At 42.4% G+C, this 67,095-nt stretch overlaps 2 non-coding genes across 2 annotated transcripts; both read right to left on the reverse strand.

The window, feature by feature from the left end:
* Window positions 1–26,607: 26,607 nt before the first annotated feature.
* On the reverse strand, window positions 26,608–26,680 carry trnav-cac (transfer RNA valine (anticodon CAC)). Its single transcript has one exon. It is a non-coding gene; the product is annotated as a tRNA-Val (tRNA).
* Window positions 26,681–36,559: 9,879 nt separating this feature from the next.
* On the reverse strand, window positions 36,560–36,631 carry trnah-gug (transfer RNA histidin (anticodon GUG)). Its single transcript has one exon. It is a non-coding gene; the product is annotated as a tRNA-His (tRNA).
* Window positions 36,632–67,095: the final 30,464 nt, after the last annotated feature.

Genomic DNA, 67,095 nt, shown 5'->3' on the forward strand with positions numbered 1-67,095 from the left:
TTCTGCAGCCACACAGTCTCCCGTCAGTCCCCCTCAGAACTCAGTCTCCTATTAGTATCACGATCATTGGACAGGATGTGACAAACATGGGCTGGGAAGAACCATCTGCGTTTGGATCCATGTTTGCAAAATGGGAGCATTTGAAAGTGATACAGTGAAAATTCAGGACCGATGTGTTCATGAGGATGGAATGACAAAGGCAGCAATCCAGCAAATACTGATCAAGCGATATCGTGAGTTTGATAAAGAAAATACAGTGCAATAAAACCAGGTGAAGCCCTTCACAAGTATGGAGAGTGCAAGGGGGTCCTTAAAAATAGTGGTCAAACAATGGTACCGAAATATCCTTGGCAGATACTGTTAGGGAAAAGCCACAATGTATTTTATCAGTACAGTTAGAGTAAGAGGATTACTGGGGAAAGAGTCGGGCCGGTTAGAAACCAAAGGGACAATGTGGGCATGGAGCCAGAGGAAGTAGGTGAGATACTTCCCATCAGTATTCACACAGGAGAAAGGCATTGCTGCCGGGCAGTTCAGTCGGGATGGTGAGGTTCGAGAACATGTGAAGATCAATAAGGAGGAGGTATTAAATGCTTTCGCTGGTGTAAAGCTGGAGAAATCCCCAGTGTCCAATGAAATGTATCCCAGGCTGCTTTGGGAGGTAAGGGAGGAGATTGCTGGGGCCCTGGTGGATATATTTAATACTTTGCTGGCCACAGGTGAAGTGCCGAATGACTGGAGGGTCGCCAATATGGTTCCTTTGTTCAAGAAGGGCAGCAGGGATAGGCCAGGTAATTACAGAGCAGATAGTCTGACAGCGGGGAGAGGGAAATTATTGGGAACAATCCTGAGGGACAAGATGTATCAACATTTGGAAAGGCAAGAATCGATTAGGGAATGTCATTACGACTTTGATCGAGGAAGATACTGTCTGAACAATTCAGTTTAGCTATTTTAAATAGTGTCTGAAAATATTGATGAGTGCAGTGCATATGATGTGGGTTTCATGGAGTTCATTAAGGCCTTTGACAAGGTTCCACATGGAAGGCTGGTCCAAAAGGGAAGAGCCCATGGGATCCAAGGCAAGTTGTAAAATTGGATCCAAAATTGGTGGCGGGTTGTTTTTGTGATGAGAAGCCTTTCACCAGCGGATGTACCACAGGGATCTGTGCAGGAACCATTGCTGATTGTTATGTACATTAATAAGTTGGATGTGAAAGCAGAAGGTATCATTATCAGGTTTGCCGATGATATGAAAGGTAAGGGTGTTGCCCACAGTGAGGGGGATAGTTTCAGGCTACAGTCTGAAGGTTGAAGCTGGGACAGAATTTCAAGTGAGTCATTTCAATCGACAAGGCAGGCAATGAAGGAAAACTGATCAATTAAACTGCATTTATTTTTATGTAAAAGGCCTGTCAGGGAAAGCGAATGAACTCAACGCATGCATGGGAACATGGGACTAGGACACCATAGGTATGAGGAAAACCACAGCTGATGGAAGGACAGTACTGGCAGCCCAATATTCCAGGGGAAAGAGGCTACAGGAAGGATTAAAGGGGAGGCATGTGAGGAGGGGGAGAGGAGGTTTAGTTTCGTGAAAACATAACAGCAGCACTTAGAAAAGATATTCCTGGGGATCACCCAGTGAAGATATGCGAGTTGAACTGAGAAATAAGAATGGGTTATCAGTTTGATATGACTGTACTACAGGCCCCAGATAGTCAGCGAGAAATTGAGTAGCAAATATGTAGGGACACCTCAGATATCTGTAAGAATGATAGGGATTTTAACTTTCTAAGCCGAGACTGAGACTGCCAACGTGTTCTGAGCTTCGATGGGAGGGATTTGTTCAGTATGTTCAATTAATTTGTCTCTGTCAATATGTAAATGACCTGCCTGGAGAAAGGGGTAAAACCTGACCTCCCCTTGGGAAGCAATGTAGAGAAAAGTGTTTGAGGTGTTAGTGGAGTGGGGGAATTTTGGTAAAGTGACCACAATTCTATTAGTTTGAAAATGGCTATGGAAAATTGATAGGCCTGGTTCACAAGTTAAAGATCAAAATTGGCCTTGCCCCAATCCAGAAGGTATTAGTCAAGAGATTTTAAAAGTTGATATTTGGAGGCCATTTGCACATAAAGGGACCTCAGGCAGGTGGGAAGCTTTCAAAAGAGAGAAAATGACAGCTCAGGGCCAGCATATTCCTGTTAGTGTGAAGAACAATGCTGATTACAAGTAGGAAACACTGGATGACTGGGAATATTGAGGTTATGGTCAAGAAAAAAGTGGGCACGTCATTATATAGCCAGCTGGATTAAGTGAATCTCTTGAAGAACATTGTAGTAATCCACTTAAGAGGGAAATCAGGAGAGCCCAAAGGCAGGCAATGAAGGAAAACTGATCAATTAAACTGCATTTATTTTTATGTAAAAGGCCTGTCAGGGAAAGTTTCAGCAAACAAGGTTCAGGAAAGTCAATAGATGTTCTACAAGAAAATTCATAAAAAGATTAACTCAGGACAAAATGTGGCTACTTAAAGATCAATGGCGCCATCAATGTATGGAGTCACAGGAGGTGGGTGACATCTTAAACAAAAAAATCACATCACAACTTACTGTGGACAGAGGCTAGGGAAGTCAGGGAAATAACCAGTGATATCTTCAAAAGAGTCCACATTACAGAGCAGGAGGTGCTGGAGGATTTATAATACATAAAAAACAAGACAATTTCTGGGAACTAATCAAGTTTGTCCCTGGATATTAGAGGAAGTTAGGGACGAAATGAAGGAGTCCCTCACACAGATGTTTCTATCACTGACAGCCACAGGTGATGAGCCGGGAGCCTGGAGGGTGGTTAATGTTGTGCTAGTATTTAGGAAAGGCTGCAAGGGAAAGACAGAGACCTAAAGACCAATTAGCTCGATGTTAGTGGTACAAATGTTGTTGTAAGTGATTCCGTGGGACAGGAGTTAAATGCATTTCAGAAAGTAAGGATTGGTTACGGATAGTCAGGACAGCTTTGTGCATACAAATTTGTGTCTCACAAATGAATTGAATTTGCTGATGAGGTGACCAAGAAGACCGACAGAATATAGGAGTCATTGTTAGTAGGTTTATAGATAATAACATCTGTGTTATAGTGGGCATCAAAGTGTTATCAAAGTGTCTCTTGAATAACAAGGACAGTAGGACAAGGAACAAAAGATGGTGTTTAATTCAGGTGTTGGACTTTTTAAGAGAAACCAGGGAGGACTATCAGAGTTAATGGTAGGGCCCTGGGCTACCAGGGTCAAACAGAGAGAGACCAAGAGGTGCAGTTACATTGTTCCCTGGAAGTGACATCACAGGTGGACAGGACGGGGAAAGCGGATTTGGCACACTTGCCCTCATGGGTCAGAGCACTGAGGACATGAGTTGGGACATCATGATAAGGCTGTACAAGACATTGTTGGGTCTCCAGTCTGAGTACTGGATAGAATTCTGATCCTCCTGCTTTAGGAAGCATGTTCTGAAACTGCAAATGGAGCAAAGAATGATCAAGATGTTACTGATCCTGGAGGGTTTGACTTACAAGGAGAGGCTGGATAAGCTGGAAAGCGAAACGGGGGGAAAAGAGATAGATTCTCAGAAAAGGTTAAGGAGAATCCAAAGAGATCCTACAGCATACAAGTACAAAAACGCAACGAGAGAGACAATAGGGCCCCTCCTGTGTGGAACCACAGGAGTTGGGTGAGAGCCAACGCGAATATTTCATGTCAAAGCATATTGTGGATAAAGGCCAGGAAGCAACGGGAAAGAAACAGTGATGTCTTGAAAAGAGTTCCCCATTACAGCAGAGCTGGTGCTAGAGGTCTTAAAACACAAAAGGTAGATAAAAACCCAGGTGCTAAACAACTGTATCCCAGCACATTGTGGCAAAGTAGTGGCAGTTACCACGTCAGAGATATTTGTATCATTGTCTCTCATACAATCCATTGGGTGTAGGTGGCTGAGGGGTGACCTGACATCGATTTATAAGAACAATGAGGGGTATACATAAGGTGAATTGCCAAGATCTTTACCCCAGGGTAGGGGAGTCCATAACTAAAGGGCATAAATGTGGGTGGGAAAGGAAAGAGATAAAGGGGACCAGAGGAGAACATTTCCCACACAGAAGATGGTGTACATATTGAATGAACTGCCAGGGAAATGGCAGAGAAAAGTACATTAAAATACGTGAAAGACACTTGGGCACGTACATGGAGAGGAGAAGGTTTGCAGGATATGGGTCAAATGCAGGCAAAAGCAACTCTTTCAGGGACACTGGTCAGCATGGATTAGTTGTACAAACCAAATGTTCTGATTCAGTTCTGTTTGGTTCTGTCATTGGAGTAGGAGACTTTTGAGATAAGGCATGTTGCAGAGACTGAAGCAAGTTACAGGGACAGGGATTTAGTCTGGAATGCAGTAGATTTCAAACATGGGGAGGGAGAGGAGGTGGTCACAGAGACAGGAATGGTTATATGAGTTACAAATTATTGAAGACCTCGGACCATGAGACATGTCATAGATACAGTGTTGGAGAGGGAACACAGAACAGAAAGATCCCAGGCAGCATTACTACCCTCTCATGGGAGGCCTGCTTTCCCCACTGTACTGCTGATGCTCACTAAGACAGCACAGGCCTGGATTGATAACTGTGACACTCCTGATGCTTAGTACAACAAAACTAACAGTAGGGGTGGTGATTGAGACTGGAGTGTCTCTGTGCTCCCCCACCAGCATTGGCTCTATGTCATACGTTGTTAGCCGATGTTTGGATACCTCTCATTGCTCTCTGCTCTGTGCACTGTGAGTGATCTTACCTCACTGCAGGATTTATTGAAGGCTTCAGATCTCCCTCCCCTCTGTCTCACTGGCTGATCAACGATCTTCAATGAGGTGATGAACGAGACACCCAGAAGCTGGGAATATTCTGAGTCAGGAACTTCCTGAGTATCTACAGGAGACAGAGAAATATACAAAATTGGAAATTAAACTGATGCAGGGAGGGCTGCAGACTTTGAATAGCACTTCGTCCCACAGATATCTGGAAAATCCCAGTTTCCATCCCTGGCCTGTGCAGCCTTGTCTCTCTGGAGTGGAGAATTCTGTTGGCTCAGAACCTGGAGTAGCTGCAAGAGTGAGACACTGACAGAGGCAGCAAGTAGACCCACGCAGTGAGGGATACCACATGGAGAGATACTGAGGGATATCAGCAGAGTGCAGGAAAGTATCAGGCTCAAATAATTGTGTGGGAAGAAGGGGTTCTGCTTCATGATGCACTGGTACCAGTGCTCAGGGACAAGCAGGTGAAGTGATGGCCAAGTGATATTATTGCTAGAGCATGTATTCAAGCCCTCAGCTAATGTTCAGGGGAGGCATATTTGAATCCCACCATCTGAAATGATGAATTTGAAATCAGTAATTTTAAATATAATAATTAATAATCCAGAAATAAGTATGAAACCATTGCTGATGTACAAAAAATCCAAACACCTGTCCTTTCGAGAAGGACATCTGCCATTCTCACGTGGTCTGCACGACATAACCAGAGCAAAGTGTGTGCCTCTCAGTTACCCTCTGAAATGCCAGAGCAAGCAACTCAGTTCAAGGGCAGCTAGGGCTGGGCAACAAATGGTCAGTCAGAGACACCCACATCCCCTGAGTGAATAAAAACAGTCCCATTGCACTGGGCCCCAATGGAACGGTGATGGGAACGGTGTCCTGGCCAATCATGTCGGTAGGTTTATGGACAGGGCTTTACACTGACAGAGAGGGTGCAGGGACAGGGTTCAGGTGAAAGGAACTTTCCAAATGAAGGTGAAGCATTGGAACAGCATGGGAATGTGACTGAATACAAGCAAAAAGGAACAGGATGTGACAGAGTTTAACTAAAACTGTACATCAGCAAATCGGTTTGTGATAGGAGATTGTGGGAAAGAATAAATCATGTTTTTGTTTGAATGAACCAAGTCTCTGCAATAAGGTAGATGGATTTCTGACACAGATAAAAGAGATTTAGACACCAGGGAGATGTGGTTACAGGGCGAACAAAAGGTGGAACATAAATATTCAATGGTTCACAACCTTGCGGAAATTCTGGAAAAATGGGCAACACTAACAATAATGGGCAACAAAGGTATCACAGAGAAATTACTTCGCCTCAGGTCATGAAGTAAAGTCAGTCTGAATGTACATTCTGGCTACTACTTGCCAAGGGCACAAGCAGCATATCAGTTTTAGGCCACAGAACAGCATTTCATTGCTCATCACTGCATTAAATAGGAACTCATTGGAATTTTTAACAAAGACATCATGATAATTTTGGGATATTTCAATGTTCGCGTAATCTGGGACAGTTACATGGACATGAGTGATATTGGAAGAGGAGTTCTAAGAATTTTTTTCAGTTTCTTTGAATAACACATTATGTAGCTGGCTGGCGATGTAACTATCTCTGATTAACCGTTGTGCAATGAAACTTAGTGAATGAGTAATGTCACCTGGAGAGATCCTCTGGGAAATTGTGATAAAGTGCAATTTAAAGAAATATAAAGTTTTCAAATGAATCACAGAAAGGACAAGCTACAACTAGAAAGAAAAATCGCCGATTACATTTTGAGAGGAGAACTGACAACGGTAAACAGGCTACACAAACTGAAACATGTGACTGTAAATGAACAGTGGAAACATTTGAAGGAACAATGCAAAACACTCAACAAAAAGATATTCCGTTGAAACAGACAAAACCTCAGAATTTCCCACCCGGCCCTCATTCAGGACAGAATGGATCAAAGTAGATTATCAGGCTTAAAAGATCACACAACGTTCTTAAAAACCTGAAGTGGGAGTGTGTTTTAGGAGTAAGTTTTAAGGGGATTGCAAAGGGTCTGCAAGCAGGAGGGGGACAGTGAAAAGGGGAATCATTGTCAGGATTTATTGAAATTAGGAACAGGGAGAGGTGAAGGTGCTGGAGGTGGTGCCAGTGTTACAGAGAGTGGTCAGGGCCTGAAGCGTGTTACAAAACCAGGACAAATTGCTGCAGCTGGAGTTGTTTGCAGAGGTAGGGAGGGACATATGTATTTTTATTTATTCATTCATGGGATGTGGGTGTCATCGACTGGACCAGCATTTTTGTCCCCACTGATAATCGGCCAGAGGATAGCTCAGTGAGCCATATTGCTGTTGGGCTTGGCTCACATGTAAGCCAAAGCAGGTTAGAGTATCAGATGTCTTTCCCTAAAGGATGTAAGTGATCCAGATGAGTTCATCCAACTGATCAACAATGCTTTTATGGTGACCCAATCAGTGTCTTGTACAGCCAAACCTGACATCCCAACTCCTACTCCCAATGCTCTGCCCAATGAAGGTAACCATCCCAAATGCCTGTTTCACCAGCCTGTCTACCTGTGACACCACTTTCAAAGAACTGTGTACCTGCATCCCTGGGTATCTGATTGATAACACTACCCAGGGCCCGAATATTAACTGTACAAGTCCCACCCTGGCTTGTTTCACCAAAATGGAACACTTCACAGTAATCTAATTAAACTCCATCTGCTAGTCTTCAGCCCACTATCCCAGCAGTACTGTCCATCCTGTTGTGTCACAGATAACCTTCATCACTGTCCACTTTATTACCAATTTCAGTGTCACCCCAAAACTTACTGACCAGGAAACCAATATTACCTTCCAAACCATTTATCCAAATGACAAACATTCATCCAGTTAGAAAAACAACATGTCTCCCATCACCCTCTGTCTCCTACCATCAAGCCAATTTTGCATCCAGTTGACTAGCTCCTCCTGAATGCCCTTTCCTTTTGCATTGATCTGAGCTTATTACTCAGTTTACCACATGGAAGGTAGAACACAGAACAGTACAGCACAAGACCCTTCGGCCATGATGTCATGCCAACCTTCTATCCGACTGTAAGATCAAACTAACTACGTACCCTTCATTTTACAATCATCCATGTCCCTATTCAAGAGTCTATTAAATGTACCTAATGTATCTAATTTTACTACCACTGTTGGCAGTGCATTCCACCACCCGCCACATTCTGTGTAAAAAAAACCTACCTCTGACATCTCCCCTTAACCATCCTCCAATCACCTTAAAATTATTCCCCTCATAATAGCCATTTATACTATGCAAAAAAGTCTAGGACTATTCACTGTCTACGCCTCAGACCATCTTGTTCACCTCGACCATGTCACCCCTCACCCTTCTTCACACCAATGAGAAAAGCCTAAGCTCCCTCAACGTTTCTTCATAAGACATGCTGTCCAGTCCAGGAAGCATCCTGGTAATTCTCCTCTTTACCCTCTCTAAAGCTTCCACATCCTTCCTGTAATGAGGGAACCTGAACTGAACACAATATTCCAAGTGGGGTCTAACCAGGGCTCTATAGAGCTGCAGCATAACCTCATGGCTTTAAAACTCAATCCCCAAGTTGATGAAAGTCAACACAACAGATTCCTTCTCAACAACCCGATCAGCTTGGGTGGCAACTTTTCGGGATCTATGGGCATGGAACCCAAGATCCCTCTGTCCTTCCACATTGTCAGGTCTCCCACCTTTAACACGTAATATAAAATCAAGTTTGACTTTCTGAAATGAATCACTTCACACTTTTCCAGGTTGAACTCCACATGCCACTTCTCAGCCCAGCTCTGCATCCTGTCAATGTCCTGTTGCAACCTAAAACAGCCCTCCATACTAGCCACCACTCCACCAACCTTTGTGACAATGGCGAAATTACTAGCCCATTCGTCCACTCATACATCAAAGTCATTTAAAAAAATCACAAACAGCAGAGTTCCTGGAACCAATCCCTGGAGAACACCACTGGTCACCGAGCTCCAGGCTGAATGCTTTCCATCTGTCATCACCTTCTGTCTTCTGTGAGTCACGCATTCTGTATCCAGACAGACAGGTTTCCCTGTATCCCATGCCTCCGTAATTTCTGAATGAGCCATAAATGTGTTGTGTCACACTCTCGAAGGATTGAATAAGATTTGTAAGGCATGACCTGCCCCTTTCAAAGCCATGCTAACTATCTCTAATCAAATTATGAATCACTAATCCTATTTCTCAGAGTCCTCCCCAATAATCTGCACACCACAGACATAAGACTGACAGGTCTGTAATTACAAAGATTGTCCCTATTCCATTTCCTGAACAAGGGAATAACATTTTCCTACCTCCAATCATCTGGTGCAACTCCAGTGGACAGTGATGGTGCAAAGGTCATCGCCAAAGGTGCAATAATCACTTCCGATAGTAACTTTGGACATATCCCTTCGGGTGCAGCAGATTTATCTATTCTTATGTTTTACAAATTCTCATCACATCCTCCTTCTTAACATCAACCTGTAAACATGTATCAGTCCTTTTCATGCTGTCCTCTCAACTGTCAATGTCCCTTTCAGTAGTAAATACTGAGGCATAATATAAATCAGGGACCTCCCCTACCTCCAGTGACTCCAGACACAAGCTCCCTCCACTATCCCTAATTGGCCCTACCCTCACTCTGGCCATGCTCTTGGTCCATTTGTAAGTGGAGACTGCCTTACAGTTTTCCTTAATGCTTCCCAACAATGCTTTTTCAAGCCCCCTTCAAGTTGTCCGAAGTTCATTCTTCAGTTCCTTCTTGGTACTTTCAGAGAATCCCTACAGTGTAGAAACAGGCCATTTGGCCCAACACCTCCAAAGAGTATCCAAACCAGACCCATTCACCCACCATACTACTCTATATTTTCCCTGACTAAAATGCCGAACCTACACATCCTTGAACACTCTGGGTAATTTAGCACGGCTGAGTCACCTAACGTGCACATCATTGTGCTGTTGGTGGAAAGAGGAACACCGGGAGGAAACACACGCAGACGATGGGAGAAAATGCAAACTCCATAGTCGCTGGGGGCTGGAATTATAATCAGATTTCTGGTGCTATGAAGCAGCAGTGTTAACCACGGAGACACCGTGCTGCCCCATGTAACCCTCTAGAGGTCTATTTGATTCTTGGTTCCTCAACCTTAAGTCAGCTTCCTTCTTCCTCTTGACTAGACGTTCTACATCCTTTGTCAAATGCTTTGTTGAAATCCATGGTGGACAACATTGACTGCTCTGCCTTCATCTATCTCTTGGTAACCTCCTCATTCCTGATGAAGGGATCCGGCCTGAAATGTCGATTTTCCTGCTTCTTGGATGCTACCTGACCTGCTGTGCTTTTCCAGCAACACCCTGTCAAGTCTGATCTCCAACATCTGCAGACCTCACGGTCTCCACTTCCTTGAAGAGTCAATCCGGTTTGTGAAACACTGTTATCCACTCACAAAGCCATGCTGACTATCTCTAATCAGCCCATGCCCTTCCGAATATACGTAGTTCCTTTCCCTCAGAAGCTCCTCCAACAACGTACCCATCACGGGGCTGTAATTTCCTGGATTTTCCCTGCACCCCTTAAGTGATGGAACAGTATTAGCCACCCTCCAGTCTTCCGACTCCTCACTGTGATTGTTGATAATGTAAATACACTGTTAGGGACACTGCAATCTCTTCCTTAGCTTCACAAAATGTTCTAGGATCGACCTAATGAGCTATTGTGGATTGATCGACCTTTATTTGTTTTAAGACTCCAGCACTTTCTCTTCTCTGTTGAGGATCCTTTCCAAGACATCACTATTAATTTCCCCAAGTTCCCGAGCTTCCATGTCTTTCTCCACAGTAAATACTGACAACATTATTTTGTCTAATATCTCAACCATCTCCTCTGGTCCCACACATAGTGACTTCATTAATCTTTAACGGGCCCTATTTCCTACCAGGTTACTCAATAGCCCTTCTTGAAACTTGTGCAAAGGTTTCTGAAAATTCAAATAATCCATACCCTCCGTACCAAAACACATCTCCGACACCTTTATCTACTCTGCCATTTATAGTCACAACAACAAATTAAATCCAAGAGGCTCAATAACAAATTCGCTTTTATCAAATGTGTTTCTAAGGGTCCAGTTATTGTTTACTGACATATCCTTTCTAACACATTCCAGCTCCCGACTTACTGTCAGGCTAACACTATTTGGTTTCAGACTGACAGCAGAAAGGGTTATGGGAGTTCTTATTTATCAATCTGAAAAAGGTAGCTCACAGGGTCAGCAGGTAATAGAGAAGGCAAATCAAACGCTGCCATTTATTACAAAGGCAATGGTGTCTAAAAACAGGGAGATCTAGGGTAAGGTACAATCAGACAAGACCTAGAATATTATGGGCAGTCTGAGTGCACTAAGGAATGACATTGTCACATTGGAGGCAGGCCAGGGGAGGGTCACTTGGATGATCCAGAGAATGGAGGGATTGTATAATGGGAAGAGGTGGAGAAGATTGAGGTTGAACCCATTGACATTCAGAAAACACGAGAGAAAAATTGAATGAAACATTCAAGATTCTGGGGGGCTTTGACAGGTTAGATGCTGCGAAGTTAGAAAACAGAATAGTACAGCACAGTTATAGGCCCTTCGGCCCACCATGGTTGTGCTATCCATGATGCTAATCCAAACTAGTCCCATCTACCTGCACATGGTCTATATCCTTCTATTCTCTGCCTGTTCATGTTTCTGCCTAAATGCCACTTCAATGCTTTGCTCATATTTCTGCTTCTCCAACCTCCCTCAGTACCTTCCACTCTCTATGTTAAAAAACCGTGCCTCACACATCTCATTTAAACTTCCTCTTTCTCACCTTAAATCTATGGTCGCTACTATTTGAAGCTTACACATTGGAAAAGAGATTCCGACTATCCACATGATCTACCCCGTCCTAATTTTATTTTCCTGTACCTGGTCGCCTGTCAGCTTCTCACAAAACAATCCAACTTTGTTTAATTTCCTCTTATACCTAATACTCCCTTCAAAAACCTAACACAGGTAGCGTGCTGATTAACCCCTTTTGCACCCTCTCCAAAGCCTCCCCATCCATCCTATTATGTGAGATTGCACTCAATACTCCAAATGTGGTCAAACAATAATTTTATACAATTACAACATCAGATGCAAACCACTTTACCCAACGTTGTGACCGATGAAGGCCAGTGTTCCATTTGCTTTCTTTCCCATCTGAAACACTTCTGTTGCCATTTTCAGGGAGTTACTGACCTGCACCAAGATCCTTCTGAATATCAATGTCCAGCAGGATGCTAACTTTCTTCTTGAATTTGACATGACCTCAGACTTGCCCAGCTTAAACTCGACTTGTCATTTCTCTGCACATCTTTCCAACTGATCTGTAACCTTCTGCAACCTTGTATCTCCTTGCTCATTAACCCCAACTCCATCAATTTTCATGTCATCTGCAATAATTATTTCTGTCACTTCGTTTTGTTTCAATGGTGTGAGAATCTGTCACCAGAGGGCAGGAAATCCCAGCAAGGGCTCGCCCACTTAACATGGAGATGAGGAGGAATGTCTTCATTCAGAGGGTAGTGACTCTGTGGGAATTCCTGACTGCAGGGGGCTGTCGAGGCTGGGTCACTAAGAATATTGACAGCAGACTTGGTCAGATTTTAATGAATCAGGGAAACAAGGGTTTTGTGAAAAATGCAGGTAAATAGAGTGGAGGATCATCAGATCTGACTGAAGGACAGAGCATACTCAATGGGCCAAATGGCCTAATTCCAGTCCTCCATCTCATGGTGGGAACTCAAACTCAATATGTCCTGCATAACATTATGGGACTCGGCTCACAAAACACCTTTATAATGGGATTACTAGATATTTGTTATTACACAGCATTTAATCGATAAAAGACAATTTTGTTGATGGATCCTTGATGTGATGTTATAGAAAAACATCTCGTATACAATCCAGGATTCTATCCATTACAACCCTGATACTCATTAGTTATCCAGTCGGGATGGAGACTACTGTCACATACAGTTACTGTACTGCCCTTGCTACAAGTACTTTCGGTACCTTGACTGTAACCATATTGACATTACCATCACTGGTGGTTTCCTATAAAAGAATTCCTGCTGCTGCTTGCTTATTCTCAGCTCCACTCAAATAAGACTCCAAATTTGGATCTTCACTCCCACATAAATGTCTCATTACTGCATTCATCTCATCCTTTCTTCACAACTTGTTGGCTTTTTGCCTAGCCTGCCTCGATCCCACAAAACCCTTCAGTATTCACTTCCTGGCGATGGCCATTCTGCAGCAATATCTCCGGAATGACAGTTCGATCATTTCTGTTCCTTTATGGCGAATGCAGGGAGTCATTCCTCAGTAGTAGGGGGTTGAACAGATGGATAGAGGTTACAGAGATAGGGAGGCTTACATGGGGCTCGAGGATGTTCGAGTTAAACAGAGTTACATCTGGTCAAGAACGTCAGTGGGACAAAGGGGTTTGGGGATTGGAGGAATATACAGAGAGAGGGAGCTGGGTTAGATTCGGGAGATAGGGTTAGGGATGGATATAGCTTAGAGGCAGGCAGACTGATAGGCACAGACAGAGGGTCATAGAGGCATAGTCACAGAGTCATCGAGATGTACAGAATGGAAACAGACCCTTCGATCCAACCGGTCAATAATGAATAGATAGCCCAACCCAATCTCGTCCGACCTGCCAGCACCTGGCCCATTTCCCTCCAAACGCCTCCAATTCATATACCCATTCAAATGCCTCTTAAATGTTGCAATTTTACCACCCTCCACCACTTCCTCTAGCAAGTCATTCCATACACGTACCACCTTCTTTGTGAAAATGTTGCCCCTTCGGTCTCTTTTATATCTTTCCCCTGTCACCCTAAACCTATGCTCTCTAGTTCTGGACTCTCCGACCCCAGGGAAAAGACTTTTTCCATTTACCCTGTCCATGCCTCTCATAATTTTGCAAACATCGATAAGGTCAGCCCTCAGCCTCCGACGCTCCAAGGAAAATAGCCCGATCCTGTTCAGCCTCTCCTTATAGCTCAAATACTCCAACCTTAGTAAACATCCTTGTAAATCTTTTCTGAACCTTCCAAGTTTCACAACATTTTTCCAATAGGAAAGAGACCAGAATTGAATGCAATATTCCAACAGTGGCCTAACCAATGTCCTGTACACAACATGACCTCCCAACCTTTGTACTCAATACTCTGACCAATAAACAAAAGCATACTAAACGCCTTCATTGCTATCCTATCTACCTGCGACTCCACTTTCAAGGTGCAATGGACCTGCAGCCCAAGGTCTCTTTGTTCAGCAACACTCTCTAGGACCTTACCATGAAGTGCATAATTCCTGCTAAGATTTGCTTTCCAAAATGCAGTACCTCACATTTATCTGAATTAAACTCCATCTGCCACTTCTCAGCCCATTGACCCATCTGGTCAAGATCCTGTTGTAATTTGAGGTAACCTCTAGTTTTGGTATCATCTACAAAATTACTGACTGTACTTCTTATGCTTGCAAGCAAATCACTTATGTAAATGACAAAAAGTAGAGGACCCAGCACCGATCCCGGTGGCACTCCACTGGTCATAGGCCTCCAGACTGAAAAACTACCCTCCAGTACCACCCTCTGTCTTCTACCTTTGAGTAAGCTCTGTATCCAGTGGCTAGTTCTCCCTGTATTCCATGAGATCTAACCTTGCGAATCAATCTACCACAGGGAACCTTGTCGAACGCCTTACTGAAATCCATATAGATCATATCTACCGCTCTGCCCTCATCAATCCTCTTTGTACTTCCCCAAAAAACTCAATCAAGTTTGTGAGACATGATTTCCCACGCACAAAGTTATGTTGACTATTCCGAATCAGTCCTTGCCTTTCCAAATATATTTACATCCTGTCCCTCAGAATTCCCTCCAACAACTTGCCCACCACTGATGTCAGGCTCACTGGTCTATAGTTGTCTGGAAGTTTCAGGGTGTTTCAGGGAGAAGAGTATGGCACATACTAACAGAGATATGGAAGATTGTAGTGACTGAAGTCGTTTAAAGATGAAAGCAGACTTCTAGGCTCTGGAGGCGACGTAGACAGGTAAACTATGGACAATACCAGGTTGCTGGGTTGGAGACAGTTACACAGATGGGGACAATTGCACAACTGAAAGAGAATCCATTGTTGAGAGGGTTGGTGGTGGTGGGGGTGGGTGTGGGGGTGGGGGTGGTGGAGGGTGAAGTTTACATAGATTAAGTTCGAAGAATTGGAGAAGGATAAGGAGATTATGATTTTTCCACAGCTAAGGAAGGATTGTAGGAGGTGGAGAAGTTTGCACAGAATAGGAAAAGACGAAGAGGTTAAAGACAAATACATTGACATGGAGAGTGGTGTTGGTAGAGGAGTTTACAGGGATAAACAGCACTGTCAGGGTTTACAAGGATGAAGGAATTTAGTATCTACTGGAAAAAATGTTGGGATTAGGGTGTTAGGGATTGGAGGACCTGACAGAGACAGAGAGCATTATGTGGATTAGAGGAGATTCCAAACAGAGAGATGATGATTGGGACTGGAGGATATTACAGAGATCACTAATACAGCATGGGGCAGGATTGATGCCTGGGATCTCTGTCCTGTCTCAGTGAGTACCAGTACAGCAGAGGTGAGAGCAGGACTCTCACAAGATGGTGGGAATGAAGCCTAGAATGTTGATGTTCCTTGCCCAGCACTGTGTCTATGTCCTGTGTTCCGGGTCTGCATACAGAAGACCACTAACTCCTCCCTGTGCTGTTTACTGTGAGTGATCTTACCAGCTGCAGGATTTACTGAAGGTTCCAAATCTCACTCTCCATCTCTCTCTGGCTGACCAATTGTCTTCAATGTGGTAATGGACGGGAATTAGGAATTCGGCTAAGTCAGGAACATACTGATTACCTACAGTAGACAGTGAAACAGACAGAATGGGAAATTAGACTGAGGCAGTGAGGATGACTCATGTCGAGTAGCACTGTGCCCAGAGATCTGGAAAATCCCAGTCTCCATCCCTGGCCTGTGCTGCTGCGTCTCTCTGGAGTGGAGAATTCTGTTGGCTCAGAATCTCAGACTAGCTGGAGTGAGAGGCATTCACAGAGGCAGCAATTAGACCCACACAGTGAGGGATAGCACATGGAGAGGTACTGAGTGATATCGCCAGAGTGCAGCAGGTTTAGCAGGTTTTCAAAATCAAACAATGATGTCAGAAGAAGTGGGTCTGATACAGTGGGAACTGCTACCAGTTCTCAGGGAGAAATCAGCTATTTTATTGGGATGGTACAGTGGTGGAACCAGTGCCCTGGTCAATCATATGACCAGGATTATGCAGAGTGCTTTAAACTGACACACATGAGGTGGTACAGGGCTCAGCTGAAAGGAAATCCCAATTCCATGGGGAAAGGTTTAAATATTGAAACATGGGGACATGGCTGAAGAGAAACAGAAAGAAACAGGAAGGAAGTGAGTTTAATTAAAATTGTACATCAACAAATATGTTTGTGACAGGAAATTGTGATAAAAAGTAAATTACTCTTTCTAAATTTGGATGAAAGAAGTATCTGCAATAAGGGATATGCAAGTATGGCTGTGATTTCTATCTAATCACCATCAGGGAGACATGGTCACAGGGTGAACAAGAAGGTGGAGCATTAATATTCACAGCTACACAACATTGTGGAAAGTCAGGCAGAATGGGAAGAAGGATGGGGATCTCTCATCATTAGGGATAACAATAGGATGATCAAGAAAATATGTGGCCGTAGATTATCAATCAGTCATAGACCAAATTCTGGGTAATAAGGGTCAGAACACAGAAGTACAAGAGCAGTGTTCAGGCTCTTTTACAGCATTACATTGTGAGACACTGGATTAACAGGGAATTGTTTGAATTTGCAACAAAGGCATTGGGATAACAGTGAGGGGATTCAACTTTCCTCTCTCATCATCGCATTGGTGATGGGTCACAGACGAGGCTGACTATCTCCCACGCTCAGGGGGAGTCTGTTGGTGGCTGTACAGACCGATGTGGCCTTCCACAGACTCTGTTACACTTGGGGCAGAAGGTGGCCATGTGATGGGGGTTGGTGGGGCTTTGGGCTGACAGCGTGCTCTTTGTGCTGTTTTCTCCTGGATTACCCACAGACAATCCCAACACTTATTTTTCCGATCTCCACATCAACTGTGATTCCATATAAGCGGTTTCAATGACCTTTCAGGGGCTCTTTTCTCTCCCTCGCTTTACTTTAGCCCCTGTTGAACCTTGTCCAAATGCCCTCTGAAATTTTAAATATCTCCCACCACCAACAGCCTCCCACACCCTGATCTATACTGCTACTTATGCTCATACCAAAATATAAAATACAACAGATTTAAAAATATTCTGTTTGTACAAAACCATATTTCTCCCATTGTTTCTAAGTGTCCAGTTATCATTTATTGTCATATCATCTATAATACTGTTCAGCATGTTCCTGACTTACTGTCAGGCTAACACCGTTTGGTTTCAGGCTGACTGCACAAAGGGGGGAGGTGGATAGATACGAAAGGAGAAGGGGAGGTGGGGTGGTAAGAACAGGGAAGGGAATACAGTGTGTAAGAGGGAGCATGAAGAATAAAAGCAAGCAGGAGCATAGGAATGTCTGAGTGGTGTTTGTGAAGGAGGCCACATAAACGAGTGGAATAAATTAACAGCACATACCTTAGGGACATCCAGTGATGAAAACCTCAATTGAACATGACTGAAAGGAATAAGAATAAACTATCACATCGAGTTAAAATCCACATTATTAAAGTTGGCGCAGGTTGGACAATGTTAAAGAGATTGTCGTGGAGGACAGGGATGATACAGAGCAATGGATGGACATGGATTCAGATCCCCAGTAAAGGGATCACACCAGGGCCTGACCAATGAACCACAGCAAAGCAAGTTCAGTATTGAATTATAGATGAATGCTCCAAAATATTCACCTCTGAACCAATTTCATTGTCCTTCAATATAAACTCTCCGGCTGGACCTTGTAGCTGAGAAGATAGCACAGAACTGGAATCAGAGAAATACTTCAGTTTGCATTACTTCCATTTCTCTGCAAAATGAGATGCCAAAAGACACATGTTGAGAGACATTCAGAATAAACAAATATATCTCTTGGTTTGAGTGCTAAACATCCACCTGGTAAAGGAGTTTACAAAATCGATCACCACGAACTCAGGACGGGAATTTACAAAATGATTTGAGAGATCTCGTAATTTAATGACAAGGTTATGTTGTAGGGACGATTTGAGAGATTTGATAGATGAATCCCATTTTAAGATATTTTTCTAACCGCCAATTTTGTTCTTCCAAAGATTATTTGGAAAACAAAAAGTTGGAATACAGGGGGAAAAGTTATTCACGAACAGAATCGATCCTCTGTCATAACTGACTTCAATGGCGGGTGTAGATACCCAGCATGGCCCGCGGTGGGGAAAGCTCTCTATATTCACGACAGGCGAGGGCAGCACATAAACTACCGACTCTATCTCCGTTGGAAACGGGAAGAGATGCGTTTTTCCACATGGTAAGGCTGCAGGGGCTGGAGAACGTTTATAAACCGTTTCAGCGAGAAGCGAGCACCTTGATAAATAACTTGCGGTTAAATGTATCGCAGTTCCGAGGTGAACCGCCGCCATCTTGGCCGGTGATCTGGACGCATGCGCAGATATGCCGTGACGTCACAGTGCCGGGCGGGGCCTGAGGGTGACTCATGCAGATGCTGAAAATCTGACAGTAAATCAGACAGTGCTGGAGGTCAGCAGGGTCTGGCAGGAAATGTGGACAGAGAAACAGAGTGAACCATTCCAGTTCTGTGTGCATCTTCTTCAGAACCCTTTACCCTGGTGCTGCAGTGTCCTCGGCGATAGCTTTATAACAGCTTCACCCTCAGCTGATCTTCGAAAGAAACAGCAGTCTACCTGAAACTCTGGATTTTTCTGCAGGTAACATTTTTAACCAACCTGTTCAGACGTGTCATGTCCCACTTGTGAAGCAGGTAGGGGCTTGAGAATCCAGGCCTTCTTAGTTAGAGGGGAGTTCCTCAGGGTCGAGTCTTTGGCCCAACCATGTTAGCTGTTTCGCCAATCACTTTCCCTTCAGAAGTCGGGATGTTGGTTGACGATTGGATCATATTCAGCATCATTTTCAACTGCTCGGATACTGATGTAGCGCATATCCATATGTTCAGGTTGTAAGTTTGCTCACTGAGCTGGTAGGCTTGTTCTCACTGAGAACAATCTTACAATCTGAACCCTAGCCTAAGCTAAAAATGTTCTAAAAAATCGCATACCCACATGTCGCAAGACCTGGCCAGCATCTAAAATCTGCACAAGTGGCAAGTAACAGCTGTATCACATCCGTGCCTGGCAAAGACCATCTTCAACAAGAGAAAATCTGAGTATTGCTTGTTGACAGCAATATCATTGTTGAATCCTCCATGAGCAGCATTCCGGGGTGTAAAGTTGATGAGAAACTGAACAGGACTGACCATACAACTGTTGATATATGATCAGGACAGAGGCAAAAAGTCTTGCAGCGCTCAACTCACCTCCTGACTCCCCACCTTACAAGATGTAAGTCAGGTGTGATATGGAATTCTTTCCACTTGCCTGGTTGAATGCTGCTTCAGCAACGCAAGAAGCGGCACGGTGGCACGCTGCTCACAGCGCCAGAGACCAAGGTTCAATTCCCCGCTCAGGTAACTCTCTGTGTGGAGTTTGAACATTGTCTGTGTGGCTATCCTCCGGGTGCTCTGATTTCCTCCTGTTATAAGTGAATTCTGTCTCGGTATTCTAAATCTCCGGAGAATAGTCCCTGACACTCGGCTAACTACTCTATACTAGGGCTATGGTTCAGATCAACCGAGTTCTGCCTCCACACTCTGCCGACCGCGGACTGTCCTTTAACCCTTGACTTCAAGGGAGACTGTCCACAAGGTCCCGTCCTAGGAGGCGAACTCCAAGCTGACAGCACCAGCCCTCATCCCCTCCGGCTACCGCTTTTCCCGTGGCAAATCGAAATGCTGCGAGACACACAAATGAGCAATTGATGTTTATTTCAAACTTGCAAGTTTGGGTGGCTTCCAAAAAAAAGAGCTTCGGAAGAATCGCGATGGAAGATTTTACAGCACTAATATTTATACATTATTTTTACATGTAAAAACATTAATGACAATTCCATTGGTTAAAACATTTCACGCTTTTCTCTGCCAATTCTTTAATTAAATGTTATATTGTTTTTAACAATTCTGCTGGTTAAAGCATTTATCTGCTAAAGCATTCCTTGGAATCTTGCCCAAGGTTACCATGTTCCTGACATAACAGAGGTGACTTCTGGTTCATGTTCTCATGTGGCCTAGTTGCTTATAATTAGCCTTTACTTATTAAACCTCAGTCTTAATACAGAAATCACCTTACCCATACCAAAAGAATGTGTGTGTGTGAGTGTGTGTGTGTGTGTGAGAGTGTGTGTGTGTGTGGCGTGAGTGTGTGTGTGTGTATGTATGTGAGAATGTGTGACTCCTGCGTGAGAGAGAGCGTGTGTGAAACTGCAGAAATTACATTACCCATATCACTCCCACAATCCAAAAATGTGCAGGTCCGGTGATTTGGCCACGCTAAATTGCCTGGAGCTTTAGGTGAAGGGGGAAATGGAGGAGAATGGGTTTGGGTGAGTTGCGCTTCCGTGGGTCGGTGTGGACTTGTTGGGCCGAAGGGCCTGTTTCCACACTGCAAGTAATCTAAGCTTGTCAGCTTGTGGCACAAAACAGCACTTCTGATTGTTAACAACCTTCGCCATTGCCTTTCATCACCATTGATATCCAGGAGCAGCAAAGGGTATCATCTCTTGTGTAACATCCTTCTATGTGGGTGGGGGGGGGGGGGGTGGCTGTGCTTTCTACAATAGGTTTGCACCACAGGACACACAATGTCTCAGATTCCTTTTCATATTTGAGGGTGCTTTTTGTATCTTTCGAGATGATTCGACCATTTGTTTGGCAGGAGGTGTGGAAATGAGAAAGGGTGTCTTTCTGAAATTGGATTTGTTTGATCTGAGATTTTACACAGTATGGACCGCGATAATATATGAAAATCATTTCACAGAGAAATAGTTTGAAAGAACTGAAGATCTGTGAGACAAATCAAACATGATATAAAGATCCAACAGTCACTCAATTCATTTAGACATAAAGAGAACATATTTATCTCGGAATGTCATTCTTTTTCGGAATGGCAGCCGGTGACGAGGGTGTCCCGCAGGGTTCAGTGTTGGGGCCACAGCTGTCCGCATTATATATTAATGATCTGGATGAAGGGACTGGTGGCATTCTAGCGAAGTTTGCAAATACGAGGTCTTGCACTTTGGCAAAAAGAATAAAAACATGGACTACTTTCTAAACGGTGAGAAAATTCGGAAAGCCAAAGTACAAAGGGATCTGGGAGTGCTAGTCGAGGATTATCTAAAGGTAAACATGCAGGTTGAGTCTGTGATTAAGAAAGCGAATGCAATGTTTCCACTTATCTCAAGAGGGTTGGAATATAAAAGCACCGTTGTGCTACTGAGACTTTATAAAGCTCTGGTTAGGCCCCATTTGGAGTACTGTGTCCAGTTTTGGTCCCCACACCTCAGGAAGGACATACTGGCACTGGAACGTGTCCAGCGGAGATTCACACAGATGATCCCTGGAATGGTAGGTCTAACATATGAGGAACGGCTGAGGATCCTGGGATTGTATTCATTGGAGTTTAGAAGATTAAGGGGAGACTTAATAGAGACGTACAAGATAATACATGGTTTGGAAAGGGTAGACGCGAGGAAATTGTTTCCGTTAGGCGAGGAGACTAGGACCCGTGGACACAGCCTTAAAATTAGAGGGGGTCAATTCAGCACAGAAATGCTGAGACATTTCTTCAGCCAGAGAGTGGTGGGCCAGTGGAATTAATTGCCGCAGAGTGCAGTGGAGGCAGGAACGCTAGATGTCTTCAAGGCAGAGATTGATAGACTCTTGTTGTCTCGAGGAATTAAGGGCTATGGGGAGAATGTGGGTAAGTGGAGTTGAAATGCCCACCAGCCATGATTGAATGGCGGAGTGGACTCGATGGGCCGAATGGCCTTACTTCCACTCCTATGTCTTATGGTCTTATGGTCTTATCTCGTATGTCAGTGAGTAAAGGTTTCAAACAACATTGTGTGTGGTAAAGCACCAACACAGACACACGCAAACTCACACACACAAGAGTGTGAATGTTCCAGTGAACAGACTGCAGAAATCTGTGGATGAGTGCCATGCCTCTACGAATTCCCTGACTGTTCTCTGTTTGGCTTGACATATAATAGTAGTGTTGTCCCAGTCAAACTCTTGTTGCTTGTCATCTGCGTGTGTGGCTACTAAGGATAGCTGGTCATGTCATTTCGTGGCTAGTTGGTGTCCATTGAAGCACCCACAGATTCAATCAATAAGCACGTCGACCTGGACCCAATATACTGGCCACTGCAGCCGACAGCTGGAACTGACAACCAGAAGTGGCAGAGACAAGCCACTATAAATGCCGGAGGAAACATCACAGAAGTGCTTCGCAGGAGGCTCCCAAGCACTGAGGATGTCACCTGGACAGAGGATGAAACGTTTGCAACACAAATTCCCAGCTCGGCGAACAGAACCACAACAGGAAGACGAAAATAAGATGTTCATATTAGCTGGGGAAATGGAAGATGAGTTACAAAAATTAAGTTTTTGGATAGATTGACAGGGAGGACTTGATGAAGTGGTTCTATGTAGGGAATGCTATGCACACTGTATCTTAATGGTATACAGTTGGACTGAACAGCCTGAAGCGCTGTATTTAATTTCCAGTTTCTGTCAATCCGTGGGCTAGAATTATCCCAGTCCCAGAGCCATAGCGATGTAACTCAGGCAGTCACCTCGATGGGCCTGGGTAACATCCAGTTTGTGATGGTTCCTTTTCCTCTGTTGGGGTACTGCTTTGAGTGGAAGGATCAGAGCACGGTAACTCCACTCTAAAACAGAGTGGCCATTAATGCTGTACACATCTGTGCATATTCAGGAGCCGGTTGGACAAAACCGTAGCAATGTTTCACACAGTAATGAAACGGGATTGCATTCCTTTTCACCACTCGAGCATGTATGAGCGAGCAAATTCAAAGCCAGGTTGGCTGACGTGAACAGCAAGTTACAAAGCTCTGCTCATGTCAGTCTGAAAGGCTGCCATCGGGAATAAGGCTATTCTTGCCCGATTTTGAAGTGGGGAGTTTTCGTGTATGAGGTGACTCTAACAGCCACTACATTACAGGAAGCATCGCCGCGAGCAGCTGGTGTTCAGAGTCGGCTAGCACTAAAATTTACAGCCGTTCAACGCTTCATCTTTCTGTTTCCAGCAGCTGGTTATTCTCCAGCGTAATTGGCATCATTGAAAAATTAATAAAATCATGTGAAAATGCTGACAAAATATAGACAAGGATGTTGTCAGGGGTGCACAGTTTGGAATGTCGGGCGAGTCTGAACATGCTGGGACAACTTTCCCTTCATCGTCGGCCATGACCTTAAGGAAGGTTTATCAACAGAAAAAAATGAGTTATTGATCTCTGCAATATGGGGCGAGTTAAAAACTGGAGAGCATAGGTTTAAGGTGAGACGGGTAAAATATAAAAGAGACTTGAGGCAGCTTTCCCACACAGAAGGTTGTGCGGGTATGGAATCAGCTACCAGAGGAAGTGGAGGAGGCGAGTACACTCAGAAGATTTCAAACGCAACCGGATGAGTTTCTGGATAGGAAGGGTTTAGTGGAATAGGGGCCAGATGCTGGGAAATGGGCGTTTGTTTAAAATGCATTTTAAGAGACATTGAAGTATGAATGCTGTTCTGGGGACAGTGCGAGGGCAATCAGCCATAAACAGCTCCCAGATCCTTCAGAGCAATTCCAAACTGCACTCCCAAAATGTATTGGAAACTTCGTGCACCGCCACTTCCCCAAAAAACTCCAAAATGAGGGAAAAGAAAGAAACGAACATGAATGGGCCGTGAAAAGTGAAGATTCCCAAACACAGTCTCGATTAGATGAGTTTGCCCATCCGATCAACAATGCGGCAGTGCCTGCAGCCCACGTCTCCAGAGCAGAAGTGAAGGAAATAAAAGAAAGTTAAGACCATATGACATCACAATTTACTGGAATTATTTTCCCATTCGCCGGAACACCACATAATGAGAAGTAAAGTCACTGCAGGATTTTGTTTCACAACAGCGATGAAATACCAATCTCCGTTAGGTTTCAGTGAAAACAGTGAACAACACAACTTGGCCGGAACATGATGCAACAGTGGAACCGCTTGAGACCGGGACATTTCATGTGGGACGCAAACGTGATCATTATAGCATGGACATTGACAGGATGGAGAGTGTGCACTCTCCCAAATCAGAGGTACATTTCCAAAAGCAAAACCACATGGTTGTGTTGGAGTTTAAACACAGCAGCATTTAACACACTGCAATAAAACAGGCAACACACGCACAAAGGGCAGCGGTCGGATCTGAATACACGCCACCTTAGAATGGGAAACCGGCACCTTCGGTCACTTGGCCACGAAACCAGCCACAGCTGCAGCACATTGCCTTACACCTTCCATGGTACTCCTGTGAAACATTAGAAGCAAAGTCACAGGGAAACAGTTCTGCGATCCCTCTCCTGCTGGCACAGCTGCAGGGATATGCCTGACTACAATATCAATTTCGCAACAAACTTTCAATCCAGCCAAAAATCATTGGAAAGCTGACTCAAATTTCTGACATTCGCTAATGCCACAAATGTAATGTCTGTGTGAGAGAATGTATATTCGGTTATGATTCGGCAAAGAGACCATGAGCTGCATGATATTACTGGTATTTGGATTATTGCTTTGGGAAATGATTTCATCCTTTGATCGAAACAGGACAACTTTCAGTTTTTAAGTATATTAACAGAAGTCAAAAGGTGATTACCCCACCCCACCCCAGAAGATGTCAAAGAGTTGCTAACTGTACGTGAGTGCTCTTTGTTCTCGAAGTCAACAGCTCTCCGCCTGAGTCACCTTCATGTCTCTGGTTGCTGTGTGAATCACAAAGAAGGAGCCCGTCAATCCAGACAAAAATCAATAGTAAGCTGAGTCTATCTTCTCAGACTCTTTTCAGCTGCAAATGTATCTGTGACTGCGTGAGAATATATGTTCGGTTATGATTTGGTCAAATAACCATGAGCTGCTTGACATTACTTCAATTTCGATTCTTGCTTTGCTGAATGATTTCACCCATTGCTCGAAACAGGACAACTTTCACGTTTACACGGAACACGAAACACACCGGACTACAGGGAAAATGCACAAAGCTGAGCAGGCCGTGTTCCACATCATACCGTGCAGCATAGTTTCAGTCACTGTGTCTGTTTTGCAGGATAAGAGTCCCAAAGAATGTTCTCCACCCTAAAACCGGAGGTAGCATTACAATCCGAGAACGACAGATCACATTGTGAGGATGCTCTGACCTCGGGGCCAGTTGGAGATGCCACTTTCCTTGCCTTTTACCTTAACCGTATCATTTGCTGCAGAGATGTTCACACCTGGACATGAGCCACATGGATATCCACTGAGTTGGAAACCTGTGTGGGAATTGACGAGAAGCGACTCAATAAATTTTGCTAAACTCCATGGTGCTTATTGGAAATGCAGTTTCTGTCCACGTCAATCTAAAAGGCAGTTTCTGAACATAGTAACAGAAGTTACTACTCACCCCACCCCCACTCCGGAAGAGGTGCTAACTGCCCGTGAGTGCTTTTTGTTCTCGATGTGAAGAGCTCTCACGTCTGAGTCACCTTCACGTCTCTTGTTGCTGAGTGACTCACAAAGAAGGAGTTTCACCAGAGCTGCAACTGCCTCACTTTCCCACTCGCTCTCACCGTTTACATTTTCCTGCTCGTCAGTGATTTAAAGAAAACCAAAAGGATGCGATGTCATTCTGTAGCCTCTCTGTCGATTCCTCCGTTTCAGTTCCAACACGGCTTAGATCTCGAGACGCACCTTAATACTAGCGACGTTATGAAAGCACAAGCCCAGAGGTTCCTCTGAGAGTGTAATTTCTTTCATTGCTGTTGCTGATTGAATGAGTCACTAACGTGCGAACTGATCCAAACCATGAGCCAGCACCTCTGCTGCCAATTCTCGCACGTTGAATAACGACAGACAGCTTCCAAATGAGGCCTTTCAGAGACGACTTTGGGCGACATTTGACAGACAGACTGGTTCAGGAATCCGTGGTGCACTGTGACGCCAGCGCATCAGCTTCTTCCCTGTCTTTGAACCGGCCCGCCTGCGCAAGGAATGCAAATGCGGTATTGCTTTTTGTGCAAGATTCAGAACGCGGTAACTACACTCTGAAACAAAATGTCATATGATCAGATCCAGGTTGGAGAAAAACTTTACAATGCTTTGCAAACTGATTGAATGGAATTGCATTACATTTCACGAAGAGAGCAGATTTGTTCGAGCAATTTCGAAGGCAGATTTGCAGCAAGCAAGAAAGTCCATGTAAAAGGCTGCAGTTGAAGAACAAAGCAGTTTCTGCCCAGTTTCGATCTGGGGACCTTTCGCGTGTGAGGCGAACGTGATGACCACTACACTACAGAAACAAGCCGCGGGCGGTCGCGCTGCGGCTCTGTGACAGCCAGCACTGAAAGTTGAAGACATTTTCCGTTTCACCTTTCTTTTTCCAATAGCTCATTGTTGTCCAGGGTAATTGACATCTTGAAAAAGTTAAAAAACAAAAGGGGGACGTGAAATTGGTGACAAAATATAGACAAGGATGTGGTCAATGTTTGCACTGTAGAGTGAGGTGGAATAGGCTGGGACAACTTTCCCGGCAGCGTCACGGCTGCGAAATGATTTTATGGAAGGGCTGTAAACTGAGTATTTACGAGTTTTACCCAAGCTGGGGTGAGTTGGAAACTCGAGAGCATAGGTTTAAGGTGAGTGGTCTGAAATTGACAAAGGACCCGAGGCACATTTCCCACACACAAGGTTGTGCGTGTATGGAATGAGCTACCAGAGGAATTGGAGGAGGCGATTGCACTCAGAAAAATGCAAAGGTAATCGGATCAGTTTCTGGATAGGATGGGTTGAGAGGGATTGAGGCCAAATGCTGGGGAATGGGACTTGTTTAATTTTGGCTGAGAGGTGAGCATGGATGAGATACAGCGAAGTGTCTGTTTCCACGCGGTGTACCCCAATAACGTTGTGTTGCCTACAACGGTTTTAAAGGATTACTTTTTAGCGGAGCTTGCCTTCGCAGTCTGTGGCACAATCATTTAAGTCTGTTCGACTGCTCACGGGAAAGGTAGTATTGTGAAACACTGCAGAAACGAACGACTTCCTTACTTTTGCTGTGACTGACCATTCTTGGTGAAATTTTCCCAGATCCTCCATTATCCTGACTGGCTCAGAGGGAGCGTGCTGGAGCTTTCACTGAGAAGCTGGTGAATCGAAAGCATTCTCAGATATTTTCCTTAAAACAGCGGCATTTTGTCACTTTGACAGTAAGAACTGTTTTTGCTCACATCGTCTCCACATCAGTCTCTTGCTCCCGAAAATACCCTAATACAGCGTGCATTGCTTCCATTCCAACACAGAAATGCATCGTATTCTCTCTGGAATGATCTGAATTGACAATGTCATTCTTTGGTTACTGTAACGTGGCAGTTGCTGTTATTTAAATTCGATGAATAAAATCTCAAAAATAAACCCAATCGTAGGAGCAGAGATAGTAACTTTAGTTTACTGAACACTCATTCAATCCTGTCCCGTCGAAAGGGAAATCTGCCAAACATAACGAGTCCTGTCAATATGTGATCCAGACCCACAACAACGTGATTCACCCATGAATGCCCTCTGACTCAGTTCAAGGTGAATTAAGAATGAACAACAAATGCTCTTCAGACCAATGATAGCCACATTCCGTGGTAGAATAATAGTTGAACAACGGGGAATATAGGAATCGTGCCTGTGTGGACTCGAATTCAACTGATTGTTAAACTTAATAGACACAAGGATACCAGCAGCGCCAAGAAGTTAGGGCCATGGGGTGAGTACAAGAACGGATTCAATTACCCGCTGAGGTGTAAACTCAATTGCTCAGTCACAGTGCGCACAGGTCATTCGCCACTCCCATATGTGAGAAGTGATCACTCAGAAGACCAACGGAGAGAGTCAGCAGCAAGTTTACAAATGACAGCCGGAGTTCGATTCTGCTGTTATTGAAGCTGTTAATCCAAACCAGCAATGAACCACGTCTGGATGCGTGTTTCCAGTGGAGTTCCGCTGTTTTCTGATGTAGACCAATGATTTAGACTTAGTTGTAATTGCCATGATTCAGAGGTTTGCTGATGATGTAACAAATGGTCGTGTAGTTGACTATGATGAAGAATGTCAGAGAATACAGTGATGTATCAATCAGGTGGAAAGATAAAATGCTGAATGGAATTGAATCCAGATCAATGAATGTTCACGAAATTGGGGAGAAGAAACAATAACAGTGAGATTCTGTGTGACGTAGACAGACAAAGAGATCTGGGAGTGGACATTCCTGATCACAGAAGATCAATGGACAGGGGAATCAATTGGACAGAAGTGCGTACTGTTGATGCTGACGATCAGTCAATATTAGAGCAGTGCTGGAGAACCACAGCAAGTCAGGCAGCATTCGAGTTGCAGGAAAATATTGACGTTTTGGGCAAAAGGCCTTCATCAGGATTAAGGCTAGAAGCCTCGAGGTTGGAGAGATAAATGGAAGGGGTGGGGCTTAGAAGAATTCAGCTGAGAGTGCAATAGGTAGATGGTGGTGGGGATAAGAATGTTAGATCGGAAAAGATGGTGCAGTAGATCAGGGGGAAGGAAGATAGACAGGTGGGTCAGGTCGGTAGGATGGTGTCAAGCTGGATGTTGGAACTAGGGCAAGGTTGGGGAGGGCAGGGGAAATGGGGAAACTGGTGTAATCCACATTGATGCCATGGGGAGGAAGTGTCATGAGGTAGAAGATGAGACGTTTTTCCTCCAGGCGACGGGTGATGATAGACTGGCGGTGGAGGAGGCCCAGGACCTGCATGTCCTCTGGAGAGTGGCGGGGGTTGGGGGGGGGGCATTGAAGTGTTCAGTCACAGGGCGTGGGGGATGATAGTTGCCGATGTCATGAAGATGTTCTCTGAAGCGCTCTACGAGAAAGTGTCCAGTGACCCCATCGGGAGCAACAGATGCAATAAATGACATGTGTGGAAGCGCAGGTGAAAGTTTGATGAATATGGAAGGTTTCTTTGGGGCATTGAGCGGAGGTGGGGGTGTATGTGGGCGCAGGTTTTGCAATTCCTGCGTTGGCAGAAGAAGGTGCTGGGAGGGCAGGATTGGTGATTGGAGGGCACAGATCGACTAGGTAGTCGTGGAGGGAATGGTTTTTGATGAAAGTGGATAGAGGTGGGGATGGAAAAATATCCCTGGAGGTCAGTGTTACTGATATTTTTTACAAACCCACTGACTATCTGGATTACACCTCCTCCCACCCGACTTCCTGCACAAATGCTATCCTGTGTTCTCAACTCCTCTGCCTGTGCCGCATCTGCTCCCAGGAGAATCACTTCCACCACAGAACACACCAGATGGCCTCCTTCTTTTAGACCGTAACTTCCCTTCCCAAGTGGTTGAAGATACCCTCTAACTCATCTCATCCATGTCCCGCACCTCTGTCCATGAACCCCAGACCTCCGAACACAACAACGGCAGAACATGGAGAGAGGAAGGTACTCATTTTACATTCCACCCACCTCTGCACAAATCACATCATCCGCCGACATTTTTGCCACCTCTAAATTGACACCACCACCAGGGATATATTTCCCTCCCCAAACCTATCCGCTTTCATCAAATACCTTTCCCTTCGTGACTCCCTAATCAAGTCCACACCCTCCAATGGGCGTCAATTCCCTCATGGCACCTTCCTTTGTCACCGCAGGAAATGCAAAATCTGCACCCACATTACCCACTCACCTATGTCCAAGGCTCCAATGGAGCCTTCCACATCCATCAAAGGTTGACCTACAGTTCCACACGTGTCATTTGTTGTATCTGCTGCACCAGATGCGGTCTCCTCTAAATTGGGGAGACCGGATGTCTTCTGACAGAGCACTTCAGAGAAGATATCCAGGACTACTGCAAGAATCAACTCCACTGTCCCATGGTCAACGATTTCAACTCCCCCTCCCACTCTCCCGAGGACATGCAGGTCCTGGCCCACCTCCATCACCAGTCCCTTACCACATGACGCCTGGAGAAAGAACGCCTCATCTTCTTTCTCGGGACCCTTCAACCCCATGGCATCAACGTGGACTTTCTCAGTTTCCTCAAGACCACTCCCTCATCTTACTCCAGTTCTAACCTTCCAGCTCAGCACCGTCCTCCTGACCTGTCCCACCTGTGTATCTTCATTCCCACCTATCCGCTCCACCCTCCGCTCTGACATATCCCCTTCGCCCCCTCCTCCATCCACCTATTGCACCCTCAGCTACCTTCTCCCCAGATCCAACCCCTCCCATTTATCTCTCCATCCCATATGCTCCCAGTCTCGTTCCTGATGAAGGCCTTTTGTCTGAATCACTGATTTTTCCTCAGCTGATGCTGGACTTGCTGTGCTTCTCCAGCACTACTTTCATCTTGATGGGAATCAGTTTATTAAGAGGATTTTTGGATATTATCTATTGTTGACCAGAGACTGTGAATGATAGTAGAACTTCAGCAATCACCAGTTTAGGGCATAGCTGAAGGTCTGAGCCCAAGTCCGGTCACCGCATAAATCAACATTTACTAAATTTAAGATAAAAGATGGGGGGGCTGAAGTATGAAACTTTGCCCAACAAGACTGCTTCACCACTCAATGAGTTTATCACTGATTCATTTCCAAGTCAGGGTGCTATGGGCCTTGGAGGGGAACTTGAAAATGGTGGTGTTTCGTTGCATCTTCCAACCATGTCCTTACAGTCAGTACAGCTGTTGAGCTTTGAAGGTTCTGTCAAAAATGTCCGGATGACTTACTCCAGTGCATCGTGTATTTGGTGCACTCTGCTGCAATTGTGCCTCAGCGGTGAAGTGAATAAATATTCAGTTATTAAATAGGGTACAATCAAGTGACTGCAGTGTCGTGGATGGTGTCCAGTCCCTTAAGTATTATTGAAGTTACACCCATCGAGGCAAATGGAGAGAGTTCTGTACCACATCCCATTTGTGCCTTGCAAACAGTGTAGGATTCACGGAACAATGAGTTGAGTTTATAATCAAAAACTGTCTACTAACGGACATGTGTTTGCTCTCAAAATTTTTATATAGCCAGTCTCAATCCATTTTACATAAATACTAGCTCCGTGGACGATTACACAGGGGAATTAGGTGACAGTAAAGCCATTGAATGTCAATACGGTATGATCAGATTCTCATTTGTCATATTTATCGTTACTGTATTTCGTCCTTGTGTGGACCAATCTGATTCCAGTCGCTGTCTGATTTCAAGTTCCACTGCCCTTCTGTGCTTGAAATTTCAACCGTTGCCTCACAGAAATTTCTCCACCTGCCTTAATAACATGTGAGGACGCTGCAGGGGACAGCAGGGATTTACGAACATGTTGTCAACATTGGAGAATATGGAGCTTCGTGGAATGATTGGTTAGGCTGGAATTATTCTCCTTGAAACAGAGGAGGTGGAGGGGAGCTCTATAATCACATAATAACATTTATAATCGTTCAATATTCATAGGATCTGGACAGGGTAGATATGGGCAGGTGGTTTACCCTGTGGTATGAGGAGCACCATAGGACATGAACTCAGAATTAGTTATTGCCAATTTAGTTCAGACATTAGGAGTAATTTCTTTGCTCAGGGGCCAGTGAATCGGTGGATCTCCTTATCGAAACTGCTGTTGAGGCTGAGTTGTTGTATATTTTCAAACTGTGCCAGGCAGATATTTAATCAGAAAGACAATGAAGCTTTGTCGAGGTAATGCAGGAGAATGGAGTTGAGGATTGTCAGATCAGCCATGAGTTCGTTCAATGGTGGAGCATAATCGATGGATTGAATGGCCAACTTCGAATCCTATATCATTTGCTCGAACGCATTATTTTATTGATAAGTTAGAATTCTGAGGGGATGGGATGAAGTGATAGAAAAGGTTTCTCAAACTGATCAGATGGGTCAGGAACTAGGCTCATAAGCTCATGAATAAGAAATGTGCCATGGCCTGTAGACAACAAATGACACTGGGTACACCACAGATGGGTAGGTGCAGAAGCTGTGATTGCTAAAGGGAATTGGTGGATCTAATGTTGTTGGCAACTTGGTGATCATACTGGATGATGGTTCGCGGTGTGATTCACACAGCAATAGTTTGTGAAAGAATGAAAGGTTTGTTTCATTGGAGAAGTCTTCTGCTGTTCCAATTACAATTGATTATTTGAAATATTGCTCAGACCTTTGTGTGGACTGTTACACCAAAATACTCATTCACAATCCCACTGGATAATGTATTGCTCTCGATCTCTCCTTATTTGTTTCTCTTTCATGTGATGTAAATTTAGAGGAAGTCAAGAGGGAATGAAATGAGGAAAGAAATGTTGCACTCCATTTCATTATCCCAATTTAACTTACAACAGAATAAAATTGCTTTATTTCGACCTTGATGTGGTATCGATTTATCACAAATCTCCGGTGCAATGAAGGGCAAGAGCAAGATTCCACATCCAATGTATATTAAAGATACGAGGCACAAAGGGAAACCACAGCTGCGTTTGATAGAAGTAACAGCCAGAGTAGGATTCAAATTCACACATGCACAATGTAAGACCAACCCGTCGCATTAACTTCTGGGCCACTTCAGCCCACTGCAAAGGGGCTCACATGTGACCACATCAGGATTACATATGATGCACCTAGGGGATAAGAAATTCCCTGAGATGAATCGGATGCACACCATTATGTTTCTGCTTTCAACGGAATAATAATACCAGCAAAGTCCAAGGAATTGACCTCGTCCTTGGAAGGAATACCTGTCCTTGATTCTTTCCGAGTCGAAACTGTCTCAGAATGAACCAGCAAACATGAAATTCCCGTCACATTCACACGCACATTTAGTCTTGACGCATAATTTCTTCAGTTTCTCTCTCACATGAAGAAGTATATATGGAGAGAGAAGTGAAGGTGATGTTTTCGCTCGACGGTCTTTCTCATATGGTTGCACCTGAACTGGGTAAAATTCCCGGAAATGTTTTTTGTTCATTTCATTTTATTAATTTTGCTGCAACCTCACTCTGTACATTGCAATGACCGGAAGTGAAATGGATTAATAACATTGGAACGTTTAATATTGTATTCAATTTTGCTCCGAATTTATTTCAGCTTAAATAAAATACTGATGAGAAAAACAGAAGGTTAAACTACAAAACAAGATGCCAGTTTTGATGTTACGTTGGCAAATTTCAGTGGGTATCAAATGAACCCAACATCATGGCGATTGTCCTCCCATCTTTGAGGCATGGGCTTAAAGCAGGAAATCGATCTCCAAGAGACGGGTCACTTCCTATTCATTATGGAATATCTTTCCTTGACAATATACAAAATCTGCTCAGTTCCATTTATAATGCTTCATCTGGAATATTAACGGAAGTGTTTCAAAACTCTGAGTTTTTGCTGAATCTTAATCAGCTGCATACGTTTCTGAGCTATCTTTACATCTAAAGTCGTCCAAATCAGACATTGTTTCCTCGCACCTTCCCACCCCCACACCCAACTTTTACACTTTTACCTGGCCACAGGCTGTCTCTCTCCTGGTGAAACTCACTGCTTCTGTGTCTCTAAACGTGCCTTTCCAAATATTTTGGAATCGGATTCTCTGAGTGATAGAAATTCAGCTCCCGTTATTTCTTTGTCCGACATCGATGGTTTTGAAAGCCTGACGTTCAGAAAATTACGAACTTGAAAGCGTGAATTTACCACCTATTTACTCTGTCCAAACCTCAATTGCTGTGCAAAATTTCCATTCGGTTTTCCTTGGTTCAGTTTCAAATTTTCCATCACACAAATAAATAAAATCCCATCCCCAGTAAATGCCACCAGCATCGTCTCTAATGTCTTAGCAGCCCAGTAAACGCTGGCAGTGTCCTCTCTGAGAGAATCACAGATTCCTTACAATGCGGAAAGTACAATGCAGCCAATCGAGCCTGTGGGGACACTCTGAACAGCATCTCAACCAGACCTAGTTACCGTCTCTATCCCCACAGGCCTCTGGATTGTGATTTCAAATAAATCCACTGGAATAAAGTCTGGCATCGTGTGACTGCTGACCTTATCACTGCGTTACCCATGGGTAATTCACTCAACTTCCTGAATTCACTCTCTGGACACATCAGCGCAATTTAACACGGCCAATCTACCTAACCTACAGACGTAACAGCAGTGCGAACCACTGAGCAAATATACCATCACATTGAACACTGTCTGTATCATGTTTCATGGTTTTACACACTGGTAACTCAGCCGAGTGAAAGCAAGCTGCGCCCATCAACCCGAATTCAATGCATCCAAACGCGATTCTGCGCTGTACAACCTCATTAGTGCTTCTGGAAATGTTTCTGCGCTCAGATCTGAATGGGTTTACTCTGTTTTCTTCCTCAGATTCCTGTTATAAATAAACACATCAGTCAGGAACAACTCTATACAATGGTTTTCATTCCAACACAAACACAATGTGCAGTTTGCAGAAGTTACGTGTTTGCACTTTCACTGACACTCTCTCTCCCCAGGAGTTGCAGTCCATCTCCACGCTGATTCAGACAGCACTGTCCTTGCTGTCACATATCAAATCGAGAATGGAAGGCCAGGCATGAATAACCTTCACTGGGGAACAGAGCCACAGATTTAAAACCTTTACGATGCCCTCAGCGGAGAATTGAGCCCTGTGACAGGCGGGGACACTGACCACGATACTGTGGAGGGCAACAACATCGAAGGAGGCCTTTCAGCCTGTTGTGGTTGCACTTGTCCAACACAATTGCTTAACGACCTGAATCAAGATTTCCATTGTTTAGCCCATAGTCTTTTATGTTTTGGCATCGCAAATTAAAGTCTCAGTTTGTTTCAGGTTGGAAGGGTTTCCACCTCTCTGACCCTTTCCGCACATCTACTCAAACCTTTCTGCCTTTTCCCGAAATCTCTTGGCCCCAGTGTTCGATCCCTCCATAAATAACAAACGCTTCTTTCAGTCTACCCTATCCATATCCCTCATTATTTTGTACATCTCAGCCTTGTCTTCTCCACTCTCCTCTGCTCAGCGACAAACAAACCCCAGTCTGTCCAATCTCTCCTCGTAAATGATACTCTTTAGCCCAGACAATATCCCGGTGAATCTCTCCTTCAATGTTCCCAGTGCCATCACATCATTGCTATACTGTGAATTGCCGAACTGCACACAGTAATCTAGGTAGAGCTGAATTATTTATTTTTCTATTCTGTTACAGTATGAGGGTGTCGCTGTCTCGGCAGTATTGATTGCGGTCCCTAATTGCACAGCGGGTAGTTGAGACTCAACAGTATTGCAATGAGATTGGAGTCACATCGAGGCCTCAACAGGTAAGAATGGCAGGTTCCTTCCTCAAAGGACATCAGTGAACTCGATGGTTTTGTCTTTTCAACAATTGACCATGGATTTATAGGTGCTATTAGATTCGTCATTCCAGATATTTTTTGAATCTCCATTCCAACACCTGGCATGGTTGGAATCAAACCTGTGTCCCTGGTTCATTTGCTTGGTGTCTGAGTTAACAGTCAAGTGGTAATAGTGCTCGGCCATTGCAGAAAACGCGTGAAACTAATCTTTCCCAATGAAGTCGCTTTTCCTCGATATTGTCCTGTGTCATTTTCCTGAGCTTGACCCTCAATAATCGCAAGTCCACATCAGTAAAAGCTGCAAACTGATGATTTGCCTCACAACAGCGGTAAGCAAATGGATCAACTGGTCTGCAGGTCCCGATGGTGGGGTTGGGGCACATTACCCAGCAACAGTGACCACAGCAGCACAGAGTGAACAGTATCAATGTGAGAGTCAGTGTTAGATTCTGCAGTGCCTGAATGAAACAGGAAATGACTCCACAACCACATGATGAAAGAGCAGCGCTCCGAAAACTAGTGCTCAGTTAAACCTTGTAGGCTGAAACCTGGTGTTGTGTGGTTTTTAACTTAGTGCACCATAGTCCAAAACCGACATCTCTAAATTAATGAAACGGGGGTGTGGGCCGGAAAGTTCAGTTAGTGATCGAAGGAGGGAGAGAAATCTCTGAGAACGGGTGGATTTGAATTCTGACATACGAAACACAGAGATGTGAGCGAGCAGAATTTGAAGGGAAAAGATCATCACCTTGGAGAAAATTGCCATGATAAGACAACCGATTCCTTTGTGTTTCACAAAGATTGCGGCAGATGGAGCAATTACTGCCGTGACTCGGATTTGAACCGAGGTTGCTGCGGCCACAACGCAGAGTACTAACCACTATACGATCACGGCATCCCACACACAAGCACGCTAACTACTGCAGTACAGTAGCATAAGAAATATTAGGCAGAACACCAAATGCACTGTATCAGCGCTTAGCGAACAGTGGCAGATATGTGGGAACTCAGAATGGGTTGACCGTTTAACATTGGTTCCTCCAGAGGCTGTGGTGATTCCATCATTAATATGCTGAAAGCTGAGATGAATAGATTTCTCCAAAATATCAAAGACTCCGGGGACAGTGAAGGTTTTGTTGAAATGTACGCTTCAATAGCAATGCAGTTTAACATCGGCTCCTTCACCAGTTTCCCCCGACAAGGCAGTAACCACTGCTGCCACATATTCCCAATTCCCAGCCCCAGAATCAGTGGAACTGAGTGGCGCAGTCGCGAAGATCCAAATGGAAGTCGGGATGGGAATAAGGTCGCAGAGATACTCGAGGGCTCCAGTGATACAACCGGTGAATGCACGGTAATTCTATGACGGTTTAGAGGCACAAGCAATTCCGAGGTTGGGAGTGCTCATGGTTAATTGCATGATTAACTGTTGTATGAGTAAAAAGTGCAGTCTGCAGATGCTGGAGATAAGAGCTGAAAATGTGTTGCTGGTTAAAGCACAGCAGGTCAGGCAGCATCCAAGGAACAGGAAATTCGACGTTTCGGGTCAGAGCCCTTCATCAGGAAGGGCTCTGGCCCGAAATGTCGAATTTCCTGTTCCTTGGATGCTGCCTGATCTGCTGTGCTTTAACCAGCAACACATTTTCAGTAACTGTTGTATGATCTGCACACTGCTAAATCACAGGCACTACAAGTAAATATGAATCATTGATCTATATGAGAAAACAGTGGAACTCATTGCAGGCATGCTTCGTAGGTTTGCAGGCAACATCAGAATTGTAGACAGTAAGGAAGATTATCTAAGATTCAAAAAGATCTTAATCCAACGAGTCGATGGACTGAAAAATGTAACATGGAGTTCAATCTGGATAAATGGAAAGTATTGCATTTTGGTACATCAAAAAGAGTAGAGCTTTGCGTAGTGTTGGAGAACAAGGAAGCTCGGGGTACAGATACATAATTCCTTGTAGTTTGCAATGCACACAGACAGGATGGTTAAAAGCCCTTTGACACACTTCCCTTCATTGCTCAGTCCTTTGTGCACAAGAGTTGGGACGTTATGTTGAAGTTTTGCAGAACACTGATGAGGCCTCTTCCGGAATATTATGTCCAGTTCTGCTCGCCCAGTTGGAGGAATGATATTATTCAGCTGGAGTAGGTTCAGAAAGGGTATATACACATGTTGCCATTTGTGAAATATTTGAGTTATAATGAAAGGCTGGATAGGCTGAGACTATTTTCAGATTCGAGTTTGGGGTGCTGGAAAACCATAACAGGTAAGGCAGCATGCGAGGAGTAGGAGAATCAACTTTTCACACAAGTGTCATTCATCAGGCTCTTGCCCGAAACGTCGATTCTCCTTCTCCTCAAATGCTGCCTGACCTGCAGTGCTTTCCCAGCACAGCACACTCTCGACTCTGGTCTCTCATCTGCAGTTTTCACTTTTTCCTGGTTGAGACTGTTTTCACTCTAGGTTAGGGGTTTGAGCGGCGACCTGACAGAAGTGTATGAATTATTGAGAGGTAAGCTAGAGTTAACGATAGCTGCCTTTGCCCAGAAGCGGGATTCCAAGGCGAGAGGGCATATGTTTCAGAGAAAAAAGACATGTGAGGCATTTCTTTGAAAGAGGGTGTTTTACGTGTGCAATTAACTTGCTGAGGAAGTGATGGAAGAGGATGCATTTGCAACATTTAAAGGAAAATTGGATCCATCCATGAATGGGAAAATGGGATTTTTAAAATAAAATATTTTCTTTCATGCCTAGTACATCAGTTATTTCCCAGAGGACAGTTAGGAGTCAACCACAATATTACGTATCTGGAGTTTCATGTGGGATAGAACAGATGACTATGGCAGTTTGCTTCCTGAACTGGCATGAGTGAATCAGGTGGGAGTTTCCACACCAACTGATTCAGGTCATCACGAGAGTCTTCAAACTCCACCATCTGTCCTGCCAGGATCTGAACCCTTTGTCTCCAAAATATTACCTGGGCTTTTGGATTAACAAAACAGTAATAAAACTACAAGGGCATTATCACCGCTCAGCGGGTACAAGAGGAGGCAGATGTGACTAGAGTAGTTTGGCAGTATGTTCAGCACGGATTGGTTGGTATGACCAGCCTGTTCTCATGCTGTATGACTGTCTGACTGACGCTAGTGAACAGACAGTTGGTTGGGATTAACAGCCGCATTGACAGCATAATCCAATTCCTGATGGGATATGTAATCCTGCTGGAGTCTCCAGAGGTTGTTTTGCTCAGTGATCCCTTCCCACACACCTCTCCCCAGTGTTACTGATTAAATGGGGTTCCATTTCTGTGGTTAACTGAATCCCTTCCAGCAGTTCCCACACTGCCCTGCTTTCTCTGTGGTATCGGCGTCCTTTTTTCTACCCAGAGTGAATGATCCTTTCAAATTGTGTCCACTCAGAAATAAATGCTGTTTTGCATGTTGTGAATGTGTTTTCATTGTTTCTCATTCACCCACAGGGTGTGAGTACCACTGGTCAGGCCAACATTTATTCTTCACCCTTGTTCGTTGCTGCCTGCGTGCGATCCCAGCCTCGGGTCTCTGTCTGTGGGCAGTCTGCAAGTTGTCTGTATGTTTGCGTCTTTATTCCTCCTTCTGACCAAAGCTGTGCCAGTTAAAGAGATCAACAATGGGAAATTCAGGCTTATGGGATAGGGAATAGCGGGGGGTCTGGTGGGATGCCCTTCGGAGGGACCATGCAGACTGGAATGGCCGACTAGCCTGCTTCCCCATACGGCGGGGATTCTTGAATTAAGGGTCAGATAATGTTTTTCTGGCCCTGGAGTCTCTCGTAGGCAGGACTGGGTAAAGATGGTAGAATCCCCTGCTAAGGGACATGAATGAGTGCGAGTTCAGGAAATTAAAGTCATGATCTCTGTTCCTGAGGTCGGGCTTGCATTCTAGGTTTTGTTCATCGAACTTAAACATTACCGGTTCGCTGTCCAAGTCCCCAAGGACAACTAGTATAAAATATCACCGCCAACACCACCTTCTCCAGGTTGAAGTCTTTACTGTGGGAAGAAACTGATGCTGATCTGATGCAAGCAAAAGCAGCTGCCACCGCCAGTGTCGGAATCACAGATCCAAATGGCAAGATCATCTTTTAAACCCACTACTGCAAGGTTACGGGCTCAAGACACTCCAGTTGTGCCACACAGCTATCTTGGCAAGATGCACTGTAGATCGCTATGATAGTATAAACGGGGACAACTATTCCCTTGATCAGGAGCATACTCAACCTAAGAATTTCGTGCACCGCTATACATCATAGAAGGACCGCACTGTCACCTATTGCATCACTGGAGACAAAGAATAACTCCACACACTCATTCCCTTCCCCAGTTGCGGTTGGATCTGGGCGGCTATGCCGCAGTTTCTCTGTCTCCGAGGCTGGGAACTGGTATTAGTTCCCAGCACTGGTTACTGCCTTGAGGAAGCTGGTGAAGTCGCCGATGTTAAGCTAAAATGATAATGAAGCATACATTTCGACAATATCCTGTACTGTCCCCCGAGACTTTGATGTTTTGTCGTAATCTATCAATCTCAGTTTTCAACATTCTCATTTAAGGAGCTCCACAGACTCTGAGGACATCGAACTGAAAGATTCAGCTCATTCTCAGCTCCCACATGTCTGTCACTGTTAGCTGAGTACTGATATTGTACATTTGCTGTTCTTCCGAACATTTCCTCTGCTAGTATACTTATTGCTGCTTGCAAGCATCCTGTTCTGTTAGTGATCGTGGTCGTCTGTATTTTGCATTGTGACTACAGAAACCATATCACGATTCTAAGTGTTCTCTCCGTTGTCCTTTTTGTGACACATCGCAAGAAATTAATTGTTTCACCTTTAAATTTCGCTTTCTCCCATCTCTGAGTTTCATAAATCAGGATTCAAACACACCCGCTGTCGTTGATTCCTCTCCTTCCTGCGATCATTAAAGCTCCTTTCAGTCTCTCCTCCCATTTCTCTGAGGCAATGAGCAATCTATCACTCTCTTTCACATTCACACTGTTCTGTCTGTGCTGCTGCTGCGGTCACTGTTCTTGGGTGAACGTGCCCCAGTCCCACCATTGGGACCTCCAAACAAGTCGATCCATTTGAATACCGCGGCTGTGAAATCAATCCCCATGTAACAGCTTTTACTGACATAGGCCAGAGACAATTGGAGCATCAGGCTCATGGAAAAGACCCAGGACAGTTTTGGGAAAAAAGGATTTTATTGGAAAAGATCAGCTTTTGTGGCTTTCTGCGTTGGTCTTGTGGTAATTTCATAGGACTGATAATCCAGAGACCGAGGTAATAGTCTGGGTACTCGGGCTTGAGTCCCACCATACCAGATTGTAAAATTTAGATTCAGCAATTATCTGAAATGAAGAATATAATGACTACTCTAGATCCATTGACATTTGTTGAAAAAAAAAGCATCTGGTTCACTGATGTTATTTCAGGATGGAATCTGCTGTCCTTACTTGGTCTGACCTGCATGTGGCTTCAGACTCATAGCAATATGATTGAGTCTCAACAGCGCTCTCTACAATTAGGAATGTGTAATAAATTCTGCTTAGCCAGAATCGCCCTCTTACTAATACATAAATTTTAAAACAAATGCTCATTAGGTTCAAGCAAGAGTGTTGTGTGCAGTTTTGCAAGTCCCATTATCGCAGGAATGTAGTCACACTGAAAACATTGCAGGAGATATTTACCGGGATATTGTTTGGGATGAAGAGTTTCAGTTAGGAAGAAAGACAGGACAAAGTGGACAGTTTGTCGCAGTGCAAAGGAGATGTAGTGGAGACATGATTGGGTTAGGGTATGGACAGGGTTGACTGAATGAGTTTCCCATTGATGGAGGGATTGATTATCAGGGGCCAGAGATTTAAGGAGAAAGGCAGAAAGATTTGAGAAGATGTGCGAAAATGGTTTATCAGCCGTGGGTGGTTGGAATTTGGAATACACTGTCTGAATTGTTCAGAGTGGCAGATACTGTTATTGCTGAAAATGTTTTGCTGGAAAGGTGCAGCAGGTCAGGCAGCATCCAATGAGAATCTCCTTGGATTCTCTGGCTCCTTGGATGCTGCCTGTCCTGCTGTGCTTTTCCAGCAACACATTTTCAGCTCTGATCTGCAGTCCTCACTTTCTCCTAGACACTGCTATAGCCTGAATAAACATTCAGATATGAACTTGTGATGCCAAGGCATATACGGCTGTGGGATAAACATTGTGAAATGGGATTCAGTTCATTAGGCAGGTGTTTTTGACAAGTGTGGCCACAACTGGTTGAAGGGCCTCCTTTGACACTCTTGTTCTCGGTAGTAAAGTAGTTAGTGTCCCCGGCTGTGACAGGGCTGAATTCTCCACTGGGGACAGTGTAAATATTTTAAAACTGTCGCTTCATTCCCAAGTGCGGGTATTGATAGTTGTCCTTCCATTCTCGATAGGGCATGTCACATGAAAGACAGTGCTGCCTGTATCAAGGTGGGGAAGGACTGCAGCTCTCAGGGAGGCAGCGTGTCAGTGAAAGTGCAAACACGTGACTTCTGCAAACTGCACATTTGTACTGTGTTGGAATGAAAAGCATTTGACAGACTTGTTCTGGATTGAAGTGTTTATTGGAAACAGGAAGGTGAGGAAGAGACAGCGTAAAAGCATTCAAATATGAGTGCAGAAACATTTCCCGCAGCACGAATCAGATCGTAAAGCACAGAGTAGCATTTCGATGCATTGAATTTGGGTTGATTTGCTTTGATGAGGCAGAGTTACCAGGGTATAAAGGCATTAAAAATTGTACAGGTTTTGCTCACGATTGTGGAACATTGACTCAGTAATTCGCACTGCTGTTCAGTCTTAGGGTTATGTTGATTGACCAAGTTAAATTGCCCTCTCGTGTCCAGTGAATGAATTCAGTAAGTTTAATGAATTAGCCACGGGTAACGCGGGGGCAAGGTCAGAAGTCACAGGACACCAGGTTATAGTCCAACAGGTTTAGTTGACATCACAAGGGGGAGGGTTGCCCCTTCTTCTGGTGAAATATAAGGGAATACGGAGGAGAGATAGGTCTGGGTGAGTTGCTCTTCAGAGAGTCTACACTGGCTTGATTGACTGAAATGCTCTTTCTGCACTGTAGGATTCTGTGATTCTATGAATTGATAATGACGGAGTTTACTGGGGTGCAAAGCGATTAGAGAAGATGCTGATGGGGGTGTACTGAGGATGAGATTTTACTCACTTGTCTTCTAGGAAAACTGAGAACAGTTATCCCTGAACCAAGGAAGACTTAATTTTTTTTTCAGGTTATGAAATGTTTGGACAGAGTAAATAGGTGGAAAATTCCCTCTTTCAAGTAAGTAAACATCTAGATGTCAGGCATTCAATATCTTTGATAAAACCTATGAAGAGCAAAGAAATGATGAGAACAGAATTGCTGTCACTCGGAGAATCTGTTTTTCAAAGTATTTAGAAAGGCACATTTGGTGATATGCAAGGAATAAATTTCCCAAGGAGAGAGACAGCGTGTCACTAGGTAAAGATATGGGGATGGGGTGAAGTCGTTCGGAAGTTGTGGGGAAACAATGTCGAAGTTGATTGACTTTAAATGTAAATAAATTTCTTTAATGTATGCTGCTGAATAAGATTCGGTTCCAAAACTCTGCATTTTGAAAGATTTGGCATAATATTCCACCCTAAAGCATTGTAAATGGAACTGAGTGGATAATTATTTATTGTGAAGGGAAGATATTACATAATGAAAGGAAGTGACCAGTTGTTTGGAGATCGACTTCCTGCTTTCATCACATGCGTTAAAGATGTGAGGACAAACACCATGATGTTTGGTCCATTTAATACACAGTGAAATCTGCCAAAGCAACGAGCAACAAAACTGGTGGGTTTTCTTTTGCACTTTAACCCTTTGTTTTTCTCAGCAGTATTTTCCTTAAGCTGAAATAAAGTCAGAGCAAATTTGAATACAACATTAATCCAATGAGATATATCTCATTCACTTCTGATTATTACAATGAACATTGTGAGATTTCAGCAAAATTAAAATGAAACGAACAAATCAGCATTTCTTGCGATTTAATCCAATTCAGGGTCAGCCATATGAGAAAGGCCATTGAGCGACAACATCGCATTTATTTCACTCACCATGGCTGCTTCTTCACGTGAGAGAGAAAGTGACTGAAGAAATTATGAGTCAAATGTAGGTGTAAATTTGATGGAAAATTCTTGTCCTGTTTCATTCTTACTCAGAATGTATCAATGACAGCTATTCATTCTGACCAGCATGGCTATTTATTGGAAATTGCTGTTATTGAAATTCTGGTGAAAGCAGAAACACAATGGTGTGGATTCAATTCCACTCTGGAACTTTCTCATCCATGACTTTACCACATGTAACCTGATTATAAAATGTGCAGAGGAGCCCCAGAGATTATGTTGGTGGGTTATTTTACCGCTGTGCTCCACACTCACGGGTTCGAGTCACACTCTGGTTGCTAACTTTATGCACCGCTCGAGCAGTTTTTCTTTGCACCTCACACTCTAGTATACACTGTATCGAGAATCGTGTTCTTGCCTTTCATTGCACGTGAGATTCACAAATAATCGACACCACATTAAAGTCAAAAAGAAGAGTGAGGGCAGTCATTCTATTCAAATGTAGATGAAATTGGTGAAATGCGAAGGAACGTATTTTTCTTTCTGCCCTACATTCCACCTTGTCTTTCTATGAATTTACATCAAGAGAAAGAGAAAAAAATAACAAGAGATCGGGAGCACAAGCTTATCCAGTGGGGTTGTTCATGAGTATTTTAACCTAACACTTCAAACAAAGATCTGATCAGTATTTCAAACAGTCACTCGGAATTGGAACCGCAGAAAAATTTCTCCAATGAAACAAACATTTCATTCTTTCACAAATTTCTACTGTGTGTGAATAATACAACGATCCAACATCCAGCGTGATCACTGACTTGCCAACTGTATAAGACCTAGCAACTTCCTTCAGCAATCACAGCTTCTGTACACAGCCATCACTGCTGTGCCCAGTGTCATTTGTTGCCCCCAAGTCACAGCACAATTCTTCTTCCTGAGTTTATGAACCTTGTTCCTGATCTGTCTGATCTGTTTATTAAACCCTTTCTGACACTTCATCCCATCCCCTCAATTCTGAACATACAAATAAAATAAGGCGTTAGACGAAATGTTAAAACAAGTGGAAGTATGCTATTCAGCCCAAGGAGTCTGCTCAACCATTCAACGTATTCATGGTTGGTCTTATTTAGAGATGTCGGTGTTGGACTGGGGTGTAGAAAGTTAAATATCACACAACAGCAGGTTACAGTTCAACAGGTGTCTATCACCCAATGAAGGAGCACCGCTCCGAAAGCTAGTGTGCTTCCAATTAAACCTATTGGTCTATGACCTGGTGTTGTGTGATTTTTAACATAGTTGCCTCCCATTCACAATTGAGGAATAGTTTCTTGTCCCGGTTTTGTCCGCTCCCTTGGGTGACGAGTACGAATCCCACAAGAGAGACATCTGAATCAGACAGTGAAAGGAGGTCGATAAAAAATAAGACCATAAGACCATAAGACATAGGAGTGGAAGTAAGGCCATTCGGCCCATCGAGTCCACTCCGCCATTCAATCATGGCTGATTGGCATTTCAACTCCACTTACCAGCGTTCTCCCCGTAGCCCTTAATTCCTCGAGACAACAAGAATCTATCAATCTCGGCCTTGAAGACATTTAGCGTCCCGGCCTCCACTGCACTCCGTGGCAATGAATTCCACAGGCCCACCACCCTCTGGCGGAAGAAATGTCTCTGCATTTCTGTTCTGAATTGACCCCCTCTAATTCTAAGGCTGTGTCCACGGGTCCTAGTCTCCTCACCTAACGGAAACAATTTCCTAGCGTCCACCTTTTCCAAGCCATGTATTATCTTGTACGTCTCTATTAAGTCTCCCCTCAATCTTCTAAATTCCAACGAATACAATCCCAGTATCCTCAGCCGTTCCTCATATGTTCGACCTGCCATTCCAGGGATCATCCGCGTGAATCTCCGCTGGACACGTTCCAGTGCCAGTATGTCCTTCCTGAGGTGTGGGGACCAAAACTGGACACAGTACTCCAAATGGGGCCTAACCAGAGCTTTATAGCGTCTCAGTAGCACATCTCTGCTTTTATAGTCCAACCCTCTTGAGATAAGAGACAACATTGCATTCGCTTTCTTAATCACGGACTCAACTTGCATGTTTACCTTTAGAGAATCCTCGACTAGCACTCCCAGATCCCTTTGTGCTTTGGCTTTACTAATTTTCTCACCATTTAGAAAGTAGTCTATGCTTTTATTCTTTTTGCCAAAGTGCAAGACCTCTTGCTCACGTTAAATTCCATCAGCCATTTCCTGGACCACTCTCCCAACCTGTCTAGATCCTTCTATAGCCTCCCCACTTCCTCAGTACTACCTGCCTGTCCACCTAACTTCGTATCAACGGCAAACTTCGCTAGAATGTCCCCAGTCCCCTCATCCAAATCATTAATATATAATGCGAATAGCTGTGGCCCCAACACCGAACCCTGCGGGACACCGCTCGTCACCGGCTGCCATTCTGAAAAAGAACCTTTTATTCCAACTCTGCCTTATGTTAGACAGCCAATCCTAAATCCATCCCAGCAGCTCACCTCGAAAACCATGGGCCCTCACCTTGCTCAGCAGCCTCCCATGTGGCACCTTATCAAAGGCCTTTTGAAAGTCTAGATAGACCACATCCACTGGGTTTCCCTGGTTTAACCTACTTGTTACCTCTTCAAAAAATTCCAACAGGTTTGTCAGGCATGACCTCCCCTTACTAAATCCATGTTGACTTGTTCTAATCAGACTCTGCTCTTCAAAGAATTTAGAAACCTCGTCCTTAATGATGGATTCTAGAATTTTACCAACAACCGAGGTTAAGCTTATTGGCTTATTATTTTCCATCTTTTGCCTTGATCCTTTCTTGAACAAGGGGGTTACAACAGCCATCTTCCAATCATCCGGGACCTTTCCTGACTCCAGTGACTCTTGAAAGATCTCAACCAATGTCTCTGCTATTTCCTCAGCCACCTCTCTCAGAACTCTCGGGTGTATCCCATCGGGGCCAGGAGATTTATCAATTTTAAGTCTTTTTAACTTTTCTAGCACTATCTCTTTCGTAATGGCAACCATACTCAACTCAGCCCCGTGACTCCCTTTAATTTTTGGGATATTACTCATGTCTTCCACTGTAAAAACTGACGCAAAGTACTTGTTAAGTTCTCCTGCTATTTCCTTATCTCCCATCACTAGGCTTCCTGCATCAGTTTGAAGTGGCCCAATGTCTACTTTTGCCTGACGTTTGTTTCTTATGTACTGAAAGAAACTTTTACTATCATTTCTAATATTACTGGCTAGCCTACCTTCATATTTGATCCTCTCATTTCTTATTACACTCTTTGTTATCCTCTGTTTGCTTTTGTATCCTTCCCAATCTTCCGATTTCCCACTGTTCTTAGCCACTTTATAGGATCTCTCTTTTTCTTTAATACATTTCCTGACTTCCTTTGTCAGCCATAGTTGTCTAATCCTTCCCCGGATAATCTTTCTTTTTTGGGGGATGAACCTCTGTATAGTGTCCTCAATTATAACCTACAAACTCCTGCCATTTTTGCTCTACTGTCTTCCCGGTTAGCCTCTGCTTCCAGTCTATTTTTGTCAGTTCCTCTCTCATGCCCTCATAATTACCTTTATTTAACTGTAACACCATTACATCCGATTTTGCCTTCTCTCTTTCAAACTCCAGACTGAACTCTACCATATTATGATCGCTACTTCCTAAGGGTTCCCTTACTTTAAGATCTTTTATAGAGTCTGGTTCATTGCAAAGCACTACGTCCAGAATAGCCTGCTCTCTTGTGGGCTCCATGACAAGCTGTTCCAAAAAGCTATCCTGTAAGCATTCCATGAATTCCCTTTCTTTGGATCCACTAGCAACATTATTTACTCAGTCCACCTGCATATTGAAGTCTCCCATGATCAATGTGACCTTGCCTTTCTGACATGCCTTCTCTATTTCCCGGTACATGTTGCGTCCCTGGTCCTGACCACAGTTAGGAGGTCTATACACAACACCAATTATGTTTTTTTGCCTTTGTGGTTCCTCAATTCCACCCACACAGACTCCACATCATCCGACGCTATGTCATTCAATACCATTGATTTAATTTTGTTCTTAACTAACAAGGCAACCCCACCCGCTCTGCCCACCTCTCTGTCTTTTCGATAAGTTGAAAAACCATTGAGGTTTAACTGCTAATCCTGACCCCCCTGTAACCAAGTCTCTCTGATGCCTACCACATCATAATCATTCACTATTATCTGTGCCATTAGTTCATCGACTTTGTTATGAATGCTACGAGCATTCAGGTAAAGTGCCTTAATGCTAACTTCCTTATCATTAGATATGTTGGAAGTCATATGATGTCCTAAGTTATCCTTGCTTTTTTCTGCATTCTCAGTCTGCCTCAATTTTAAATCCGCCTGGACACATGCTATCCTGCTGCTTATCTTTCCATTTAACGCCATACTCCCTGTCGCTTTCACTTTCCCGTCCCCCCAACTCAGAAGTTTAAAGTCCGACTGACCACCCTATTTATCCTCTTCGCTAGAACATTGGTACCCGATCGGTTCAGGTGGAGACCGTCCCAACGGTACAGATCCCCCCGTTCCAAAACTGATGCCAATGCCCCATGAAGTGGAATCCCTCTTTCCCACACCAATCCCTTAGCCACGTGTTTACTTGCCTAATTTTCTTGTCCCTATGCCAATTGGCACGTGGCTCGGGCAGTAATCCGGCGATTAGGACCCTTGAGGACCTGTGCTTCAATTTCCTGCCTAGTGCTTCGTAATGCCCAAACAGGTCCTCCACCCTAGTCTTGCCTATGTTGTTAGTACCAACGTGGACCACAACAACTGGATCCTCCCCCTCCCGCTCCAATATCCTTTAAAGCCGGTCGGAGATGTCCCGCACCCTGGCACCAGGCAGGCAACACACCATGCGAGACTCCCAATCCGGCTTGCAAAGGATACTATCTGTCCCCCTAATTATAGAATCCCCTATAACCACTACTTGTCTATTAGCTCCCCCCTCTTGAATGGCCTTCTGCACCATGGCGCCTTGGTCAGTTGGCTCATCCTGTCCAGAGCCCTTTTCCTCATCCGTACAGTGAGCAAGAATCTCATACCTGTTGGACAAGGTCAAGGGCTGAGGCTCCTCCACTCCTGAACTCAGGTTCCCCCTACCTGCCTCACTTCCAGTCACACTCTGATGTGCCTGATCATGAGCTGAATGCGAATTACTTAATCTCCCAGGTGTGACTGCCTCCTGAAACAAAGCGTCCAGGTAACTCTCCCCCTCCCGGATGTGCCGCAGTGTTTGAAGCTCAGATTCCAGATCATCAACTCTGATCCGGAGTTCTTCCAGCAACCAACACTTGCTGCAGATGTGGTTACTGCCGTTCACAATGGGATCAGCCAGCTCCCACATCATACAGCAACAGCACATCACCTGCCCAGCCATCTCTGCTTAGTTAGTTAATTACTTAGTTACCTTGTAAAAGTATGAGTTAGAATACTTTCTGATACCTCTCTGCTATAGTTTTTTTTCCTAAAAAAAGGACTTAATATATATACACACACAAAAAACAAAGTAATTTTTTAACTAGCCACTGGTAAAGAAATAAAAAATCCTTACCTTAAAAGAAAAAGCAGAGTAGTTAAGAAGGTTACAGGAGGAGGGTGGGTGGGAGATACTACACGTGTAGAATCTCGGGTTTAGCCGCCTTCCTGAGTTATATACTCACTGTTTTCCTACTCACGTCACTTCCTCTGCTGCTCCCGCTCTTTCTGTGAAGAGAGAGAGAAAAAAAAACACCGCTGCCCGCTACAGGTAAGTAATTTTAAAACAAACTGTCTTACCTTAGCTGTAGTCTCCCGGGTTCGCTTTTACTCCGCCGCTGCTCCCACTCAAAAAAAAATAGAAAGAAGGGGGCCAGGCAACTCTGTGCACAGACCAACGTCATAAAACTGATCTCTAAGTATTAACTTGGTGGCCGGTAAAAGGCGTATTTAATCACTGAGGGACTGGTGAGGGCCCCGAGAAATTGGTGGTAGGCAGAGTAAGTCGAACTGTCACGGAGTAAAGGAAGAAAAAGTCCCTGGTAACATTCTTCCTGAAAGTCCATTGGGGAGGATGTTGAGGGAATGGACAAGTATCACTTGTACAAGGGAAAAAAGATAAAAAAAGAAGATGATTAAATATTGTTGTTTAGTATGGACCAAAGAACCAATCCTTCATCCAGCTGTCTTCGGGCCAAAGTATGATGCGGATGAGGATTGGGTATGTCAGTATTTAGATTTGTTTGTGAATAATAAACAAACTTTCAGTCAAGAAGAAGCAGACTATGCGTCCTGTTGGAAGGGCAGTTTGGGAATGATGGTATTAAATATAAAGGATTCCCCCTCTGCCCCACCCAGTTTATGGGATCCTTTTGCCTACTTGCACTCCCCACCCCCGGAGCATAAAACCAGATGAGGTGATAATGGGGGAGGAGGAGAGACAGACAGGGATAGGTAACGGATGGCCCACAAGAGGAGGACAAAGGGGCGGTGAACAGAAATATTGTTGTTCCTGACCCTCAACCCTCAACCAAAGAAAGGGAAGATAAAGTAGAGGTAGAGGAGGATTCTGGAGTATCTCAATCAAAGCCTAAGGGGGAAAAACAATAACAAGAAAAGGGGAAGAAAGAAAAGACTTATCCCTTTCGGGAGGTACCAATAGGGGACAAAGAGATTGGGTTTGTAAGCGCCCCCTCACCAGTCAGGAAGTCAGAACATTTAAAAAGGAGATAAACGTCCTGGTTGATGATCCGGTAGGGTTGTCTGAACAAATTGATCAATTATTGGGGCCCAGTCTGTATACGTGGACTGAGTTAATGTCTATTTTGAATATACTAGTTACTGGGGAAGAAAGGGGACTTACACCAGGAGCAGCCATTAAAATATGGGACAGGGAACTTCCCATTGGGGATGGGCATACTGGATAAGGTAAGACGGAGATTCCCCTCAGAGACACCCAGTGGGAAAATCAAAACCCGGAGCATAGGGAAGAAATGAGGGAATTGAAAGACCTGATTCTAAAAGGAATAAGAGAGGCAGTTCCTAAGTCGCAGAATTTGATGAAAGCCTTTGAAGCTAGAGAGGAGAAAGATGCGACTCCATCAGCTTTCTTGCAAAGATTAAGGGACTCAATGCGGAAATACTCTGGAATGAGCCCTGAGGACCCAATGGTACAGGGTCTTTTGAAAGGACATTTTGGGACAAAGGCATGGCCAGACACAAAGAAAGATAATGAAGATAGAAGGGAGGAGCGCAACACAAGTAGATGAATTGTAAAGAACGGCACAGAAAGTGTTTGCAAAGAGAGAGGATGAGAGACAGAAACAGAAGTTGAAAATGATGGTAGCTACGGCTGATGAGGCAGTTAAAACTAGAATGGAACCAATAGTGATCATCCGGAGCAGTGGGTGGCAGCAAGTAGGACAGAGAGGAAGAGGGAGAGGGAGAGGAAAAGGGGGAGCATTTGATAGAGTGTTCGGGCGACAGGGGCAGAGATGGACGTCTCCACAGGCAGGATGCCATTATTGAAGAAACTCGGGCATTTTAAGCTGGAGTGTCCTGATCTACAAAGGGAAGAAAGGGCAATTCTGCTTATGAATTTTGATGAAGAATAGGGATGTCAGAGTATCCTTCCCCCGGGGAGCCACCAGGAACTCTTGATAAACTTGAAGGTGGGACCCTGTGGGGAAGAGTTAGTCTTACTAGTAGATACGGGGGCAGCACGGTCATCACTGAATTTTAAACCAAAGGAAGTAGAAATGTCAACACGGTCAATTGCTGTTTCCGGGGTAAAAGGGGAGCGATTTGCTGTTCCAGTATTTGAACCTATGATGATAGAAGGCCCGAAGGATACAATCACAGGGGAACTGTTGTATATCCCTGATATAAGAAGTAACTTACGAGGGAGAGATTTAATTATCCTCTGAGGACTGGAGATTTTAGTTCAGGAAAAATAATTAGTTGTACAAATAGCAATGTTGACAGAAGATGTGGAGAGAGAGATAGACCCTATTGTATGGGCTAGAGAAGGCAATCGTGGAAAAATACAGATCCGCCCCCGAGAAATAAGTTTAAAAAGGAAAGGGACGTTGTTTATGACCGACAATATCCCATTTCCATAGAAGGTAAATGAAGACTGCAGGAAGCAATTGAGGGGCTAGAGATGGACTTTTGGAGCCATGTAAGTCTCCTTATAATATCCTAATTCTACGAGTGCAAAAATCCGATGGAACGTATCAATTGGTGCAGGATTTGAGAACATTGAATCGAATAGATCAGGTCAAGCACCCAATGGTGCCAAATCCCTATACGTTGTTAAGTAAGATCCCTCATGACCACAAATGTGTGATAGATTCAAAGGATGCCTTTTGGGCTTGTCCCTTGGGGTAGATGGAAATAGGAATTTTTTTGCCTTTGAATGGGAAGATCCCAAGACAGGACAGAAACAACAATACCGGTGGACCGTGCTCCCCCAGGGGTTTACGCAATCCCCGAATTTATTTGGACAGATGTTAGAACAAATATTGGAGAAATTTAGCAGCCCCAAGGGAACTACCCTGTCGCAGTATGTAGATGACCTCTTAGTAACAGGAAAGAGAAGAGAAAGATTAGTAGAATGCACTAAAAAAAATGAATTTCCTCGGTCAGCAGGGACTGCGAGTATCTGAAAACAAAATAGAATACGTGGAGTGAGTAGTAAAATACTTGGGACATTTACTTCGTGAGGGAAAGCGAAAGGTAAGCCCAGAATGGTTAAAGTGAATAGTGGGGATTCCACTGCCCAGGAATAAACGGGGATATCGTAATCTTTTGGGTTTAACGGGATATTGCAGATTGTGGATTGATTCTTTTCTCAAAAGACGAATAAATTATATGTCAAACTATTAGAGGAGGAACCAAAGTGTCTGAGTTGGGAAGAAGAGGAAAAATAAGATTTAAGAATTCAAAAGAGATCTGATCCATGCCCCCATGTTAGTCTTACCTTCTCTAGATAAACCTTTCCAGCTCTTTGCTACCGTAGATAAGGGAGTGGCTTTGGGAGTATTATCCCAGTGGTGGGGAGGAATGAAACAGCCAGTAGCATCTTTTGAAGCTATTGGATCCAGTATTCTGGGGATGGCCTGAATGTGTGCAGGCCGTGGCTGCCACTGCACTATTGGTGGAGGAAATCAGGAATCTTACATTTGGGGGAGCCCTAACAGTAAGCACCCCACACCAAGTGAGAACGATCCTAAACCAAAAAGCTGGGCGATGGTTGACAGACTCGCGGGTTCTGAAATATGAGGAAATAGTGTTGGTCACGGACAATTGTTTAAATCCAGCCGCCTTTCTTTGGACAGGGGAAGGAGAATCTCCTCAGAATCCAGAGCACAACTGCCTTGACATTATAGAATACCAAACTAAGGTCCGCATGGACCTGAGAGATGTTCCGCATCATGCAAGAGCCTGACTTTTTATAGACCTATCATCCCGGGTGACTGAAGGGAAAAGACATAATGAGTATGCAGTTGTAGACAGGATGAAAGGTAGTGTGGTAGAGGCAGGAAGGTTGCCGAATGGGTGGTCAGCTCAGACCTGCGAACTCTATTCATTGGAAAGAGCTCTTAGGGCGTTAGAAAATAAAGAGGGAGCAGCATACAGTGCTTCTAAATATGCATTTCATGTTGTGCACACTTTTGGAAAGATATGGCAGGAAAGAGGACTGATCAATAGTCGGGGAAAGGAATTAGCACATGAGGAGTTGATTAAATGGGTCTTGGAGTCCCTATTACACCCCCGAGAATTAGCGGAAGTGCATGTAAATGGTCATCAGAAAGGAAATGAACCAGAAGTTAGGGGGAATAGATTAGCCAATGAAGTGGCTAAGGAAGCAGGCCTGGACCCACAAGGAATGCTGATTCATTCCTTAATACCTACTGCCCCTGATCCCCGGAAGCTCCTATATTTACAGAAAGAGAAGGAAAAGAATTGAAAGATTTTGGTGCTAATAAAACAGCAGATGGGCAATGGATGTTACCTGATGAAAGGGAAATGTTAAACAAAATGATGATGCGAGAAATTATGGCTGTCCTACATCAATTCAGCCATTGGGGAGTACAAGCAACGTATCTTTTAGTTCTTAGGGAATATGGATGTCAAGGAATATATACAATTGCTAAACTTACATGTGAGGCATGTATAACATGCACAAAGGTAAATAAGAAAGTCTTGAGAAAACAGACCCCGGGAGGAAGAGACCCGGGATTGAGACGCTTCCATAGTATACAAGAAGATTATACTGAACTACCCAGAGTAGGAAGACTAAAATATATGCTGGTCATAGCAGATCATCTATCTGGTTGTGTTGAGGCATACCCCCTAGCTGCTGCCACTGCAAGTGTGGTGTCTAAAACAATATTAGAGCACATAATTCCCCGATATGGGCTAGTGAACCATATCGATTCCGATCAAGGAACTCATTTTACCTCTAAAGTGTTACAGGAAATAATGAAAGAGTTGCGAATTTGCTGGGGAGTTCCATGCTCCATGGTACCCACCATCATCAGGAAGGTTTGAGAGAATGAACTAAACACTCAAATGACAGCTCTCTAAATTGATAATAGCAACCAGACTCCCTTGGACCAAATGTTTACCTATAGCTCTCTTGCGAGTACAAACAGCCCCAAGGAAAGATTTGGGACTATCCCCTATGAAATCATACCTTATCTGGGAATGAACGGAGAATTGACAATTCCCGAAACGAAAGGCTTGTTCTAATTGTCTCTCCTCAGGAAACAGAGTTTATTGGCACAGACTCCGCTCCTTGAATTCACCGTTCATCCCATCCAGACAGGAGATTGGGTCTTAGTAAAATCATAGACAGAGACTAAATTGTAGCTGGACTGGCAAGGGCTGTATCAGGAAACTTTGATTACCGAAACGACAGAAGGACAGTGGAGAAATGCTGGACTCACTACACTCGGATCAAAGGGCCAGTGAAATCTCCAGTTGAGGAAAAAGTCTGGACAGCTGAATCAACGCAAGATCCGCTGAAAGTCAGGCTGAAGAGACTTAGAGTAACTGATTATACAGTGACGACGCGAGCGCGGGATTATTTCTGTAGGATTGTGTATTACTTTTTTTGTGCTTCAGCACAATTTTTAGATTGCTGGGGATGCTTAGAGTTATGATGCCAGCTCTCTTAGTATTGGGATTTTGTCAAATATAATTTTCGTATGTGTTATTAATGGTCCCTGAGTCTGATAATCCGCAAATAATAGACCTGATGCGTGTAGCTTAGTAAATTGTGAGGATGTAGATAATCAGAGACAGTACCGCAGCTCAGAGATACATCTTAAGTCCTTTGGGGATGGTACTTGGTATAATGGTCTTTTCACAATACACCAGGCCACCTTCCAATCACCTCTCAATTGTCCCAATAAAAACCGTAACCCAATATAGCTAATGATAAAGAAAACCACATGGCACAAAGCAATTCTTGGTGTGGGGAGTCCCTATGCGATACAATTAGATGAAATATTTGGGATAGAAATGTAAGCAAACGAGAAGGATTTCTTGGGCTGTTGTTTTTGAATTAGTGTAGGACAGGGAAAACGGGCAGAACTATTGGTTAATAAGGTACAAACTTTTGCCCCTCCCGTTGATCCTAAAGTAGTAAAAATTATAGAGATATGGGGATGCAAATGTCTGGTTTGAATGGGTAAAGTGTACTGTAAAAAGTCTGAACAAGAGCAATTGCTATGCATGTGCCTCCGGTAGACCAGTGGCCCAGGTGGTTCCCTTTCCGCTCGGGTGCAAGCGAGACAGGAAGGTAATGAAATATATGATAGCCCTGTAACAGGATAAGACTGCATGGAATGATAGTAATTGTACCTCCCTATCTCTGATGTTCGCTCCCTTGGAGAAGAAAGATTCAAAAGCACCCCCTATGTGTTCAGCCGCAGTCGGAAATCACACGACGTGTGTGCATAGACAAGGTACAAATTGATCTAGAGATTTGAGGGAGCTGAAAGAATGTACAGAGATTAAGAATGTCACCGAAACGGACAAGGGAGGGAACTACTCAGCACCAAAGTCTCCCCGAGCGGATCTGTGGTGGTACTGTGGAGGAAAAATATTGAGACCTACCCTACCACCAGATTGGAGAGGGGTATGTGCAATTGTACAATTGGCAATTCCATTTACCTTGGCATTTGAGAAGGAAAAGATAGTGGGGAAAAAGGGAAGGTGTAAGAGATCACTGTTAGACACTTCTTCCGATGACAGGATGTGTCTCGATTCTGTAGGAGTCCTTAGGAGGGTACATGATGAGTTGAAGACTCGTCATCAGATTGCAGCAGGCTATGAGTCAGCTCTCTTTTGGTGGGTAACAATTAATAAAAATGTAGATTGGATAAATTACATTTTCTATGATCAACAGCAATTTATAAATTATACAAGAGATGCGGTTGAAGGAGTATCAGAACAGCTTGATGCGACAAGTAGGATGGCATAGGAAAACAGAATGACACTTGATATGATTTTAGCGGAAAAAGTCTGTGTGTGTGTGCGATGTCAGGAGGAAGCTGTTCCAACTTTATTCCTAATAACACTGCACCTGAAGGTTCAATTACTCGGGCGTTGACTACCTTAACAGAGGAACTGGCTGAGAGTTCAGGAGTAGACACATCTCTCATGGAATGGCTTGAAGCAAGGTTTGGAAAATGGAAGGGGGGTGGTGTTTTCCATCCTTATTTCCCTGATAGTAATAGTCGAGGTATTGGTAGCCATTGGCTGTTGTATCATGCCCTGTATACGAGAACTCACCCAAAGACTGATTGAGACAGCCTTAATAAAACAGATGCCCCGAAAAGGCAATCAGGTAGAGGAACTTTGTCGATTAAATAATGAGGGGATGAGTGAGACCAAGATGGATGAAATCTCCGGAATAGAACATAGAACATAGAACATAGAAGGATACAGCGCAGTACAGGCCCTTCGGCCCTCGATGTTGCGCCGACCGAGTCCTACCTAACCTATACTAGCCCAATAACTTCCAAATGCCTATCCAATGCCCGCTTAAATGAACATAAAGAAGGAGAGTTCACCACTGATACGGGCAGGGCATTCCATGAACTCACAACCCGCTGTGTGAAGAATCTACCCCTAACATCTGTCCTATACCCTACCACCCCTTAATTTAAAGCTATGTCCCCTAGTAACACCTGACTCCATTAGCGGTAAAAGGTTCTTAGTATCTACCCTATCTAAACCCCTAATCATCTTATACACTTCTATCAGATCTCCCCTAAACCTTCTCTTCTCCAATGAGAACAGCCCCAAGTGCCTCAGCCTTTCCTCATACGATCTTCCTACCATTCCAGGCAACATCCTGGTAAACCTCCTCTGCACTCGTTCTAAAGCTTCCACATCCTTCCTATAGTATGGCGACCAAAACTGCACACAATACTCAGATGAGGCCTCACCAGAGTCTTATACAACTGCAACATGACCTCAGGACTCCGGAACTCAATTCCTCTGCCAATAAAGCCCAGTACACCATATGCCTTCCTCACAGCACTATTTACCTGGGTGGCAACTTTCAGAGATCTGTGTACATAGACACCAAGATCCCTCTGCTCATCCACACTACCAAGTAGCCTACCATTAGCCAGTAATCCATCATCTTGTTATTCCTACCAAAGTGAACGACTTCGCACTTAGCTACATTGAATTCCATTTGCCACATTTCCGCCCAGCTCTGCAACTTATCTATATCCCGAATGACGCTTGTGAATTTTGGGGGCAATGCTTAAAAGAAAAATGCAGAAGATAACAAATGGTAATTAAAGAATAAGGGGGATATTGTGGGATATAGGTGAAGTAATGTTACTTCTGCATTCATAATTACTTATGCAAGGTAAATGCACACACACCAGTGTATAATTGTTTCAACCAAGAGCTGAGTCAACAAGAATGAAAACTATGTGAAGGAAATATATAATTGTCTTTGTATTAGTTGAAATGTGCACACAAGAATGAAACGTGCCTGCAAACAATGGTAGATGGTACAGACAACGGGATAAGGTGCTGTGAGATTGTAAGTTAAGCCAAATATACTTGTACAAGCAGTAGCTATAAGCATCTGCTTCCCACGTCTGCAAAAACACAAAAACAAACCCCAATTAAAACGTCATAAGGATCAATATGGTTGGGGAAAGCGAGGAAATGTCACAAGTGCGGAATTTAGATAGATGTGATGGAGGATATGCCTAACAATGGGCCACAGCAGGATGTGGTGAAATGGCCAAGTAAAACTTGTACATTGTTCTGCACAAGGCCGGATGAGCAAGAGAGAAACAATAGTAATGGGCACCGGGTTTGGAGTAGTGAATCCTATATAAGATATGTATTTGCTGAACTCTGTGTGCCTGATTCCAGGCACCACGCTTGCAAGCGTCTAATAAACATACTGATTGCTTCAGATCTTGTCTTAGACTGAAATTATTGAAGTGAGTGAGTTTTTTTCTCACACTGTAATTTAAATTTACTGTGCTTTCTATTCACTCAAGTTCTCATATTAATTGCTCCTCGTTTTCTTATTAACTTTGAGACAAATCTCAAAATTCCAGGCACAATAAAATCGATATGAATTATAAATTAGTATCTGGACAAGAGAACCAATGAACAGCTACATAGACCTCTTGAACATCCGAGATATTTGAATGAAAAAGCAATGCCTTCCAAAAAAAAATCTCTGCACATCTGTATCCTTTATCAATTTAATAATCCTGCAAATAGCTTATAATTGTCAGTTGAACTCTCTTAATGAGTACCTAATCAATGCCATTGTAAACCATTGAAAAAATTGAAACTTGAAAATGACAACAAGTGAAGGGTGTTTGCACGAAGCCCATTGAATGCTTAGAATACAGAATTTTCGTAAAATGTTGTGAAACATTTTCCAGATCATGAAAATCTGTGCAACATCATTGAAATCAAAGTACTCGTAATGGTCTTCAAGACCACCTCATTACTCTTCGGTGAAAAACATTTTGTACGTGCCTTATTGTTCTCAGGATGAATAATCACAGCAAACATCACAGTCTCACCAGATCCAAACATATGTAAGAGAAACCTTATTATAATTTCCACACTGCATCTTTTCCAGACCCATGATGACACCTTATTTCTTATGACTGAGAATACTACGCGTAACATGTATTGAGATGAAGCAAGTCCTGAATATAGGATTTTTTTTTCTGATATATTTCCAATCCAAAAATTATGATAAAAATGCAACTGTCAAACGATCCCCATTAAACGTATTTATCCGTTTATTCAGAGATAATATTGAAACAAATACGTTGATAAAAGCTGTTGACTGCATGCTTCTGTGAAAATAACTCTTCCTTATTGACTTTTTTTATAATTCTCACTCAAATGTCTAAATATTGGTGACATGAAAAAATGCATGAATTAAATACAATGCAGAATTTGTTCTTATTATATCTTATATTTCTCCAAAAGAAAAGTAGAGAATCCAAGTATAGAAATCTTGCAGATCTGAGAATTTTGAATGACAAACCATTTCTGATCAACATTCACTGAATGGCTAATGTCTTTCCATATCATCATGCCAGAATTTGCATTCTCAGCTGACAGATTAAGAAATATCTAGTCAAATTCAGAGCAAATCCATTTAGAAATATTGAATCATTTACTTTGCCAAAGTTCTAAAATTAATTATCAATTCATTATCATTCCAAAAATCATACAGTAATTCAATTTAGGTTTTGTAATAAACATCGTCAAATTCACATTCTAATTTAATCCAGTATTTCTTAGTGTTAATATTTTTTAAAAGAATAATAGTTCTCTTATTCCAGGATAACACAAACACAAATTAATTAATGATTCCTTATCCAACACTCACAGATAATATCTGTTCCCTTCTCATTTGAATGTTCACAGAAATCATTGGACTAATATTCGGCCTTACATATTAAGAGACATCTGATTATTTTACACTCCAATAAATGCTGTTCATTTTTACACATGATGGGCAGCTATAAGACATTTCTAATCATTTTTAAGTTTACTATGAAATATTTTTAAGATTAATTGTTGCTTATATCTAATATTTAAGAATTGATCAAATCCAGTATATCCAGCTTTAAGTGTGAAATTAAGGCTCAGTAACGTAAACGTATTGCATTATACAGAAACCAATGGTAGCGAATGGTGATTTTTATTTCAATACTTGAAACTTAGTTGATTTGCTGTTATGGGCATGACCTGCCCCCACCAGGAATAGAATGGTCCCTATTGGCTCATACAAAATGCCTGGCAATCAAAAACAAGCAGCCTGCATTAGAACTAAAATGCAAGGTGTCACGGGGTGATAAACTAGACTAACATTCTGTTCCAGCCTTAAATTAAAAGAAAGCACACTACCTAGTCCAACGCCAGGACTACAGCATTCCAGACAGTTCTTGGTAAGAGCATGTCGACATACAGACAAATGACCAATCCTGATCTTCATAAATGAAAGGATAATTGTCCCAGTAAATGAATAAACAGCAGCTGCAGGGTGCAGCCCAGTTAACTCACTAAGCAGCTATAGTGACAACAGAAGAGTTCGTTTGTCAGAAATAGTTATTATTTTGCAGTTACTCAGAATATTAAACAAAGGTACTAATTACAGATTGTTGAGTATAATAGACGAAATTTGCAACATAAGTTTGATACATGTAACCAATGCCTCCTAAAAACATTACAGCAAAGCATTGAGACTGAGATTTGAAGTTAGTTAGTTTTAGGAATTAACTTCACGGTATGATGTTGACTGCCCATTAATTATAAAGTCCTGACAGAAAGAGTAGCTGTAAAATTTTACACAATATGTCGGATTTTATAACACAAGTTATATTACTAATCTTATAGCAAGTAAGCTAAAATTAACTGTCTTTTCTATTTCTTTGTACATATATAATTAAGACATTGAACAATATGAGGAGTAATTGACTTTAATACAACAAAATATAATGAATGGCAGAATTCAAAATGCCCCAACTGATAAGGCATCCTGAGAGGCCCAAGGGAGTGCAGGAATAACTTTGGAATCTAAATCAATAAGATGCATGGAAAGATCCCAATAAGATCCCATCTACAATTATGTGTTTCAATTGGGTATCTGGATGAGGAGGAGAGAGCTGTAACAACATTGCATGTGACCATTGCGATGCAGAAATTCCATAAAAATGCTGATTTTTTTTACTGTACATGCTGCAGTGTGTCATGGATCTCCCTTCCGTGATTGGCCTCGGGGGATGATCCCTTCATTAACTGGTTGCTGCATGAGTAAACATCTTCCACATGCCTGAGCTCAGCCTGCCTCCTGAGTCCTCATTCTCTGTCAAGGGGAAAACACTTCTACAGCTGTGATGACATTTCAATTCAATACAAACATTTATTGTGTGTGAAATGATTGCATTCAGAGGGATATAATTTTCATGATAAAATTGCTTTACATTTACTTTTTTTTGGTATACAAGAAAACAATTTGATTATATCCATTTGTTCTTTATTTCAACCAACACTCAGTTTTAAATTATTGTAAAGACTACAATGGGGGAAACGGGAATGAGTCTTCAGCTCAAATGTCATATGAAATGACTGTTTCTTTTTTCAAACAAATTGCCCTCCAAAATGATTTTTATTTTCATTTCAGGATAAGAAAAAAATTGCTTGGAAATTTTGACAATTCTCCTTTTCCTCTCATATTCGATGTCAGTGAACAATAATCAAACAGTTATGACAATTCCTTTGCGTATCAAATGACAGTGACTCTATACTTTGTTCACAGTCATAGTCACTTTCATGGCCTAATTCTTTTCCTCCTAATTCTGAAATAAACATCGAAACATTTATTGTGATAATAATTACATCAACAAAATTGACATGACTCTTTAAGAAAACTATTGGAAGTATAGAAATCTTGCATTGCTTGCATTTTTAAATAAAATCTTTTTTTTCAATTGCTGCTGAATGATTTTTTCAAATTATACAGCTAAGTTTTATGCTTTAATTTTCAGTTTCTTAATCTTATTGAACATCCAATCAACATCAGAGCAAAGTGTTTTCAAAATATTAAGTCAATTTATCTGTCACGATTCTAAAAGCAATTATCTATTACAATAATTACACAGCAATTTAACATAGACTTTGTAAAAAAGCAGTAATTTTTTTAAAAAATCATTCATTATTTCTTATTGTCAATGTTACTATATTAATACCTATTTGTTCAGGCCAATGCACACACAAAACGACCAATAATATCCCTTGCAAAATTCTTTGTAAACATCTGATTTTTTGCTCAGTTGAAATATAACTATTATCTCAGCCTTTGAAATTCAGAGAGCTCCAATTACTTTTCCCTGCAATATTACTCTTCATTTCTACATATTACTCAGTCTAATATCAAGATGAGATATCTCATTATTCTCAAATTCACGAATATAATTTTTTAAATCCCTTTGTTGCTAATATATCTTATATCTAATAATAGTGCAATCCAGTCAGGGGTATAAATGGGGAATTATGCTACCGTACAATAAATACTGCAAGGACATTGCAAATTTCAATCTCTCAATTGTGAATATTGTATTTATTTTAAACTTGGAAGCATTTTTGAATTGATTTAATTATTATTTGCTTCGATGCTGACATTTACTGTATATCCAATCACAATATCAGTAGATTATTTGGAGGTATCATCGTTCATTCCAATAATCACACTATCTGCTATATACTTTCTTCTAGTCACTCATAGCAAAATGTATCTAATTCGACTCAACCAATATTCAATTGAGAATGTTGCAGTCATAAAGCTGAAATATACTATGTCATGATAGTCATTAATTTTCTCTTGTTCTGTAGATCTTAGTTAAAACAACACATAGAATTGTATGCTCCAGTGCTATAAATATGAGAAAAGATCAATTACTTCTCAGTAAAATAAACAAATGTCACTTGCTGTTATTTATCAATTTTAATTATTGGTCAGTTTATGAAATGTGTGCGATTTGTTTTTAGCTTTCCAGTCACCTATTTATATTTAATGTGATATGGAAATGGTTTCAAAATATCAGGATGTGATCATTTGAAACTTCAATTTGCATATCTCTCACTTATCCCGTTGATTGCATGATGTTTTAAGAACGTTTCACTCAGCAATCCTCGAAAAAATCAAAAACTGTCTGATTTTAAATCAGATAATTCGCACCCAATTATCACTCTATTCCTAATTCATGCAAAAATCTCAATTTTATCGAACCCAATGTTCACACCAAACAATTCGCATAAAGCAACACAAAGACTTCCATCACCATCTGATTATTGTTCAGTAGGAATAACCTGAGTAAGTACCTTATTGCTCCTGAAACCAATGACAACAGTAAGCATTTGGTTACTATTCCATGCAACAAGTGCAATTGATATCTTCTATTTCAGTTCATTAGTTAAAGATGATTTATGTTGCTTAAAATAATGCTTCTACTTTATCACAGACATTGACTGTAATGCAATCATGCAAACAACAAAAGTTTTGTCATTCTAAAACTCTTTAAGTTTACTTATTTTAAATTTGTGTGCAAGAGATATTTCAAATTACAACCATTTTTGTTGTATAATTCAGCAAACCTAAATTTTGAATTTGGGAAAGTCTCCATTTTTGCAAAATGGAAGTAGTTTTCAGTTTATATAACACAGTAAATGACTGTTTTTTTTCCAAATCACGTGCTCTGCAAAATGATTATTGGTTTCATTTAATTGTAAGAAAATAACTGTTTTGAACATGTTGATTCTTTTCGTCTTTTCTATTCCAACATTATTCATCACTGTACAATAATAACACAATTAATATAATTTCTTTATGTAACAAATGTCATTGACTGCATCATTTGTTCACTTTCATGCTCATTTTCATTATCTATTTACTGTCTTCCAAATTCTGACACAAATGTCTGAACTCTGATCATAATATTAATCTTCTAAATTAGAATAACATGTCTCTATGATGTAACCATTTGATCGAAATTCATATTTCTTGTGTTACCTTCATTTTTAGGAAAGAAAGAAAAAATTGTTCTATAATGACTGAATGGCTAATTTTTTCTTCAATTCATAAAGGTAGTTATTATATTTAATTCCACAATTTACCAATCAACATAACAGCAAAGTATTTTTGAAATACTGAATCCATTTAATTGCTCATATGACAACATTATCAAGTCATTGTCATGATAATAATTGCGCTATTATATAAGAAAGTCTTTTGAACAAGTGAAGTGCGATTCACATTTTAATTTGACCAATTGTTTCTGAGTACCAACACTGCAATATGCAACTTTATTTTCAGGTTAAGTTTCCAACAATGGAACCAAGTACCTCCCATTCAACATTAATTGTGAATGCCTAATGTTTGCTTATTTGAATGATCTCCGTATTCACAGACTTTAAATTCACAGATCTGTAATTACTTTTCATTGCAATAATTCCTGTTTGTTGGCACATATTCCTCAGTCACATAGAAAAACAAGATTTCTCCTTATTTCTAAATTCATTGATCGATTTTATAATTCAGTTGTTGCTCATACCTAACAATTATTCAATCCAGTACTTGCTGTGAATTTGGAATTACGACTCTTTACATGAATAACTATTGTAGTGTGCAACCTCTCAATCATTGTTAATATTAATTCTTATTTTACCTGTGGAAGCATAGTTGATTCATTTAAATATATTTCACTTTGATGTGAACATTTATTGTATTCCTAATCACAATAAGATTTAAGTATTTACATGCCACAAAATCATGTAACAATCCTGCATTTTGTTAAGTTAAATGAAAAAGAATTAACATCTCTGTATTGTCTCATTAAACAATGACAATGCATTTTGAACTTTTCGAAGTTGAGCATTTTTGCAAAGAATGATGTTGTCTTCAGTTGAATAATCACATTGAATGACTAATTCACAGAATCTGCTGTTTATTCTCTTTGATTTCCCAAGCAACCAAATTAACTAATTCTGCTTTTTCTAAATTCCTGGAAAGTATTTGATATTGTTGCAGTCTTAAAGATGGAGAAGTCAATGTGTTTTCACTGATTTTTTTTATTGGAAAGAGCTTAATTCAAACATTTCAGGCACATAAATCGCTATACTGCAGTGTTACAAAGATGAAAAGCAAGTCAATTTTTCAGCAGTGAAATAAACAAATGTCACATCCCGTGATTCATGAGTTAGGTAATTCCCAAATTTGTAATTAAACAATGCAATTCACCTGAATATTGTTGTGTCCTTTGATCATATTAATTTTCTAATTATTGTTCATTCATGATTTGTCAGGGAGTTTTTTTTTGTTTTCCATTCACCTATTCATATTGAATGTAAGATTGATACGCTTTGGCAACATCAGAGTGATCATTTGAAATTTGACTTTGCACGTCTCTTACTTATTTAATTTCTTGCATGGGAGTTGGGCATTGAGAACAGAGGATCAGTGGTTAGCACTCGTGTCTTACAGTGTTATGTACTTGGGTTTGATTCCATCCTTGGCCATATGTTGTGTGGAGTTTGCATGTTCTGGTTTTCTCCACAAACCAAAGATATGCGGGTTAGGTAAATTGGCCATGCACGTTCTGTTCAGGGATGTGTAGGTTATGTGCATTAGTCAGGGGTAATCTGAGAGCAGAATGGTGCTGAATGGGTTATTCTTTGGAACGTCAGTGTAGACTTGTTGGGCCAAATGGCCTGTTTCCACACAGTAGGGATTCCATCAACTTAGATTTGTGTTTTGCTAAACAAAACTGAAATTTTTTTTAAATGTTGCATTTCAAACTTATCTTTACGTCAACTGTCAGTCTTGTAAAATATCTCAATGTTACTGAAATCAATGTTCAAACAAAACACTGCACATAAAGCTACACAAAGATCTTCATGACCATCTAATTACTGTTCAGTGGAATGATCACAGTAAATATCTTACTGTTCCTGGGATCAATCTTCACTATCGCAGTAAGGATCTAGTTATCATTCCCTTCAATAAATGCAATCGTTGTCCTCTGGTATTTCAGTTCAATCGTTATACACCATTCTGGTTATTCAAAGCATGGTTACTCTTTATTATGAAGGGCCAACGGTTCCTACAGCAAGAGATGTTGTTCGATCTGATTTTTGCTTGTTCTCAAACAGGTTTTCACTACAAATATTGCAAACAAAATGTGTTAATTTGGTCTTGTTCAACTGCTGATGCTAACAGTTTCAGTTCATGTTCATTAAACATATTTGGAGAAAGTGAGGAAAGCTGTAGCATTGGAAAAGGGAAGGCACATTCAAAGAGGAGGAGTATCGACTGTCGGGAATTAGGCCATCATCAGAAAAGATTCCTGCTGAAGGGCTCGTGGCCAAAACATCGATTCTGCTTCTCCTCGCATGCTGCCTGACCTGCTGTGCTTTTCCGGCACCATGCTCTTTTGACATTAAAAAATTTGACTGAATATACAGAGATAATACTGAAGGTTGCCTCCGTCAATGTAATTTACTGTGCTTTCTATTCACCGAAGTTTTCATGTTAATTGATGCACTTTTTCTTATTAAATCTGATACAATTATTTCAAATACACAACACATTAAAATTCACATGAATTATAAATTTGATTTCTCGAAAAGAAAACCAATGGAAGGCAATATAGAATTCTTGAACAGCCTACATATTTGAATGAAAAAGCAATTCCTTCCAAAAAAAATGTTTGCCCGTCTGTATTCAATAAACCTGCAAATAATTTATAATTGCCAGTTGATCTCTTTGAATGAGTAACTAATCAATGTCAATGAAACATTAACAACAGATTGATAACTGTGTGTTAAAGATCTTATTTGAAGTGAACAAATGTTTGGCATTTACTTGAATTCCACCAGGAAATATTCTTGAAACATAATACAAGAAGTGAGATATGTGGACAGATGTGCAAACCTTATTTTTAAATGAACACATCCAATATTTGTCAAAGCATTGCAACCTTACGGTCAAAATGAACAGGTGAATGGAAAAATAAACACAAATCCCTGACAATTCATAAATTGAACAACAATGA

The sequence above is a fragment of the Hemiscyllium ocellatum genome, chromosome 44 (genome assembly GCF_020745735.1).
Source record: "Hemiscyllium ocellatum isolate sHemOce1 chromosome 44, sHemOce1.pat.X.cur, whole genome shotgun sequence".
NCBI lineage: Eukaryota > Metazoa > Chordata > Chondrichthyes > Orectolobiformes > Hemiscylliidae > Hemiscyllium > Hemiscyllium ocellatum.